The sequence below is a fragment of the Leopardus geoffroyi genome, chromosome A2, assembly GCF_018350155.1.
Source record: "Leopardus geoffroyi isolate Oge1 chromosome A2, O.geoffroyi_Oge1_pat1.0, whole genome shotgun sequence".
Taxonomy (NCBI): Eukaryota; Metazoa; Chordata; class Mammalia; order Carnivora; family Felidae; genus Leopardus; species Leopardus geoffroyi.
This window is the reverse complement of record NC_059331.1, coordinates 92,812,731-92,884,819: the sequence shown is the minus strand read 5'-3', so window position 1 is coordinate 92,884,819 and position 72,089 is coordinate 92,812,731. Positions and strand designations below refer to the sequence as shown.

At 36.5% G+C, this 72,089-nt stretch overlaps 2 protein-coding genes and 1 long non-coding RNA gene across 3 annotated transcripts in view; 1 reads left to right on the top strand and 2 right to left on the bottom strand.

Moving 5' to 3' along the window:
• ZNF804B (zinc finger protein 804B) overlaps positions 1 to 7,656 on the bottom strand; it is a 506,757-nt gene extending 499,101 nt beyond the window's left edge. The window contains exon 1 of the mRNA XM_045494752.1: positions 7,378 to 7,656. Within this exon, the coding sequence (XP_045350708.1) occupies positions 7,378 to 7,485 (108 nt within the window). The 5' untranslated portion in view covers positions 7,486 to 7,656. The remainder of the gene's footprint in view (positions 1 to 7,377) is intronic.
• On the top strand, positions 7,484 to 12,513 carry LOC123607254 (translation initiation factor IF-2-like). Its single transcript, XM_045496393.1, has 3 exons — positions 7,484 to 7,489; positions 7,528 to 8,982; positions 12,141 to 12,513. Exons 1-2 carry the CDS (start codon positions 7,484 to 7,486, stop codon positions 8,554 to 8,556), a joined length of 1,035 nt encoding a protein of 344 aa, XP_045352349.1. The 3' UTR covers positions 8,557 to 8,982; positions 12,141 to 12,513.
• A 3,809-nt stretch (positions 12,514 to 16,322) lies between these two features.
• On the bottom strand, positions 16,323 to 42,713 carry LOC123607641. Its single transcript, XR_006716829.1, has 3 exons — positions 42,533 to 42,713; positions 19,780 to 19,856; positions 16,323 to 16,760 (listed from the first exon to the last, which is right to left on the bottom strand). It is a non-coding gene; the product is annotated as an uncharacterized LOC123607641 (long non-coding RNA).
• Between the last annotated feature and the right edge of the window lie 29,376 nt (positions 42,714 to 72,089).

Genomic DNA, 72,089 nt, shown 5'->3' with positions numbered 1-72,089 from the left:
GGCCAAAATGGAGACGAATAAACAACTACAGTAATAATCTAGGTAAGCAATAGATGTGATGGAAGCCTGAAAGAGAAACATTTGACTCATGGTAGGGAACTCAGTGTCAACTCACATGAGAACCCAACTCTTTAGTTAGGTCTGAAAGAATATATACGACATGGCCCAACAAATGAAGGCAAAAAGAGGATTTGTGCCAGAGGGAACAGAATGTGCAGTGGCATAAAGGTCTAGAAACACCTATCATAGTCAAGAACTCTGAGTAGTTCGGTAAGGCTAGAGCATAATAGGATCAGGTGGAGAAACAGAGTTAAAACTAAAGATGCAGGTAAGGACTGGATCATGAAGACTCTTCGATACCATCCAGGGACTTAGAACATTTTAAAGATAATGTGAATGTAATTAATATGGCCACCAGGGTATCTTTCAACTTCACATTTTGATGAAGCAAATCAATAAGAAGGGCAGACTTAAGTAGGGCTTCCAGCCCCTCCATCATTCAAAAAGGGGGTCCAATGGTTATTTTCTGTTTAGAATATGATATTTATTTCATCCACAAAGAGGAAACGCATTTGGCTTTGCTTGCCAAGAAAAATGTTAGGGAATATAATTATTCATTGCAAAATGGAGATCTGGCAAGGATACATGTGTGTGGGGGGAGGTACTGACTGTATTTGTTGCTCAGGAGGTAGATAGGACAAGTCAAGTGCTGAGTAATAGCTGTGGGAAGGTGGGCAGGGGAAGAACACTGGGAGGTAGTTCTGAATGGAGATAGGCAGGAAGCTCTAAATGCGGAGGGTGAACAGAGAAGAAACGTGTTTGCTTGGGCTGGGAAGCAGACAAAATGGCATGCTGCTCACCATTTGCAGGGGTTTGTACCTCCGGAGTTAGACATATACACCAACATTTGTGCATAAACCAAAAAAGATATTGAAAAAATTGATAATCATGTTAACAAAAAGAATAAGGATCAAGGACAAGAGGAATAACAGGGAGGGGAAAAGATTGTTTGGAAAAAAAAAACTGGCAGTATCTGTTTCAAAATAAACTATATCCTGCCTTAACACCCACACTAAAGTGAAATAAAATTTGCCAAGAGAAATTTGCCAATTGTCAAAGCAAAAAAATTGGCAGCCCTAATTATGCTTGTTACAAATGAACAAAATGAATGTTCTCTATTCCATGAATCGTGGTCAAAGCCTGGATGACCAGTACAAAATCCTGAGTGGCATCCTTATCTTTAGGTATTCTATATTTTATTATTTATTTATAGCCTGACTTATTTTCACAACAGAACTAAGTCATATGAAAGAAACTTTATACATGAAAATGATCAAGTATAAATTTAAATGAATGAGAGCCATGGAAAATAAAATTAAAATGAAAGCTGAACTGGGGATAGGAGATGAGCAAGGATGCGGAAATCATGTTGCTTTGAATGCCATCATCAATTCCCATGGCTTTGTTAAGCCACAGATTTCTCTCTGAGTTTCCTTACCAGCCAAAGAGGAAAAGAAAAAATAGCTAACTCTAATAGCTGTCTTTATCTGTGAAGAACAGTATATTATCAGTTTTTCAGAAAGATATGCTTAGATTTTAGGTATCAAATTCGAGTGAAAGAGGGGATTAGTTCAAAGCATGTTATCAGGGGTCCATCTCAGGAAAAGCAAGATCATACATTAGTAAATATTTCTAAAAGCCCTTTTTCATTTCATATGCCATATAATATCTTTTTGCATTTTTTGTTTTCAATAAATTGACAAGGTCTTAGTTACAAGTGAGAATACTGTCTAAGGTATAAAGTAATTCAACTCTCCAGAATTTCTCTTCAAGTTCAGCATGTACTTCCCATGCAAGAGAGACTGTGGAAGTAGGGAACTGGCATATTCCTTTCATCATTATAACTACACCTTGTCATGAAAGCATATCAAATATTTAATTTCTCTCTCCACACCTTATCCACTAAGTAAACCTGACTCATAATATCTATCTCCAAAAGGCTGTCACCTGCCATTTTATAAGGATTATATGAAAAAGTATACTTGTTAAAACCAAGATATTTTCAAGCAAAGTAGCATTTTTATTTCAATTTTGCTTCAAATTACTTTCTACAAAATATGTTATGTATATGCTAAGGAATTATTCTGACAATGTGCATTTTGAACAAACCAAATTCACAATGAAGTCAATGACTTCATAAAGTTATTCGAAATATATATACTCCTGCCCCTTGCTCCCAATACAGCCTAAAACCTACCTACATCTCAAGCTTTGTTAATACATAATACATGAAAAACATGTATCATCGTGCCTACCATTGTACAACAAAGTTTTCATAGTTACTCTTTCCACTACAAATGATTATGTTCTATGTTAAATTCCACCTTCATTAAGTCTAAACATGATGCCAATATGTTTTACTTTTATTTTGTTTCCAAATTATGGAGTAGAAATTTAAATTCGAGGTTATCTTAATTGTATATCTAAAAGAAAGAAATTGATGGGGCGCCTGGGTGGCGCAGTCGGTTAAGCGTCCGACTTAAGCCAGGTCGCGATCTCGCGGTCCGTGAGTTCGAGCCCCGCGTCGGGCTCTGGGCTGATGGCTCAGAGCCTGGAGCCTGTTTCCGATTCTGTGTCTCCCTCTCTCGCTGCCCCTCCCCCGTTCATGCTCTGTCTCTCTCTGTCCCAAAAATGAATAAACGTTAAAAAAAATTTTTTTTTAAATTTAAAAGAAAGAAATTGAAGTATTTGATCTATCAAATTTTAACTATGAAATAAATACAGTATAATCTACTAAAAGTCATGAATTATAGCATTCAAACACTCATTTGATTCTTCTTACTATGGAAGCTTTCTCAAGTCAGATAGACACACATTTAAGACCTAGAAAGTTGACACTTATATTTGAAAGCATAAATGCCAACTATAAGTTTCTGAAATCAGTTAGTTGAAAAAAAGAAGGGTTGAAAAGGCAAAGAGAAGAAAGGAGGTTACACACTTCTTAAAAAGTATCACCCTAAGCTGCAAGAGAGTGGTAATATGCTAAACATATACCATGGATCAAATATACAACTACAAATATTATTATTTAATCAATCGATAACCTGAATGAGTCATACTGTTAAAGACACAAATTAAGTAACAAACCATACTCAAATCTAAATTGAGACAATATTTTTTCTTTTTTTTTCAATTTTTTTAACGTTTATTTATTTTTGAAGGATAGAGAGACAGAGCATGAGCAGGGCAGGGGCAAAGAAAGAGGGAGACACAGAATCAAAAGCAGGCTCCAGGCTCTGAGTTGTTAGCACAGAACCCAACCCCAATGTGGAGCTTGAACTCATAAGCCAGAGATCATGACCTGAGCCAAGGTCTGATGTTTAACCGACTGAGTCACCCAGGTGCCCCAAGACAATATTTTTCACTACAAAAATAACTAAGAACCGATTCAAACACATTTTTGACACTATAGAGAGAATATTTTTTGTTTTACTGAATTCAAACATGGGGATAGAAGAACTTGGAAGTTCACAAAAAAAATGAATTCACTTATAGATTGTTTTCTTAATGAATACTTCAATTACTGTAACAAAGTTTTAGAGTTAACATATATGATGGTAAAAGACTTTATAACATAATGCATAGTGACTTCTTATGTTTGAGCACCAATAATAATGTATCTGTATCTAAGTGCATGTGTGGGTGTAGACATGTGTGTGTGTGTATATGTATCTCAAACGGATCTTTTAAAATCATCGTTCAGTCATTTTATTTCAAAGTTCTGATAGGGTGAGGGATAAATATTCTAAATTGTGAGGACGCAAATTTATTTTCTAAAATCAGAGACTTTTACCATCAAGTACTATGTCATCATACTAAATGGTCTACACAGTACTATGTAATACTCTGTCATTTTTATTTTCTTTTCTTTAATGCATCCCTACATTTAAAGTAACATAAACTATCTAAAATCAATTATTCACATTCTAATTAGGATGAAAAGCAGTATGCTATTTTTTTCATATCAAGTCTCGATGCAACAGATAAGACATTTGCATGTTTTTACTTTGAAGATAGGAGCTGAATTTTACTCTAGGATTTTCAGTTTGCTGATCTGTGAACATTGTTTGGGGGTAAAATGCTTTATTTCTTTCTTAAGTATCCCACTAAGTATCTGTTACAAGAACTCCATGTAATGATTCAATGTTTTCTAAATGAAATCCTTCGAAATAAAAATGTATATAAATGTAATAATTTTCCTTATATGGTCAGTTTAATGTCATATGTTCAGATTCTACAGACATGTGATTTGAACATGACAAATGTATATAACTACTTTAAATATAGAACTGAATAATTCTATCTAGAAGACACCAATTCATATTAAGTTATATTATTATTAAAAAATAAATTTAAATTATATTAAATTCATATTATCCAAGTATATGTGTGTATGTGTGTGTGTGTGCATTATAGATAGATATAGATAGATAGATATAGATATATGTGGATATATATAGATATATATCAGAAGAAATTCTTGTTACATCAGAAAGGAATTGTGGCTTTGCTCCTTTCTGTAATGAAATTACAGAATATTCTCATTTGATAATTGTGTTATGTGCTACTTTTAAAGAGCTCTATTAAAACAGGAAAATATGGATTAAAGTAGAAAGGAGGGACACTTAGATTAGAAAAGTAAGAACCAAAGTTGAAGTATCGCAGACCTTAGTAAGAGTGAGTTAAATCAGCTAATGGTTTCCCAGTCCAGAGTCCCAGATAAACTGCATCTCAGTGAGTTGAAATAATCCAAGTCAATGATGTAGAGGTCAATTTGAGACTATTCAGGGTACTAAATTTGAGAAACAAACAACAAAAAAAAAGGTATTGTCAGAGTAGAAATGTGTTTTAAGAAAAAAAATTAATGACTATCTTACGGATCTGTGAGTTTCATATTTATGTTGATGAAAAAAATCAATAAATTTTAGGTCAACCTGAAACTAACTAGGGTGTGTGTATTGCTCGATATTAAAAAAATGACGTATAACCACAGTTTTTAGCTTCATGCTTCACAACTCATTAATAAAGAAGGCAAATATACACTCTTATACACTAGGAAACTCTTACTTAAGTGCTCAGGGGACTAAGGTCCAGAAGGTCGTGACCTATTTTAATTTAGGAAGAAAGACTAAGTGTCATGTAATGTGAAGGCAGTGACTTTTTTCAAAAACCTGCCTATGACAGAGAAGGAATGAACATCAATTTTTCACACACTGCCTAGCTCATGTGAGAAACTACTGAAACCTTGAAAAAGCCATTCAAATTCCATAGTAAAATGTAAAAGAAGAAAAAATAAATCAGTTGTAGGAAGCCCATATACAGACTAACAGATATTTTTAAATTATGCAAATGTAATTTAAGCACACTCAAATGTGTTAATACTGAAGAGAACGATCCCATGAGTCAAAGTGTAGCACCTAGATAAAAGTAAATGAATTAGTATTTTAGTAAAAATGAGCCCAGCAGCGAATACGAACAGTGTCCTGTGCGTGTGAGCACCTGGTCAGCTAGCAGAGCCATGTGGATTATGGGATGTCTTGTCACGTCCACACTCATGTGTCCAGTCCCTGGGGCATCAATCAGACTTCTGGGAGATGAATGACCAATAGTGGAGGAGGGAGGACACCTTCTGACCATGTGACAGAAATTTCCTCTGCAAGCCCCTTAGATTTTGGAAGATTAACACCATATTCTAAAGCAACTTCAATAGAACTGAACACTAGGAACTAGGAAATAATTCTTCCTTTATCCTGTGAACTACTAAGGCATACATATACTATTACACACTACCCAGTTCAGATCTCCATAATCAAAGAGAGGGTTTTGGAACACAGCCACAAAGATTATCGAAGCGTTGGAAAATAATAAAAGGTGGAAAATTCTAGGTTTTCAAGATGAAATGAGCTTAAAGAAAAATTTGATATATTTAAGTTTGCTATAAGGAAGATTCTGACACTGTGGGTTGTTAAACATTGAGGTGGTTTGCTGAGACTGCAGAAACTCCAATCCTGAGAATCTTTAAAAATAGAAAGGATTCCGACCAGCTGCTCAGAAGGATTGAATGTGGGCTTTATTCAACTAAAACTCTCCAAGACCACTCTAACCCTAAGAGTTTATTTGAAAGTGCCAATATAAACAGTATATTCCATCTAATGCTTTTGATTCAGTACTGCGTAACTGAGGAAGTCGGAGGGATTACAATAACCCCACACTTCCAGTGCATAAAAACATGTGAGGCAATAGTTTGTCATAATTAGGACTTAGTGATACCTCTGGGCACTTGGACTTTCTGATTTTAAATTTCTCATGCAAATCACATATGGTGCTTAATCAAAAGTTTTAAAGATATATTGCAGTTTTGAATAACTCATGCTAATGAAGCATGAAACCATGATGAAAAGTACAAAAAGTAAATAAATAAAGATCAGGCAACTTAAGTTTTCACTCCTTATATCAGACAGACTTAAAATACTGGTTTTTGTATTAAACTAGAAACTTGATCTTAGTCACATAAATAATCCAAAATTTTAATATTTCATGACATTTTTTGAAACACATCTGAATCTGTAAAACAGTTGTCTATAATACGTACCAATTAGTAAATTAATAAGACTCTCAGAAGTCATAGAGTCTGGTCAAAATTATTTCTTAAAAAAACACGAATAAATCAAAAAGTAAACTAAATTGAATAGTATACTAAGTTGAGCGATCAGTCAAATGGCATATAAATACATTTGTACCTAATACCACAAAGTATCCACTTCATCTTTCCACAAAGGACTCTTGGGCTTTCCTTAAAGAATGTATACAGTCAAGCATTAGATTTAAGCAAATTTTAACATCTAAACCCTTTCCGTTTGCCAGTGCTCTGATGCGAAATCTTTAAAGAGTTTATTTTCTTGTAAAGTAACAGCAGCATTATTTAACGAATCCCAACTAATGACTTCACCAAGCACGGTTATAAAGTGCCACTCAAACTTTCTACACTGCCCAAATCAGCAGATTCATAACTTGACAGAGCATGCTAGAGCTACCTTTACAGCCCTGCAGTTAACTGCATTCAGTAAATATTTGCATCCACAGCACTATAGATGTTAATAACTGTGATGAACATATATACACATGTAAACACACACCCCTCCCTGTGTAACAGTCTACCAATAAACTGTAAAAAACAGACACAATATACTTATGGGTAAGGTAGATATCCACCAACCACTGATTGTACCAGGACGGTATCTCTTTTTGTTTATCTTGATTTTCAACGTGTGTGTGTCTGTGTGTGTGTGTGTGTGCGCGCGCGTGTGAGCAGGTTACCGGAGAGGGAGATCCATTCTTGCAGAGGGGCCCTCGGAAGACTCCTTTAATGCCCCGGTAGTGCCCATTGCTGAGATGTCTCGAACTGATGACCAGGTAACAAGCCATGTGGGTCCAAGCAGGAGGCGCAGCGTCTCAACTCCGCACCAGACGCCCAGCCGTGGAAATGCGGGCTGGTTTCTCAGCAGCAACAGTGACTGCCACCTCTCGAGAAGAAGCGGCCAGCGGCAAGCAGGGGACGCGGCGGCCGCGCGTCCCCGCTCCTCGCCCCGCGCGGGGCTCCTGCTGCCGGCAGCGGCTGCTCTGACGGCGGCGGCGGCAGCGGCAGCCACACAGCGCTTAGGGGACCCGGCGAGCCAGTCCACATGCTGCTCTGACGAGGCGGCTGCTCAACCGCGGGCCGGCGATATAATTTTTTTTTTTTTTTTTTTTTTTAAGGACAACTTCCTGGGTCCGCCAGGGAATCAGGAACTCCCCCGCCCCCTTTCCTCCCGCCCCCCACTTTCGCACCCAGTGCACGCCTCGAGATGCTCCGGCGCGGGTCCCGGTCGCCTGGCCGGGGTGGGGAGGGTGGGGGAAGGCGTCTGCGGGCTGGGCTGCAGGCAGGGGGCTGCGACGCCGGGCGGCGGCAACAGCAGCCGGCGCGGGAGAGCCGCGGGCTGCCCCCAGGAGCGCCAAGCCGCTGCCCCCGCTGCAGTGGCGGGGGCGGGGTCGCAGGAGGCAGCGCGCGGGCTGGGGCGAGGCCCGGGACGTGGGGACGCGGCGACCTGTGAGCGGGAGCAGTCAGCGCCCCAGCTCAGAGCCGTCGGCTGGGGGCGAAGGGCGCGCCGGGCGGCCGCGCGGGGAGGTGACAGCTGCCGCGGTGGCGCCCCCGAGGCCCCGGCGGCTGCGGGACGCGCCGCGCCCGCTTCCTGCCTTCAGCCGCCCCAGCCCCCTGGTCGCTCCGCGCAGTCTCCGGGCCAACTTTGCACCGGGTTTGCGAGCCCCAGCCCGGGGCGCCTGGGGAGAGCCGCGGCGGAGGAGAGGAGCAGGAGGAGAGCGTTTCCTTCACTCTTGGGCTGCCTGCTCGCCTTCAGCGTTTTTCCGCGCTCCGGCTGCCGGCGGCGTTGGCGGAATCAACAGCTCCCCAGCCTGCTGGCTGTTTGGACGAGCCGTGCAGCCCCAAATAAGGCAGATTGATTAGATGCGCGATGGAGGGTGATGGATGCAGGAGGAAATAAGTTTTAGATAGAAAACTTATGTAAGGAATAGAAACGAAACGTGCACTCGTGTGTGTGTGTGTGTGTGTGTGTGTGTGTGTGTGTGTCCAGAGTTACAAACACTTACAAGTCTTTCTGTATCTTTAAGGAGGCAGATACTTTGGACCTGTCCAGGACGTTTGCGTGTCCACAACCCTCAACAATCGCCCCTCAGCGGTGTTTCTTAATGAACGTTAAATCATTTGCTGTAAATGAAGCCACCAGGGAGCGAGGTGCACGGAGAATAAATGACCTGTGCAGATACGTGTTCTGAAATGAGAAGGAAGCCTTGCCGGAGTCAGGAGGAGGTGTGCCCTTTCCACCCCGCGCTGACCTAGTGCGGTTCTCTCTCGCCCCACTCGCCCAGGTCTGTGCTGGGGAGAAGATAAAGGGGTGAGGGGGCTCCTTTCCTTCTTGCCTTAGCACTGTAATTAGTGCAAGGTTAAGGCTAATGCTCCCAGTCACCTCCCCAGTTTTTTCCCTCTTCCGTCTCGCACAGTGCTCCACTAGCATCCTGGTTGACCCTGAGGACCTTTCACAAATGACAGAAACAGGTCAAAGAAAATAGGTAATCCAGTTTTTCCTATTGAGGCAACTCATAAAACTCTGAAGCAAACATATATTCCAATTAATATACTTTTTATAAAGTATAAAGTCAAGTCAATAAAGATGACTTTTTGTTCACATTATTACAATAGTTTATATCCTTAATATTTTATTAAACACATAGATGTATTTCTCATTTTAAATGTTTCAGATAGTCTTTATAAAAGCGCTTATATAAGGCAAAATGCCGATTCTTTGCGAACTTTGAATTGAAAACTACTGAAACTGACATAGTGTAATATAAATCTTGTAGGAATTGTTTATTTTATAACTATCTTGTTGGTAAGAATGTCTGAAATAAAAAATAATAGAGCAGTGACAATAGATACAACATAACCACATTTTCCTTTCTATTAAGACTGATGTGCTTAACAATGTGGTGTTTATTGAACTTAGAGCTGTGAAATGTTTCCTGAAGCTGAGAGTAAGTAATATTAGTCATATATAGACAGTAGATACATTCTATACCAAGAAAACAATGTATTTGCAAATAGCAAAATTTCAAAATCAGGCAAAAGCTTTGCCAAAAAAATGAATGAAGTGAAATTTTAAAAGGAGATAGTGCAGCTCAGTCTATAACTACTATTTCACTCTTCATAAATGTAATAAGCATTGAGGACATAAGTGTAAGCATCCTGGAATGGACTAGAAAAATGAAGTCACATGCTGTGAATAACAACTCCAAAGATACTATCCCTTTTTAAGTAGGCAAATTTTGGGGCGCCTGGGTGGCGCAGTCGGTTAAGCGTCCGACTTCAGCCAGGTCACAATCTCGCGGTCCGTGAGTTCGAGCCCCGCGCCGGGCTCTGGGCTAATGGCTCAGAGCCTGGAGCCTGTTTCCGATTCTGTGTCTCCCTCTCTCTCTGCCCCTCCCCCGTTCATGCTCTGTCTCTCTCTGTCCCAAAAATAAAAATAAACGTTGAAAAAAAAATTAAAAAAAAATTAGGCAAATTTAATTCCTAATAATGTTTAATCACTAAGAACCAGGTATACTCTCCTAAAATGAAAGAACTGACAAGTAATCAAAAAGTATAACTATTTGGCAATGAGAAAGAATGAAATATGGCCTTTTGTAGCAACGTGGATGGAACTGGAGAGTGTTAGGCTAAGTGAAATAAGTCATACAGAGAAAGACAGATACCCTATGTTTTCACTCTTACCTGGATCCTGAGAAACTTAACAGAAGACCATGGGGGAAGGGAAGGGGGAAAAAAGTAACAGAGAGGGAAGCAGGCAAACCATAAGAGACTGTGAAAAACTGAGAATAAACTGAGGGTTGATGGGAGGTGGGAGGGAGGGGAAAGTGGGTGATGGGCATTGAGGAGGGCACCTTTTGGGATGAGCACTGGTTGTTCTATGGAAATCAATTTGATAATAAATTTCATATAAAAAAAGTATACAATTCACATATACCATCTTATTGTACAATTTTTTTATTCAAAGTATTTGTTAGCTATCCTGATATTCTAGTTCATTTGACTGTTCTCCCATAGGCATTTGAGTTTTCCCATAAGAAACGAAGTAATCCCTTTTTATAGTAGTATTTCAAAGGCTGTAGTAATTTCCCTAAATTTCTTTAAAATTATTTAATTTTTGCGGTCTTTCTTCTTTAAAATGAATGATACCCGGGCACCCGGGTGGCCCAGTCTGTTAAGCATCCAACTTCGGCTCAAGTCATGATCTCTTGGGTTTGAGCCCTGCATCAAGCTCTGTACTGATGGCTCAGAGCCTGGAGCCTGCTTCATATTCTGTGTCTCCCTGTCTCTCTGCCCTCCCCTGCTCACACTCTCTCTCTCAAAAATAAATAAACATTTTAAAAAAATAATAAAATGAATGATACCAGTTCTATTGTTTGCCATATTTTAAGTCAATTATGGTTGTTCTGTTCTTTGCTTTCTAATTTTGTCATCCATCTTAAAATGTCAAGGCAAAAATTGACATATTTGTTACTCTCAGCCAATTTTAAGAATAGTTTTTAAAATAAACAACAATCACAAAAACAATTGCCTTCTATTCCTTGCCAGGTTGTGATTGATATCTATCTGTGTGATGCCATCATATTCAACAACTCCCCATCATTGCTGGCCTGTATTTTAGATGTGGTTTGCCCAATCTAATTAATAGAAACCTAAGTGATTTTATTCACAGGGGTGCTACAGACACAAAGTTGCTCAGTTGTATTCTCTCTTTGCTAAACGAGGCACTTTCTAACTTCAGTAATTAAAAATTTTCAGAGGAAGTGAAAGGAACGGAAAACACTTTAAAATAAGCCTATGGTAAATGAATTTTAGATACAGGTCAAATTCTATTACAACAAACATTATGTGCAGTCTTGCAAGGCCCATTTATAGTAAAGTAATATTGATCTGATGAGTTTTCATTTCATGGAAGGAGATGTGAAGAACAAAGGGCATGGATTTCAGCCTATGATCAATTTGACATTTCCATGTATTTCGAGATTCATGGCTGTATCACAGATGGTTGACAGAATGAGAATCCCTTCCTTCCATTACCTTTATCAAACACATCTCAAATTGATCTCCTTATTTTCATACCTGCTGTCCAACCTTAGTCCAGATCCTCATCACCTCTTGCTTGGACTATTGCAGCAACCTCCTAACCAATCTCCCTGCTTCCATGTTGCTTTCATACATAGTAGATTCTCTGCACCCAACAGCCACAGCGATATTTTTAAAACACAGATCATTTCCTATCTTATTGCTTTTTATTGCTGGAATAATGGAATATTTTAACAGTATTCCAGTATGAATTGAATGGTACCTCTCCCCCCAAATACTAAAGTCCTGATGCCCTGTGAATGTGACCTTATGTGGAAATCGGGTCTTCGGAGATGATCAGGTTAACATGAGATCATCAGGGTGGGCCCCACTACAATATTACTGTGCTCTTATTAAAAAGGGGAAATGTGGACACAGAGACAGAGGCACAGGGAGATTGCCATGTGAAGACTGGAATTATGCCTCCACAAGCCAAGGAATGCAAAAGATCACCAGCACACCACCAGCAAGGACAGACACATGGAGCAGATTCTCCCTCCCAGCCCTCCGAGGTAACCAATCAGGCCAACATCTTGATTTCAAACTTCCAGGCTTCAGGACTGCAGGACAATTCCTGTTAAAGCAACCCAGTTTGTTGGACTTTGTTCTAGCAGTTTGAGGAGACTAATACACCTTGTACAGATGTGCCACAGTCTGTTTATCCATCACCTATTGAAGGACGTCTTGGTTGCTTCCAGGTTTAGGCAATTCTGAATCAAGCTGCCATAAACATTCATGTGCGGGTTTCTGTGTGGAAATAGCTTCACAGCTCTTTCGAATAAACACCAAGGGCTGCAACTGCTGGATCTTATGTTCCATTTTGGGAGAAACTGCCCAACCGTCTTCCAGGGTGACTGCACCATCTAGCACTGCCACCAACAACAGATGACAGGTTGTGGTACTCCACGTCCTTACCGGCATTCGGTATCGTCAATCGTTTTGTGTTTTAGCCACTCTGACAGGTATGTGGTAGTATTTCACGATTGTTTTAATTTGCAATTCTCTAATGACATACGATGTCAAGCATCTTTTCCCTTATGCTTATTTGCCATCTTCTTTGGTTAGGAGTCTATTTTCATCATCTCCCCATTTTTTTTTTTAATCGGGTTGCTTTTTTCTTATTGTCAAGTTCTAAGAATTCTTTGTATATTTTGGATACTTCTCCTTTATCAGATATATGTTTACAAATGTTTTCTCCCAGTGTGTGGCTTTTTGGGGTGCCTGGGTGGCTCAGTCGGTTGAGTGTCGGATTCTTGATTTCGGTTCAGGTCATGATATCACAGTTCGTGTTCAAGCCTGACGTCGGGCTCAGTGCTGACAGTAAGGAGTCTGCTCGGGATTCTCTCTCCCCACCTCTCTCTGCCCCTCCCCTACTCAGCACACTCTCTCTCAAAATACTTAAAAAATATGTGGCTTTTCTTGTCATTTTTTAACAGTATCTTTTTCAGAATGTTATTAATTTTAATATCGTCCAATTTATTTTTTTCTTTCATGGATTGTGCTTTCAGTGTTGTACCTAAAAGTCACCACCAAACCTAAAGTCAACTGGGTTTTCTTCTATGTCATTTTCCAGGAGTCTTATGGTTTTGGCACTTTACATCATGGTCCATGATCCATCTTAAGTGAATTTTTTGTGAAAGGGGTTTCTGTCATATTTCTGGCTTGCATGTCAATGTCCAGTTGTTCCTGCACCAGTTGTTGAAAAGAATTGAATTGTCTTTGCTTCTTTGTCAAAAATGAGTTGACCATATTTGCGCGGGTCTATGTCTGTATTTTCTAGCCTGTTCTGTTGATCTCTTTGTCTACCCTTTCACCAATACCACAGTTTTGATTACTATAAGAATCCAATTTTAACACTTTAAACTTGTAGATGTTTTCAAATTTTTATTGTGTATCTAGGTATCAATTAGTTCTCATTCTTGAATGACAACTCTGAAAGCTGGGAACTCCTCTATTTTGTCCCCTCTCTGGTTCTAACACCTAGACGAGTACCTTGCCAATGCAGAAGCTCTTAAGTGATATTTGGGAAGGGAATGAATACGTGTTTTACGTTTTAACCTCCTGATAACTACAGTTAAGGTTTTTTCCATATGAGTATACATGTATATGTACATACACACACACATACACGAGAGAAATTCTGAAATTTGGGTTGCAATATTTTAGGTTTCTTAGGTCTGCATTCTAAGACACATTTGGTCAAATTCCACTAATTCCACTACTTAAACTGAAATAATTCCACTATTATTAAACACCTTTTGAACTCTTAGCTTCTCCCAAATTCTATGCGTTGTATTCTGATTCTTGAAAAAGAAACTATTGTAGAAAGTATGTACTTAATTGCACTAAAGTATTTATTATTTGGTGGCCAGAGATTTGACATTATTAAGTATGTGATCCCCAAAAGACATGTGTTATCCCTCATACTGATTAAGTCTGTTAATCCAAAAGAGGTCTGATTAGCAGAACTCAGGCTTTAAAAAAGGAGACTATCTCAGAGCAGGGTCCCATACTGGGTGCCTATTGGGCTAGGCTGGTAACGTGAACCCATGAATTGTGTTGGTATAGAAAACAGAGAGCCTGGTGGGCATCTCATGTGGGCAGATAGAGTCTTAAGTATATGAGATCTCAAGCAGGATGTTTCAGAAGTCTTACAGTATTTTAAAAGATATCTGAAATCCAGATATTTATATAAAATCTCCTAGTATTTAAATATTGGTAACTAAAAGAACGTATTTGTTCAATACTATGAGAATTCTAAACAAAAGCACCATATTATGAATGAAAGACAAATTTCACTGGGAGAAGATATAGACAATATAGAGATACGATAAAGAAGTCCCATCTACAATACATAAAGAACTCATATAAATCAGTAGTAAAAAATTAAAAAGTAAGACAAGGACTTTAGAGACATTTCACCAAGGAAGATATTGATATAGCCAAAAAACAGAAGAAAATATGTTCAATATAATTACTCATCAGAGAAATGGAAATTAAAACAGCAATTACATATCACTATACAACCCCAAGAATGACTAAAGATTAACAAACCTAAAGCATAAAATGGTGGCAAGAGTCTGGAACTCTCTCACATTGCTGATGGGAGTTTAAATTGGAGAAACCTATTTGGGAAACTATTTGGCAATATTTGCTAAAGCTAAACTTATTCTATGACCCAGCAATCTTATTCCTAGGTAAACACCAAAGGGAAATGAGAACTTAGGTTCACCGAAGACACATACAAGAGTATTTACAGATGCTTTGTATCTAATAGCCAAAAAATATAACAATGAAATCTCTTCATCACCAAGAGAGCAGATAAATAAAATGAAACATATTCATTAAAAGGAATATTATAGTGCAACATAAAAGGAAAGGTGGCTGTTGTGTAAAATAACACTGATTAATATTACAGGCATAAAAAATGAGCAAATGAATTGAGAGCTGACTAGAAATTGCATGATTCCATTTACATAAAATTCAAGAACAGGGAGAACCAATCTCTGATGGAAGTCAGATAGTGGCTATTTCTTGGTGGGGTACACTGACTGCGAATGGATACAAGAGACCCTTCTTGAGAGTCTTGCCAATGCTGTTTTGATCTGGGTAGTGGTCATGTGTGTGCGTGAATGTGCATGTAAAAATTCTTTGAGTTGTATACTGAAGATTCAATGAGATACTAGTACACATCCACCCAAATGACTAAGATTAAAGAGACTCACAGTACTAAGAACTGGCAAGGATAAGGAATAAGTGTAACTTTAACATATTATATACTTAATACAACAACTCTAGAAATACTGTTGGCAACATCTAGAGTTGAGTGTTCGTATAACCTGTGATCTAGCAATTCCATGGCACATATACATGTGTTATCACACCAAAATACACATTCAAGGATGTCCACTGAAGAATTATTCATACTAGTCCCCAGATGGAAACAACCCACATCTTCATCAACAGTGGAATAGATAAAAACTGTTTGTACGTTCATACAGTGGAACAGAACACAGCAGTAAAAACAAGCAAACTGCTCCACAAAAGAATTGAATGTATCCCATGGAGATCTGGCTGAACAAAAGAAATCAGATGCAAGGAAGTATATAATGTATGATGCTATTTATGTAAATTCAAAAACTGACAAAAACTCATCTATGATGTTGTAAGTCAGGTTAGTGGTTACCTTTGGGGGTTAATACGGGAAGGGGAACAAAGGTCGATCCTGGGGGGCAAATAATATTCATCATATGATTTGCTTATTCACTCAATGTATGTTACAATCAATTTTTAAAGTATAGTTAAAAAATTAAAGGGGCGCCTGGGTGGCGCAGTCGGTTAAGCGTCCGACTTCAGCCAGGTCACGATCTCGCGGTCCGTGAGTTCGAGCCCCGCGTCAGGCTCTGGGCTGATGGCTCAGAGCCTGGAGCCTGTTTCCGATTCTGTGTCTCCCTCTCTCTCTGCCCCTCCCCCGTTTATGCTCTGTCTCTCTCTGTCCCAAAAATAAATAAACGTTGAAAAAAAATTTTTTTTAAATTAAATCCCTCATATTATAGATGAAGACAGTAAGGCCTAGGGAAGCTTAAAAATATTCAAGTGAAGCAAATTGGAAACACAGCTAGTCCCCTACCAGCTGGCTCTCTACTGGGTTTTTTGTTTGGTTGGTTTCTTGGGCTTTTCTTTCCTGCGACCAATCTAAGTTAGTTAGTTAATTTATTTATGCCAATCTTCTTCCACAAGCAAAGGAATGGAAGATCAGTACACTGGTCATCATTTGATACAAGTAAAGAAGGTGAGCTTGATGTCCCGTGCACTTTTCTCATCCGTGTCCAGAGTAACAATCCAAACCAGTGCTGTGGTCTCAGGGCCTCGGAAGTGATCCCAGGTTCTCTCTATTCACTTTCATCACCAATGGGCAGTGGATTCACATGAGGGTTATGAACAGAATATGGTTACCATCTCCCCAGGAAAGGGGCTCGACCTGATGTGAAACTGGAGGCAAGTGATGAACCTGGATGTCTGGTGCTCTTCAGGGAAGCATTCATCATGCTCAGTCCCAGCCCAAGAAGCATGATGAGGTAGGTAAGGTCTTTCCTTCTTGCTGTGGGTGCCACTCAACACAGGCTGCCTCAGCTGTAGCCAGACCTCGCTAGCAGCATAGAAACCCAGGACCCAGGTGCTGTCACCGTGCTGACCCAGACCACCGCAGAGCCAGAAAGGGAAGCAGGTCTGCATTTTCTGATTTCATCATACATATACATAAAAGAGACTACAGATAGGTAATTCTGATTTTCACTAAAACAAATTATCATGTTAGCATGACTATGAAAAGTGATACAATTTTTAAAATAAATTCCTCAAACTTAACACTTTTTGAGAAAGTCTTCAGAAGCTACAAATTGTAATATTTTCCTTTTCCAGACATTTCTTCTACTGATTCTTTCATTCTAAATTGTCTTATTGATTTCCTAATTGCATCTCTTCTCTCAAATTGGCCTTTTTCACTTTTACAGGTCTGTTCCATTTTACCCTAATATTTAGCTTAATAGAGGTTTAAGGTTTTGAAATAAGAAAAAGCAATGTTTTTCAACCAGTTAGTGTCTAACTCCGCTTATGTCTCCAAACAGAACTAGTCGTTCTTTGTGTTTACCTCTAATCAGCACCTGATCCAAACTCCAGCCACAACTCCGGGGAACTGGCCAAACCCTGGCCAGGCCAAGCTCACTGAAAGGCTCAAATGAGAAGTTTGAGGCTTACCACGTGCCTGACTCCAAACCGCCCCAATTACACGGACTTTTTTTTTTTAACCAATCTCTCTTTTCCTAGGTCTTAACTGTTAGTGAAATTTTCTATGAAGGGTAACTGTTTCAAACTAGTTTCTTACAGGCATAATTTACCTGCACCTGCATAGGAAGTCACGGTAAAAGATGAAGAGCCTTAGCATTTTCACAATTGCAAATCTAAAAGTAAATACAAACTTTCATATGCCAAGTTCTATCTGAGCTTAAAGCATACCAAAAAAGAAAGAGAGAAAGAGAAGAAGCGGGGGAAGAAGGAGAGGATGTGGGGAGAGAAAGAGAGAGCATTTTTTAGCAGCATCTTTAAAATCCTTAGAAGAGTGACGTTCCCCCCTAAAATGAACCAACAAGGTTAAAAAGTGGATTGAAGAGGATTAAAGGGTCCTGCAGTCCCTAAGGCAGAAAGTGTACTGTTTTTAGTACTGCTTCATAGCAGATCAAATAACAAAGACAGGGATGATTATTTAATCAAAGTCAAGAAAACAAATTAGGGTACGAGTCCCTCAGACTTAGATTTAATAACTAATTTTGCAAAACACCGGTAAGTCAGAGAGCTACATTTATACTGTGAAACATGAGAATACAGGGCAAATGATAAGAAATCAAACAGATCTCATAGATTTATTTAAAAAGTATTTCCAAGATTTGCCTTCAAATGAAAAAAAGTTTCAGTTTAATTAATCAAAACTACAGCATAGAGAAACCTCTGAGGCTGACTGCTGTTGTCCTGAGTCATCAGAAGAAAGACATCGCATTCCCATTAAAATTCAGAAATTCATAACCAAAGAAGACCTATCCATAGCCTCCCACTGTAAGGTACCCAGTCCCATTCCACCCTCTTCCTCCTCATGGAAAAGCCCCAGAAGCACAGGAGGTAGAGAACAACTTCAGATGACAGAATCAAAAAGAAAGGGAACCCACAGTCCCTGCTGTTCACACAGCATTTTGGAGTTCTCATTTCCCTATTTCCAAAGCTTTGGTCCAGTTTGATAAAACTGGAGAGAGAAGAGAGTCTTGCCTGCCAGCAAATGGCAAGAAAGGGGGGTCATCATCACACCTGTTGGCATTCAGAATCCCAGTAGAGTCTGGAAGGATGGGAGAGTAATTCATTGTAGCTGTGACCCTCTTCTGCTTTTCCTGGAGTTTTGCCACATCACATTCAAGGGCGGTAACCATTCGTTTACACATAAGGTGCATTTTCTAAACTTTACTGTTTCTGATTTCCAGGTGCCACAGTTTCAAAATACAACCTGATTGTATATACCCTTGAAATTTAAAGTGAATCTCAGTATACTTGATATACTATAAAATCTGTTAGCACTTTGGAGATGATACAAGACAAAAAGGTTTTTAACACTGGCAGATAGAACATTTCCTTTTTTTCTTTCTTTCAATCTCACTCTACATATTGGAAAAAAAACCCACTCTCAGCACACATTGAGGGAAGGATGGAAAGAGGAAATGTTTGTGAATTGCCATCCACTTGCAAGGTTTTTTACATTTGTCATATCATTTCAACTTTACAACAATGGCTTTATTGTAGGTAATATGGCTACTTTTTCAGAGAGAAGGACACCGAGGCACGGAGAATTTAAAGAGAATATCTAAGGTCACAGAACAAAGTGGTAGAGCTAGGATTCATGCACATATTACTTAAGGCCTAGACTCTTTACACCACATTGCCTTTTATCCTGTATCACTCAGCCTCCTTGGACGATCAAAGGAGGATAAGCCACAGGGGCTCCAGCTTTCATCAAGTTGAAAATTCTCTGGAGGAAAAATAGGAAATACAGATGTTTTTGCTAAATTAGTAGCATGAGAACCAAGTGGAATTCCTGATTCTGGATTGGATGCTAGTTTTTAAAAAAAAATCTATAAAGATACTTCAGGATAGAGATATTTAAATTGGAATAATATCTGAAAATATTATTGGATCAAGTTAAAATATCATGGATGGTACCCAGGTTATACAGGAGAATGTTTTTAGAAGACACAAGCTGAATTATTTCAGGGTGAAATGTCAAAACGGCTGTGACTTATTTTCAAATGAAAATAATTTTCGTTATTTGAAAATTGAAATGAAAATGACTTATTTTCATAAGAAAAACGTGTGTGCGTGCATGAAGAGAGAGAGAGAGAGAAAGTAATGGTGCACAATGGTAAAGACCACTGAATCTAGGGGAAGTAGATAAGGGTACTTACTGTGTTTTTTTCTGTTTTAGGGTGAAATAGGAGATTACGTAATATGGCTTGCAGTTGCAACAGCATTCACATAGTTTCTAAAAGGAAAAAAAAATTGCATGAGTTGTAATCGAAAACAGGTGATGAAGGAGGGCACTTGTGATGAGCACCGGGTGTTGTATGTAAGTGTTGGATCACTGAATTGTACACCTGAAAGTAATATTATACCATATGCTATCTAAGTGGAATTTAAATAAATTATTTTTAAAAATTACATTTCATCAAGAAAAAAAATTAAGTTAAAAGACATGACCAGTAGAAAATCATACCAGTCTACCCTTGATAATTTCTCTTTGTGAACTTTAAGGATAAGAAAGTATAGAAAGAATGATAAATCATAGATTTTTGCAGAGGACTGAAGTTTTTGGAATGAGGGTAATTGATAATCTTAATACAAGAGAATATTTGATTATAGCTCCATAATTTGCAGGGCTCAGTACAAAATGAAAAGGAGGGAACTCTTATTCAAATGTTATTAGTATCCTGGCATTATTAATACCAGAACACTAAACCAAGTGTGGGTCCCTTCACAGTGGGACACCCTGTGCAACCACCCAGGTCTCATGTCCACGAAGCCCATCCTTATTACAAGTAAAAAAAATGGTAAATATGTCACAGCTTTCTCCCTGTAATTATAAAAAATCAATAGTCACTCAACCAGAATAGAGATTGTATTGAACCACTGTAGCCTATGTCAAGAACTATAGTTGAAATAAATGAGCTCTACAATGCATTCCTTCCACATACAAGTTCCATAATTTATTAACATTATTTTGCATTAATAGTATTTATTAAATTTTGTATTCAAAATATAAATTCGTATGTTAATCTTTAATATCACATGGCCTGGGGCTATTATATGAAGGCTATATGAAAACATTTGTCATAAGCCACATAAATTATACTATGTGAGCTGTAAACTGGATCTTCTCAAATGTGTCCATGAGAAAGTAATCCAGCAATTTAATAATAATATACGAGAAGACATAGGTTTTTACTCCGTTTCTTTTCACATTTTCAGTTATTTGCACATGAATTGGTTTGTAATGTTTGCATTTGTGCTGGCAAATTGTGCTGAACTGGTTATTTGCCTGTGACTTTTGAGCAGTTCTTAGAAAGAATCGGGACTACCAGCCTCTGTCTTAGAAAACTCATGCCAGAGGTAAACAAGTCAAACTAAGGAACACTGGCTACTAAGTTTATCTTATTACCATTTCACAGTTATGTTATGTCACAGACTTCCAATGAATGGGGGTTTCTGCTGTTGAAATGCTTACCCCATAAAATGTTCTTTCATTAGGATAATTTTTCATTTTCCTGTACCTGTTAGACTATTTCTTTAGTTATCATTAATCATGCTTTATGCAAATCAACTGCACAGGCAAACTGCCAACACAAAAGGTCTTAATGAAAATTTTAATCTTTATTTTTTCATAAAATACTTTCATTATGAATTAGACCATATTGGTTATAAGGCATAATATCTAATTAACTTCCAGATATAAATATAGTTCCATTACTCAAAAAAAAAAATAGCTGCATTTCCTGACTTCTAATAATATGAAACATTTCATGTTAACCCTTGAGCTTTTAAGACATTGTACCAAATCTTCTTGAAGTTTTCTGGATTTCCATATTAGAGGAAATGCAGAATATAAGACAATACAGTTATCAGGGAAGATGGGCATATATCTGGTGATATTTCAAGTAAGGGAAAAATGCCTGCAATGTGTATGTATATTTGGATTTACTAATAAAGGAGATGCTTTCATATAATACTATTTTAGTTTTGTTTTAAGCAATAATCACATGTTTCTTAGTTCTCTTTTAAAAATACCTGTTTTTCAAAACAAAACAAAGAATATCAAGCTAATGGATACAGAGAAGAGAATGGTTGTTGCTTGAGGTGGGGGATGGGGGGTGAGCAACATGGAAGAAGGGAGGGTCAAAAGATACAAATTTCCAGTTACAAAATGAGTAAGTCATGGGGATGTAATGTGCAGCACAGGGACTACAGCTAAGAATACCATATTGCATATTTGAAAGTAGTAAGGAGAGAGGATCTTCAAAGTTTTAATCACAAGAAAAATAATTTTGTAACTCTATATGGTGATGGATGTTAACTGGACTTACTGTGATCACTTTGCAATATGGACAAATATAAAATCATTAGGTTATACATCTGAAACACAGAATATTATGTCAATTATACTTCAGTAAAAAAAGAAAAACCCACTATTTGTTTTATTTGTTTTGTGTTTTTTTTCATTGCTTTTTAAAATTTTTTTTTAATGTTTATTTATTTTTGAGAGAGAGGGAGTGAGAGAGTGAGCAGGGAAGGGGCAGAGAGAGGGAGATTGCACAATCCAAAGCAGTCTCCAGGCTCTGAGCTGTCAGCACAGAGCCCAACACGGGGTTCAAACAGATCATGACCTGAGCTGAAGTCAGACGCTTAACCGACAGAGCCACCCAGGCACCCGAAAAACACACTATTTGTAAGCAAAATACTTCTGGAGTATTTTATGACTCCTCCACAATGGAAATAGTGACCTATTGACCAATACTTTTTAAAAGGTGCTTTTACATAAGTTGATCTGTGGAGTGGATACCGTGCCCATTAAATGAAAGAGTTCCCACTTGTTTTCTTGCCATTTGACACAACTTATTTAAGTTGCAAAAAAAAAAAAAGTTTCTTAGTAGAAAAACTAAGAAGGCTGACAACCCAATCAAATATCAAGTCACATTTCAAAACAGTTGTAATCAAAACAGTATGCTCCTAGAACAAAAATAAGTTTCATGAAGATAAAAAGAATATAGTGAAAATGTCTGAAAGAAACTTTAACTTTTTTATTCGACATAGGTAACATCTGGAAATAACAGAGACAAGAAAATTAATAAATGAGAATAATTAATTAGAATTTGTGGAAAACTTAACTTAGGTACATAGCTCACATACAGTATATTAGTCTAGTTCCTGATGGATTGTTGAATTAAGTAAAAACAAATCCTAGAAAATTTAATTAAGTACAGATCACTACAAGGATGATCCATCTGTAATACATACAATTTATTCAAATCAAGACCCCAACAGATAAGTGAACAAAGATAATAAATAATTTACATTAAAGGAATTTGAACCCGCCTAGAAGCTATAAACTTCAATATCTGCCTATAAACTTTAATTTTGATACAGAAGAAATGCAATTAAATGAAAAGTAAGGTAACATTTTATTTTCTTTATGTTGAAAAAAAACTAATGCTAATATCAAAACACAGGATATTTGACTTTGGGGTCAAACTGGCTTACTCTGATGAAACTGTCCGTACATATTCTTTATGAGAGGCAAACTATGATCTTTAAGAACAATTGTAGATTTATTGCTACTAGTGATCTGAATTCCCATATTTCCAAGAAATTCATGCAAGAAAATAACTTAACTTTGCAAATCTATACATACAAAACAGTTTATAACAGCAACATAACAATAAATAATTAGAATATATGTACGTTTCAATGATGAAAGAATGCTAAAATTACTAATTTTACATCAGTTGCAGCCTTAACCATCTCCTTTAAACCTTTATAGGAAAATTGGCAACATGATTATAATGGTCATGTAGAAGAATAAATGTAGGAGAATCTCTAGAAAGTATTACCAGACCTTTTCTAGTAAATATTAAAATTGACTGTAAACGTTTGAATATAATCTTGGTTAGAAATCATATGTGCAATCTAAAAGAAACAAAAACCCTCAAACAAACAAAAAGCAGAATCAGACCTGTAAATACAGAGAGCAAATGAATGGTTGCTGGGAAGGGGTGCAAGGTGGGCAAAATGGGTGAAAGAGAGTGGGAGATAGAGGCTTCCATTTATAGAATGAGTAAGTCATGGGAATAAAAGGCACAGCCTAAGGAATACAGTCAATGATACTGTAATAGTGTTGCATGGTGACAGACAGCAGCTACACTTTGGATGAGCACAGCTTAATTTATAAACTCATCAAATCACTATGTTATACACCTGAAACTAATATAACATTGTATGTCAACTACATTCAAATAAAAAAAATTTTTTTTAAAGAGAGCAGCAGGGATACCCTCACTGCTTAGACTTTGAGTGATGTAGTTTAACAATATGTATCAAAGCTTCTAAAAACAAGTGTATTACTTACCATAAAGCAGTTATGTTTTTTTAAAGATCCTAAATATATAATGGCTCAAGACCAGTATCTTTCACTCGACCAACCCCTGAGATGAATGTTCCTGGTTCAGTTAAAGGGTAGCTCACTCCACATGGTGGCTAAGGAGCACACATTTGTTCTGTCCTTCATACCTCTTCCTCTGCTGCCTCCTGGCACCCCAGAGGAAAGAGGACCTGGAGGAAGGAGATCTGCTTGTCAATTATCTTAGTCCAGAGATGGCACAAAAGAATCATACTCTTCTATGCCACTGACTAGGACTCAGTCACGTGGCCACACCCAACTGCAGGTGGAACTGGGAAATGAGGTACCTGGTTCCTCGGAAGCAGAGAGAAATTTGGGATATGACTAGAAATCTCTGCCACAACACATACATCATATGAGTCAGAAAATTTATCTTTGAGAATTAATCCTAAAGAAATAATGATACACATTTATAATAATGTATGAATAAGTATATTCACCAACATTAGTGCTCATTTTACTAGTGAAAATAATCTCCAATGATAATAATTTATAGGACATCAAAACAATGATGTACTATGTAGATAGAATATATATAATAATGATCCTAGTATAAAATAAAATGAAAAGTGCAACATAATATTAACTGGAGAAATGAAAAAAATCAAGGATAGAACTACAGGGTATGGTCCAGATTTGTTATAATCAAAAGTATAAATAAATGTGGATGTAGTTATAGGTATATAGATTCATATATACATACAGACATAATCGCATGAGAAAAATAAGGATATGCCCCCAAATTGATTATTTTTTTTCCAGTAGAATCAGACAATCAATTTTTCCTTTTGTAAAAAAAAAAGTTTGTGTTTTCTACAATGACTAATCATTCCTTAAATAATTAAAAGAAAAAAACAAAAAAATAGTAAGTTTTGTAAATTGTTAAAATATTGAACAGACTTATTAGATGCTAAGACTAAGCACAGTGTACAGTTGTAAATAGATGAGGATTAGAAATATGCATTTTTACATATTCACATACATACACAAAGATACAAAGGCATTTGTATAAATATATACAAATTTTTCTTTTTTTTATTAGAAGTTTCCCATATGTAAAATGTTACATTATTTGTAACCATTTTTAATGGGTTGGGTCTTTTAATGAGAAGAAAAATGTCATGTAAAATCAAACTGTAGCGGCACCTGGGTGGCTCAGTTGGTTGAGCCTCCAAGTCTTGATTTCAGCTCAGGCCATGATCTCATGGTTCATGGGATCAAGCCCCATGTAGGGCTCCACACTAACAGCACATACCCTGCTTGGGATTCTCTCTTTCCATCTCCCTCTCCATTTCTCCTACTCCTCCCCTGAGCACGCACTTGCACGCACTCTCTCTCACTCAAAATAAATAAAATTTAAAAATAAAATAAAATAAAATAAAATCTAACTGTAATTTGCTCTCAAAGCCCTAAAAGTACAGAAGTATTCTGGAGGACAGAATTGGTCTTCCTCCTTTAAATTGGGAAAACACTTACATTGTCTGCCTCTCATTGTGATGCTTGAGAAAACCAGAGTTTGCTTAGATTGAGCCTGTGCAGCAGGTCAAATGACAGCCCCCCAAAAGAGAAGCCTATATCTTAATTCCTGGAACTTCTGAACGTTCCTTTTTGCAGACAAAGCTTATTTGTAGGTATTTTAGGAATCTTGAGATGAGATCATCATCCTGGATTACACAGTGGGCCCTATCTCCAATGACAGTCTCCTTACAAGAGACAGAAGAACTGGAGAAAAGAAAGTCACAGGATGAAGAGACTGCCATGATACAGCCACACACAGAGACTGCCCCGAACCACCAGAAGCTAAGACACAAGGAAAGGAATATCCCCTGGGGCCTTGGAGGGAGCAAGGCCTCGCTGACACCTTGATTCCAGACTTCTGGCCTCAAGAAGTGTGAGAGAATGAATGTGCTTTGCTTTGAGCCACACAGTTTATGGAAATTATTACAGCAGTCGAAATAAATCACTCTGTGTAATAAAGTAGCAAGAATAGAGAATCTCTTCCTGATTGTGGGACAGCAAGCTTGAGGGTACCTGCATGGGGAGAAGAGGATTTGGGAAATAATCTCCAGAAAGAGCATAATGTGGCACAAAGTGGCGAGAAGGACTGAGGTGCGTATGACCAAGAAGCTATCAAACTAACGAACTTAGTTTCACTTTGATGTTATTATCTATGCTGTGCTGTTCCCTAGCTTAACCTTTATCCTTCATCCCTCCTTCTTCAGTGAAAGTGTTTTCCTAAAAGAATGGTGCTTGGAGAGTGAGCAAGCAAGGGTTTGCATTCCGAGTCGTGGAGAAGCAGGGTCAAGGGAGAACAGTACAGGGAAGGGGCGAAACAAAGACGGATTCCAGAAATCAGCTGTGGCATGCCAACAGTAATGAGTAGTGAGAAGGAAAACAAAAACCAGACAACCTACAGGGACCTGGAGGAGGCAGGGGACCTTTCACAGCACAGAGCATTGGATCCATTGAGTGCATGTAGACAGTAAAGGAGAAATGACCACAGAGCTGCCGGGGGCTGGAGAAGTACACAATAGCCACACACAGACAAACAGGGGCTTGGATTACAGAAGGAGAGGTCAAAGTCAATTTCAAGCAGGGTTAAAATCCAAGTTTCTTTCAAAACCAGCCACCTGAGGGTTGCCTGGGTGGCTTAGTCAGGTGTCTGACTCGATTTCAGCTCAGATCAGGATCTTAAGGTTCATGAGATCAAGTCCCACTGTCAGGGCAGAACCTGCTAGGAATTCTCTCTCTCCCTCTTTCTCTGCTGTTTCCCCCACTCACACTTTCGCTCTCAAAAGAAATAAACTTCAAGAAAAAAAGCCACTTGAGGCCATAGCCTTTTCTCTCTCTTCCTTCTCCATCTCTTCCATGTTATGATATGGATTTTTCTTACTCTGGTATATAGTAGGAATAGTCAAGTTAAATCCACCACCAGAGGCATGCTACCCCACTGCAGGACTGATCCTGTGACAAAACAATCAAAGCACAGAGAGCTTGTGAGGACTCCACATGAGGAGGAATGATGAATTAAAGTAGTTGTCTTTCTTTGAAACAGCGAGGAGGGGAGGAAAGTTGAAAAAGGAGAGACACAAGCAGATGAGAACAGTAAAGTAACAGAAGCTTCTGGAAATGGGTGGAGGGATGATTCAGGAGTAAAAGAGTAAACAGAAGTGTGGTTAAAATCAAACAAGGAGGTCAGGAAAAGTTGGAAGAGATGGAGAAAAGAGCTCAGCAGAAAAAGAAGTAGAAGCAGAGAAGAAGCAGAAAGAGAGCTTTGAATACAGAACACTGTATCATCATAATAAGGTAGTTTGTATTAAACGTGAATATTTTTAGAGCCTATATAAAATCATTTCAACTTTCTGGCTTTTAATGAGAAGTGTAGTCAATTTAAATTTTAATTTAAATAACACTTCCCAAAGACCATAAAATTTCGGACTCCATCAGGATTTATTACCCTCTAGGAAAAGTTAGGTACTTTAGAAATGCATTAATTCCCTGACGACATTTGGCTTTTGCCACAGAACCAGTTTCTGGCTAAATGACTCTGTGACCTAAAAGAGCTCATTTATTTCTCAGAGTGAACATTCACTTTTACGGAGCATCTTTCATATCAGGGGGCTCCAGTTCGGGTTTGTGGAGAAACACTAACGAAGAAACAGGACTCGACTGCTCCTATTTTGAATACATTATTAGCCCCTTCTAGTGTCAGCACTAATTTTATTATTTATGTGAATTAATATAAACTCTGAAAAACAAACCATTCCATGTTATGAAGTTTGAAAAATGTGACTTTGGAAAACTTATAGTCATCCATTTTAGTTTTATATGAAAGAAGTTCTTTTCAGAATGATGAGATGTGGAGGTGATAAATATGTAATAATGTTTTCATACACTTGCCAATTTAATGTGTTTGCATAAATATTTAATACATCAATCTTTTCAAGAAGAACATGTTCTGCATTTCAATGTGTCTTTTCTTTTTCATTAGATTGACCTATTTCTAAAGTCCCCAGAGAAAATTTTTTCATTTGGTGGACATTTCCAAGACAATGATCAAATCTCCTTTTTTTGTGAGCGTATAAGAAAATGTGAATTTTGTTTGGACTTTATGCAAAATCATCATTATATATATGTATATGTGATTTATAAGAGTAAAATCCACTTCAGTGGATTTGTATTATAAAAAGTATGGAGGACATAATTTGAGACAAATATTTAAATGAAGCAAATGTGTTGAAATGATTTTAATTTAATTAAAATAAATATATAAATAAATTATTTAATTATTTTAGTTATTTTAATTTGAGTCCAAAGTAGGAAAGTTTCTGGTAAATGGTGACCCCACAACTTTGTCCAAGTTTGAGATATGTGTGTATAACACATGAACTTTTTTCAAGAAATTCACTAAGCCTCCATTCAAATTATTATCTTTTTAAGGTCTCAGCTAAACACAACTCCTCATTAAACCAATCTTTCTAAATATCATTCAAATTTGGTTATTTTTTCAGGGTGCCTTCTCCAATCATATATATACCTGATTACTGCATAGATAGTTCCTCTCAACTACACCTTGCATTGTTAGTTTATTTCTTTACATGTGGTCTTTGAGGTTATATTTTATATACAGGTGCTTGCTGCTGTATAAGACTATTTTATCTCACGATGTTGCTATTCTTGTGTCTTTTCTCTCCATACATTTCTACTGGGGTGTATCATTTTGAAACGATGCTAAAAAGGGTTGTACAATTACACACCAGATATCAACTACTGAGCATCTGCCCAGGTCTTCTGAAGCTGAAGAGGCAGCCCTCTCTCACCTTTCAAGTTTCCTGCAAGTCCTGAAGGTCAGCAAGACACAGCTTACCCTCCCAGGACTGGGTAGGTAGGCAGGTAGGTAGGCGCTGCCTTCCCCCTGGGAAAGTCATTTACTGGGCTAAAAGGCCGAGCCCCTCTCCTCTGAGTGGCAGAGTGTCCTTGCTGTCTCCTTCAACAAAGAAACAATTGAGAGGTGGAGAGTTGACAAGCATTCAGGCTGCCCTTTTCCTCAGAATTCCCTAGTAAAAGCGTTAGCTTAGTAGTTGTAAAATTTCAAGAGATGAACAGGGGAGGAGAGAAGGGAGCAAACGAACAAGAATATCTACACTGGAATGTAGAACATAGAGTCTCAGGGAACAAAGATTTTGTCTAGTTTCATATTCCTCTGTGGTTAGAAATGAGCCTTGTACATGCTAAATGCTTAATAGTTAGTTGTAAAATAAATGAATCAAAGGAAGACAATAATTTTTCAAGGGAAAAAATGGTTTTGTAATATGCCATTTATAAAATCAAATAATAGACTGAATATCTAATGGATAAAGTAGATCGACATTCAAATAACACCAGGGTGGGCTTGGTAAAACTCTAGGGGTTTGGTCTTCTCTGGGAATATACCACCAAGTAACAACAATCTCCCTTTTTTTTTGTATTCCAGAAGCTTTTTTTTCCCCCTATCATTCTATTCAACAAACACTTCAATCAGAAGAAAACACACAATTAAAATAATTGAAGTTTAGGGAATGTCTATTTCTGACAGACTGTTAAGAAATACGCATAAGACACCTTTGAATCATTGAGGCTGGAAGGAGAGCAGTCCTTAAAAAATAATAGACTTTTAAGTGAGTGCGCAACCTAAACTATGTGTTATGAATGTGGTCTTGCGTAAATCACTTGGACTTCTTTCAAAGGAAGATTCTGTAATTTAAATTAAGTCATCTATTTTTTGAATAAACATAGTAGTTCTGTTTCCGGAACTTAATGAGTACTGTATCACAGGGACAGGTAAGACATACCAAAACCATGTAAGCAACCTGGTTACCATGAATTGTATGTATATTTATGGAAAGAGGAAGAGTAAATTACTTTTAATTTTACTTTTGTATTTTATATTACTTCTAAAGAATTGGGAGACACGGAATCCCAAGCATGGCCTTCTACACAAGGACAACTTATTAGAAAATTCTTAATTATTTAGTTGAAAGGCTGATAACTTTCCCACAGATTACTTGTAAATCACACAAATGCTAAGATATTAAAAGTAGGAATTGATAAATGGCATTCATTAAATATGATAGAAATTGCTAGTGACCCAAATAGCCATTAATGTATAATTCAACAATTAAGGTAATTCAACCCAATAGAAAACAATTGTTGTCATCAAATATAATTAAAATATTCCATTACTTATAACAGAAGTCCATAAACTTTTCCTATAAATGATTAGATACTTAATATTTTACGCTTTTTGGGTCTTACAGCTTCCGTTGTAACTACTCAACTTTGCTCTTAAAGGATGAAAACAACCACAGCCATGCATAAAAGAATGAGTGTAGCCATGTCCCAATAAAACTTTTTTTACAAAGGCAATCAACAGTCCAGATTTGGACCATAGATCACTGTTTGACAAATCCCATAATATGGCACAGAAGACTCTTCAGAATATAGCAAAAACGTATAGGATTCCACATTTGAAACATAGGGGGCCACTCCCAAATTTACTACTTGTTCATATTCTCTCTCCCCCTTCCTCTCCTCTCCCCATTTTTTTACTCTTCCTTCCTCTGACCTGCTGTATCACAGTTCATCAAGGGCAGGGGTGAAGGTGTACAAAGGGAGTAACCTATGCCAGAGGAGAGGAGTATTTTTTGATGCTGTTTAAATTGCCAATTCATGGTAATAATAAAAGCAGGCTGACGTTTTGTTGGCTTTACTGTTGTACTGAAATCCCACATCATTTTTATTGCCCATGACTGCCCACTCAAGGCAGTCTGCTGCCACGATACCCAATGCTCTTCTGTATCTTAAATGGAAAATAGAACTGTGTATGTTGGACTTTTTTCTGAATTAATAAATATTCTTTAACTGTTGTCTAGAGGTTATAGGATGCATCATAACTTAATAAAGCCTACATTGATATATATTTAAACTATTCCAAATGTTCTCTGGTACAAATAATGCTTCACTGTATATATTTCAACACTCTTCTTTGCACACTTGTGGGAGTTTTATTTGAATAAATTCCTAGAAAGTAAATTGATGACACATTTAAAATTTTAACATATATTGCCACAATGCACTTCAAAAATTCTGTGTCAGTTTAAACTTTATCCAAGTATAAATGAATCTTATGAATAAATCCATACTCTCCAATAGAAAATAAAATCAATATTTGTAACTTTTGCCAATTTTTAACTCAACTGTGATATCTCATTTTATTTCAAATTGCACTTCTTTTCATAAATTATCAACCATTTTTAAATGTTTTCCTCTGAAAATACTCTTCAATATATAATACTGTATAATTTGGGTTTAGTTAAAGGGAATGTCCATAAAGGCAATCTTACAAACAAATAAAGTTTAATATATTCAAGTAGAGTACGTTAAAATTGTACAGCTTGTTAAGCTGGATCAGTCTTGTTAAGATTATTTAGCCTCATTAGTTAAATGTGTTCGGACATTTTTGTCTTGTTATATTTAAAAACTCTCATAGGCTCTCAATAAGCTTTTTGTATTTTTGTCAATAAGAAATAATTATTTGAAGGAGGACCCAAAATAGCGGAACAGCATGGAAGCTTTTGTGTGTCTCACGCCCATGAAATACAGCCAAACCAACACTAAACCATCCAATACACCTAGAAAACTGATTGGAGGATTAACACAACAATCTGCACAACCTGAACCACAGAATTCAGCAGGTACACGGCACGGAGAGGTGAATTTGGGGAGCGAGAAGCCATGAAAGGTAGGGAACCACTATTGTGGGCGGAGAGAGGACAGAGACTGGGGAGGGGGGGAGAATATGGGAAAAGCTCCCCTCCTCAAAATCAGCTGAAGAGAAAGTGGAAAATTGGAAACAGCCTCAGGGACTAAACTAAAAAGGGAGAAAGGAGAAAGGAGAGTCTTAAATTCCGTTAAGACTGTAAACAAGGGGAGCACAAAGGCTGCAACTCCGCAGCTCGATACCTGGTGGTGCTCTGGTAGGAAGGGCGAATCCCCAGGAACAGAGTGGAGGTGGAGGTTCTCAGGTCACATGGGGAAAAGCGGTTCCACTGCTGGAAAGACATTTGGTAGAGACTGTTGAAGCCACCTGGTCCCAGCAGACTCCAGAAAACGGCCACATTCGCTGGTGATGGAACAAGGTTGTTAAGGGTGAAGCCTGGTGCCAGATGTTTGTTGTGATTTTCCATAATCCCTGAAATGCTGCTGCTACACTGTCTTGCAAACTTTTTCTGGGGTAGGCTGGCACCTGGCCGCAGTCTCTGGGCACCGGCAGCAGCAGGGTCCAGCAAGCGTTCCTGGGTGCAGCCAACATTCAGCCATTGCTCATTTGGCCATTGCTTGGTGAGACCCTCCCACACAGGGGCTGAACAGGTCAAAGCTACAGTCCTTCGGAAGTAAGGGGCTGGGGAAAACAGCCGCATCTGAGATAAAACTCGGGAGAGAGGTACTGTCTGGGGCCTGGTCATGGAGGGTGAAAAAGTGGGGAGTGAATGAGAGCTGAAGACAGAGGACAGATGTGTGATTGCTGACCCGGGAGAACAGACTGGGTAGCTGGGCGGCACCATTTTCACCGCTCCCACACATGCGCATATGCACCTACAAGCACCACAACAATCCACCCCAGTAGGTTAGTAGCGCCATCTAGTGGAGAGCAGAGCTGTTACACTGATCCCCGCCCAACTGGGCCAACTTCGCTCTTCAAGAACACAAGTCTCATCGCCAGCTTAGTTTATGGACTATAAAGAGCTACATAGACTGACTTCTAGGGCAAAATGAAAGAATTTCAGTCCTCCTTCAATCTGTTAGCAGATTCATCTATTCAATTTTCTTTCTTTTTCTTTTCCTTTTTTATTTTTCTCTTTTACAATTATTCTCTTTTTCTTGGATACAGAAAGAGAAAAAATTCATTTTTATTTTCAATTTTTATTAAAAATATTTTTCTTTAATTTTTATTACTATATTTTTTACGTTTGTGAAATTTTTTCAAATTCTATTTTACTTCCATCATTTTATTTTAGTCTACTTCAGTGTATTCACCTTTTCAAGTTTTCAAAAAATTTCCTTTTTTTAATTTTTCTTTTTCTTTTTTCTTTTTTTCTCTTTTTCATTTCTTTTACTTGAATGTAGAAAGAGAAAAACTTCATTTTTACTTTCAATTTCTATTAAAAATATGTTCCTTTACTTTTATTACTATATTTTTTACTTTTATGTACATTTTTCAAATTCTATTTTACTTCCATCATTTTAGTCTACTACAATCTATTCACTTTTTCAAATTTTCAATTTCCTTTTTTTCTTTTTTTATCTATTTTCTCTTTTTCCTTTCTTTTATTTTTTCTTAAATACAGAAAAAGAAAAAATCATATTTGTTTTTAATTTTTATTAAAAATATTTTTCTTTAATTTCTTTCTACTGTGGTCTTTATTTTTGTGTATATTTTTTCAAATTCTATTTTACCCCCATCATCTCATTTTAGTCTACTTCAGTGTATTCATTTTTTCAAATTCTCAAATGATTTCCTTCCCCCCCCTTTTTTTTTGTTTAATATGTCAAACCACTTTGAACACCCAGACCAAAACACATCTAGGATCTAGCATCATCTATTCAATTTTGTGTGGGGGCGTGTCTTTAATTTTTAATTTTAATATTTTTTTACTTTCAATTTTTCTATCTCATTAATTCCTTTTCTCCCTTCAAAAGGACAAAACGAAGGAATTCACCCCAAAAGAAAGAGCACGAAGAAACGACAGCCAAGGATTTAACCCACACAGATACAAGCAAGATGTCTGAACCAGAATTTAGAATCACGATAATAAGAATACTAGCTGGAGTCAAAAATAGGTTAGAATCCCTTTCTGCAGAGATAAAAGAAGTAAAAAATGGATGGGTGCAGCAGCAGCAAGGATGGATGAGGCAGAACAGAGAATCAGCAATATAGAGGACAAACTTACAGAGAATAACAAAGCAGAAAAAAAAGAGGGAGATTAAGGCAAAAGAGCACAATTTAAGAATTAGAGAAATCAGTGACTCATTAAAAAGGAACAACATCAGAATCATAGGGGTCCCAGAAGAGGAAGAGAGAGAAATAGGGGTAGAAGGGTTATGTGAGCAAATCATAGCAGAAAACTTTCTTCACCCAGGGAAAGACACAGACATCAAAATCCAGGAAGCACAGAAGACCCCCATTAGATTCAACAAAAACCGACCATCAACAAGGGATATCATAGACAAATTCACAAAATACTCAGGCAAGGGGAGAATTATGAAAGCAGCAAGGGAAAAAAGTCCCTAATTTACAAGGGAAGACCGATCAGCTTTGGAGCAGACCTATCCACAGAAACTTGCCAGGCCAGAAAGGAGTGGCAGGATATAGTCAACGTTGTGAATCAGAAAAATATGCAGCCAAGAATTCTTTATCCAGCAAGGATGTCATTCAAAATAGAAGGAGAGATAAAAAGTTTCCCAGACAAACAAAAATTAAAGGAGTTTGTGACCACTAAACCAGCCCTGCAAGAAATTTTAAGGAGGACTCTCTGAGGAGAGAAAAGATGGAAACATATATATATATATATATATATATATATATATATATATATATATATAAATACCAAAAAAAAACAAAGATTATAAAGGACCAGAAAACACCAGCAGAAACTCCAACTCTACAAGCATCATACTGGCAATAAATTTGTATCTTTCAGTACTCACTAAACGTCAATGGACTCAATGCTCTAATCAAAAGACATAGGGTAACAGAATGGATAAGAAAACAAGATCCATCTATATGCTGTTTACAGGAGACCCACTTTAGACCTAAAGACACCTTCAGATTGAAAATAAGGGGATGGAGAACCATCTATCATGCTAATGGTCAACAAAAGAAAGCCAGAGTAGCCATACTTATATCAGACAATCTAGACTTTAAAATACTGTATCAAGAGATGCAGAAGAGCATTATATCATAATCAAGGGGTCTATCCACCAAGAAGACCTAAGAATTGTAAACATTTATGCACCAAATGTGAAAGCACCCAAATATATAAATCAGTTAATCACAAACATAAAGAAACTCATCAATAGTAATACCATAACAGTAGGAGACTGCAACACCCCACTCACAGCAATGGACAGATCATCTAATCGAAAAATCAACAAGGAAACAATGGCTTTGAATGACACACTGGACCAGATGGACTTAACAGATATATTCAGAACATTTCATCCTAAAGCAGCAGAATATACATTCTTCTCCAGTGCACATGGAACTTTCTCCAGAATAGACCATATACTGAGACACAAATCAGCCCTAAGTATGTAAAAAGGATAGAGATCATACCGTGCATACTTACAGACCATAACGCTATGAAACTCGAAATCAACCACAAGAAAAAATTTGGAAAGGTAACAAATACTTGGAGACTGAAGAACATCCTACTAAATAATGAATGGGCTAACCAAGCAGTTAAAGATAAAATTAAAAAGTATATGGAAGCCAATGAAAATGATAACACCACAACCCCAAACCTCTGGGACTCAGCAAAGGTGGTCATAAGAGGAAAGTAGATAGCAATCCAGGCCTTCCTAAAGAAGGAAGAAAGATCTCAGATACACAACCTAACCTTATGCCTTAAGGAGCTGGAAAAAGAATAGCAAATAAAACCCAAAAACAGCAGAACACAGGGAATAATAAAGATTAGAGCAGAAACTAATGCTATCGAAACGAAAAAACAGTAGAATAGATCAATGAGACCAGAAGCTGGTTCTTTGAAAGAATTAACAAAATTGATAAACCACTAGCCACTTTGATCAAAAGGAAAAAAGAAAGGACCCAAATAAATAAAATCAAGAATGAAAGAGGAAAGATCACAACCAACAAAACAGAAATAAAAACAATAATAAGATAATATTATGAGCAATTATACGCCAATAAAATGGGTAATCTGGAAGAAATGGGCAAATCCTTAGAAACATATACACTATCAAACTGAAACAGGAAGAAATAGAAAATTTGAACAAGCCCATAACCAGTAAGGAAATCGAATTAGTAATAAAAAATCTGCCAGAAAACAAGAGTCCAGGGCCAGATGACTTTCCAGGCGATTTCTACCAAACATTTAAGGAAGAGTTAACACCTATTCTCTTGAAACTGTTCCAAAAAATAGAAATGGAAGGAAAACTTCCAAACTCTTTGCATGAAGCCAGTATTACCTTGATTCCAAAACCAGACAGAGAGCCCACTAAGAAGGAGAACTATAGACCAAATTCCCTGATGAACATGGATGCAAAAATCTTCAACAAGATATTAGCCAACTGGATCCAACAATACATGAAAAAAATTATTCACCACGACCAAGTGGGATTTATATCTGGGATGCAGGGCTGGTTCAATATCTGCAAAACAATTAACATGATTCATCACATCAATAAAAGAAAGGACAAGAACCATATGATCCTCTCAATAGATGCAGAGAAAGCATTTGACAAAATACAGCATCCTTTCTTGATAAAAATCCTCAAGAAAGTAGTGATAGAAGGAGCATACCTCGAGATCATAAAAGCCATATATGAATGACCCGACGCTCATCCTCAATGGGGAAAAACTGAGAGCTTTCCCCCTAAGGTCAGGAACAAGACAGGGATGTCCACTCTCGCCACTGTTATTCAACATAGTATTGGAAGTGTTAGCCTCTGCAATCAGACAACACAAAGAAATAAAAGGCATCCAAATCGGCCAGGAGGAGGTCAAACTTTCACTCTTCGCAGATGACATGATACTGTACATAGAAAACCCAAAAGATTGCACCAAAAAACTGCTAGAATTGATTCATGAATTCAGCAAAGTTGCAGGATATAAAATCAATGCACAGAAATCGGTTGCATTCCTATACACCAACAATGAAGCGACAGAAAGAGAAATCATGTAAATCCCATGTATAGTTACACAAAAAACATAAAATGCCTAGGAATAAATCTAACCAAACAAGTGAAAAAACTATACATTGAAAACGATAGAAAGCTTATGAAAGAAATTGAAAAAGACACACAAAAAAATGGAAAAAGATTCCATACTCCTGGATAGGAAGAACAAATATTTTTAAAATGTTGATACTACCCAAAGCAATCTACATATTCCGTGCAATCCCTATCAAAGTAACACCAGCATTCTTCACAGAGCTAGAACAAATAATCCTAAAATTTATATGGAGCCAGAAAAGACCCCAAATAGCCAAAGCGATCTTGAAAAAGAAAACCAAAGCAGGAGGCATCACAATCCCAGACTTCAAGCTATACTACAAAGCTGTAATCATCAAGACAGTATGGTACTGGCACAAGAATAGATACTCAGATCAATGGAATAGAATAGAGAACCCAGAAATGGACCCACAAATGTATGGCCAACTAATCTTTGGCAAAGCAGGAAAGAATATCCGATGGAATAAAGACAGTCTCTTCAGCAAGTGGTGCTGGGAAAACTGGACAGGGACATGCAGAACAGTGAACTTGGACCACTTTCTTATACCATACACAAGAATAAACTCAAAATGGATGAAAGACCTAAATGTAAGACAGGAAGGCATCAAAATCCTTGAGGAGAAAACAGGCAAAACCTCTTTGATCTTGGCCAAAGCAACTTCTTAGTATGTCTCCAGAGGCAAGGGAAACAAAAGCAAAAATGAACTACTGGGACCTCATCAAAATAAAAAGCTTCTGCACAGTGAAGGAAACAATCAGCAAAACTAAAAGGAAACCGACAGAATGGGAGAAGATATTTGCAAATGACATATCGCACAAAGGGTTAGTATCCAAAATCTATAAAGAACTTATCAAACTCAACACCCAAAAAACAAATAATCCAGTGAAGAAATGGGCAAAAGACATGAATAGACACTTCTCCAAAGAAGACATCCAGATGGCCAACAGACACATGAAAAAATGCTCAACATCACTCATCATCAGGAAAATACAAATCAAACCACCATGAGATACCACCTTACACCTGTCAGAGTGACTAACATTAACACTCAGGCAACAACGGATGTTGGTGAGGATGTGGAGAAAGAGGATCTTTTTTGCATTGCTGGTGGGAATGCAAGCTGGTACAGCCACTCTGGAAAACAGTATGGAGGTTCCTCAAAAAACTAAAAATAGAACTTCCCTACAACCCAGAAATTGCACTACTAGGCATTATCCACGGGATACAGGTGTGCTGTTTCGAGGGGACACATGCACCCCCATGTTTATAGCAGCACTATCAACAACAGCCAAAGTATGGAAAGAGCCCAAATGTCCATCGATGGATGAATGGATAAAGAAGATACACACACACACACACACACACACACACACACACACACACACACAATGGAGTATTATTGGGCAATCAAAAAGAATGAAATCTAGCCATTTGTAACTATGTGAATGGAACTGGAGGGTATTAAGCTAAGTGAAATTAGTCATAGAAAGACAAAAATCCTATGACTTCACTCATATGAGGACTTTAAGAGACAAAACAGATGAACATAAGGGAAAGGAAACAAAAATAATATAAAAACAGGGAGGGGGACAAAACAGAAGAGACTCATAAATATGGAGAACAAACTGAGGGTTACTGGAAAGGTTGTGGGTGGGGGGACAGGCTAAATGGGTAGTGGGCACTAAGGAATCTACTTCTGAAATCATTGTTGCACTATATGCTAACTAATTTGGATGTAAATTAAAAAAAAAATAAAAAATTAAATTAAAAATATTTAAATTAAAAAAAGAAATAATTATTGTTATTTTTGTTTGGTGTGTAGTATCAGTAATTTTACTCTAATATGGGTAAGATATTTTCCAAAGGCATATGTCCTCTCCAGGAAATCCTACCTCTCTTCTTGGACATTAGGAATGAGGATAGAGTACACTTACATATAATCACCCATACTATTTAATAATAAAATATATAATTTCTAATCTAACTTCATAGGTGCAGAGTTTACTATCTGTTTGGTATGACATGATAAATGTAGACAAATACATGATGATCTGAAATGCTTTTGGACATTTGGCTTTTATGGGGAGAGTGTTGAGCTGTTTTTAAGTTTTGAAGTACATCCTACCCATGATATGTGCACTCAGCCTTCTTGCTTTTTGGCAGTGGTACAGCTTTTGTCTTGGCTTCTTCTCTGTGACCCTTCCCATTAGTTTCTAGCCACTGCTCAACCCTCTCCACTCAAAAAGGAAGCTTTATCTCTCCTTTTATTTCCTTCCAGTTCCTATTAAAAAAGTAGAGGCCTATTATTATCCTAATTATTATGCATAAAAAAATAATATTTTACATCAGAAAAAAAAAGTTCTCTGTCCATATTACATCAACTCAGGCAGAACTCTTATACCCAAATAGTATACACTCTGTCTTCTCCCTGGTTCCAATGAGTGAACTGTCAGTGCTCTTCTCTAAACTCAGGTGTTCTACTCATTCACCGGATGCCATCTGCTCCTGACTACTCAAAGAATGACTTCTGTAGTCGTTCTCTCTCTCTCCCTCTTGTATCACTGTATGCAATGTTGGCATGCCCAGGGCTCTGCCCTGTACTCTTCACATCTTGGTCTACAACTGACCCCTAAATGTTCTCAAATTTAGACTTCAAATACGCTTCATCTCTTGAAAGATTCATCACTTCTATCTCAAAGCCAAACCACACTCCTAAATTCTAAATTAATATATTCAAATTGCTTACTTAACATCTCCAGCTGCATAACTAAGAGGCGTCTTTAACATATTTAAAACTGAGGTCTTGACCTTCCCTGTATCTTTTCTTCTCAAGGTTCCACATCTCTGAAAATGGCAATTCCATGTTTTCCAGTTGCTCAGATCAAAACATTGGAGGCACAACTGAGTTTTCTCACTTCCTCATAACTACATAACAACCAACAACAAATACTCTGAACTTTTTCTTCAAAATATATCCATAATCTAATAATTCTGAATAATCTAATTACTGCCATCATTGCCCCTCTAGTTAAAGCCGCTATTATCATTCACTTCAACTACATGGATTCTCTCCTTCCACCTTTGTTTCCATGCAGTCTGTTCTTTACACAGGAGCCACAGGCAGGTCATGGCATGCCTCTGCTTAAAAACATCCCATGGCCTTCCAGCCTCCTCAGAGTAAAAATCAAAGTCCTTGCCATGGTTTACAAGACCCTCTGTTATCCAGCCCAATAAGATCTCTCTCCAATGTCATCTCTTACCCATTCCCCCCTTGCTCACTTCCAGTCACACTGGCATGTTTCTATTTTCTAGAACACATCTGGCCCTCAGTCATCCAAAGTGCCTGTGTTCCTTTGCCTGTGGATCACCTTTCCACGTGGATCAACAAAGCAGACCTCTTCACTGTCTTCAATCTTCTGTTAACTTATCATACAGGTCTGACATAAAATAGAATATTAATAAAGGCTAGAACATGCATAATAGTAAATGCTTGCTACATCCATCATTAGAGATTGTATTGGATCAGATATGATATATATTTAGAGAAATACAGTTTCACTGTATGAATGAAATCTAGAAGATTTAAAACAATAAATATCTTCCATGTAACTGTGAAAGAGAAACACTAATTGCTAACACTTCCTGAATTCTATTTTCCTGGACATTGTGTTCCTTATGCATATTAAATCACTTAATCTTTAAAATTGCCCTGGGGAATAGGTAATATTATTTCCATTTTAGAGATAAGACACGTGCAAAGAGAAGTAATTTGCCCCAAATCACAAAGAACAGAGGCTGGGATTTCAATCTAAGTGATATCTTCAAAATTATGCCTTTCACCACCACGCTCAGTCATTTTCCAAACTATGTCCATAATTTCAGGTTTCTTCATGAAACAAAATTCCCTAGGTTCAACCTTGGTTTTTTAAAAGTACCATTCTTAGGAGAGATGTTGATAATAAGGGAGGCTGTGCATGTGTTGGGGGAGGGATTTTATGAGAATTCGCCATACTATCCTCTCAATTTTGCTACCAATCCCAAACTTCTCTAAAAAGTCTTTTAAAAATTCCTTTAGAAAAGAAGTTAGAATGCTCAAATAAATTGTAAATAAGATTACAAAAGTAAAGACAACTACGGTTGGCACAATTCTAATACCCTCCCAAGATTCTTGCCCCTTGGTGTACACTTCTGCATGATCCTCTCCGTTGAGGGTAGGCAGGCTTTGTAAATATGATGGAATGGTCACTCCAATGCCTGGATAATGCTACTTTGCACAGGTGACCTTAAGAAAGAGTGATGTTCCTCACTGGGCTCCAGCATAAGTGAGCATAAGTTCAGGGAGCCCTCTTCCTGAAAAACAAAGTCAAATTCTGGAACACAAATTTTATGTGCAGGAAGTTTTCCATTGTTGGCTTTGAAGATGGAGAGTGTCATATGGCATGGACCTGCGAGTATGTAAGTGACCCTCTAGTAGGTTTCTATCAAGTAACTGAATTCTGCCAACAACTGGAATCATCTTGGAGGAGGACTCTGAACTTCAGATGAAGATACAGCTGAGAACCTAGCTTCTCTGTGCCTGGATTTATAACCCACAAAACTGTGAGATCATATATTGGTATTACTTGAAGCCATTATGTTTGCAGTGATTCCTTACTTGGCAACAGAAAACTAAGACAATAGGCATCTCAGTTATATCAATGAATATAATTCGTTCACATTCACTCAAAAAAGAAACTACTTTGTCTGATTCGGTTTAAAGAAAATATTTTGCCTAGAAGAAATATATATCTAAAGCAAAATGCTGTAGAAATAGAGCAAAAAAGTGGCAATATTAATAGAGTAGATTGAAAAAATAATGCAGAGGCACTAGGATTGTTTATATTGACCAAAGAGTTATAATCTACCAGATAGGTAATACAGCCATACACTTCTATGTGCCTGCTACACAAAATAACAAAATGAAGTATGATAAGTACAAGATGAATTTGAAACAAAGATCTTGTGAGAGTGTTCGATACATCTTTGTCAAGCTCAGATGAGGTTCATAGAATTTGTGTGCTTAAGGGATCATGGAGGTTGGTGGCAGCAAGAACAGATGAGAAGCAGCATGGAGAGGGATTCCTGCTGATTAACTGTTGCTTAATTTCAGTTATGCCCTTCATGTAAGAGCAAACTTCAGGTCAGAACCTGAAAGGACACCAATTTCTTGCTCTTTGCCCCATTATCTGGTTAAAATATACTGAAAAACCTGAGCGTTTAAAGTATATTCAGAATCCACATTTGACTTAATTGTATACTTTATCCTGGCTAATATACGGTTATGTCAGCATTTGGATGAACATTACCAACAAAATATTGAACAAAAAATATATACAGTGCGATTGTTATTAATATGAAACTATTGTGACATTCAGTTTATTGTGGACTTGACCTACTTTTATTAAGATTTTTATTGTTTCACTGAAATTAAATACCTTACCTGTTGATTCGTTTTAACTGGACTGCCAAGTCAACAGTGTGGCATGGAGCATGGTCTTCACACAAGGTTGGGCATAAACACACCAGAGGGTACACAAAGACATTCCAAGGGTTCAAGTTTCCTTTACTGATGCTGATACTTTCAGATCCTTAGCTTCTATGTAGATTCTTTTCCAATCCCAATCTGAAAAAGAACATATTTTGCTGATTCTTCATTCCCAACTCCCCTTTCATAATCCTTTCTCCTACTTCACCCAGATTATGATCCTCTCACATTATCCAGAGTCTTGCAATGAAGTGTGTCCCTAGCCAATAAAACTATCCCAGGCATCAAGTGAAGTCAGTTTGATTGAAAGAAACATTGGTGAGTGACTTTAGTGACTGTTTAACAACTTGTTTTGCAAGTCAGTTGGCTTTAAATTCTTTGCTTTCAACAAAATTGATGTAATACCCAATAAAATCAATAACATATTATTGAAAATAATTTTTGTGACTTTTGGCATATTTATATAAAAGCTTCAGACAAATTGAGTAATATTAACACTCCCATCCCATCCACTTAAAAATGTGAAAAGGATTTTACATTCATAAAAACAAAACCTAACAGATTTGATTGAACTCTGATTCTCTAACAATTCTAATTATTCATCCATAGATAGAAGAGAAAGTTTAATCTCTCTCATTTAGAAATGTAAGACTGATCAATTTTGTCATATTTAATAATTATTTATCAGCCTCTTAACATGTCTATATTGTTCTGACCATATGAGACCTAATAAAAATTGCATTGGCAAATTAATTATGAAGATATGTCTTAGTAATTAGACATAATTCTTTTCATAAGAAATTTAAAAAATTAATTTTGAATTATATACCCATATTTATTGTAGGGAATTATAATAAGGTGATCAATAAAAGATACTAAAAATAGAATATTACATTAAGATAAAATGTTATGAAAGTTATATAGCAAAACTCAGAGATCTAGGATAAAAAAGTATTATATAGAATTCCTAAACATAAAAAGAATGAGTACTTTTTAAAAAGTAAATGATTGTAGGGGTGCCTAGGTGGCTCAGTCAGTTGGGCAGCCGACACTGGCTCGGGCCATGATCTCATGGTTCATGGGTTTGAGCCCTACGTCAGGCTCTGTGCTGGTAGCTCAGAGCCTGGAGCCTGCTTCAGATTCTGTGCCTCCTTCTCTGTCCCTCCCCTGCTAATGCTCTGTCTGTCTGTCTCTCTCTCAAAAATAAACATTAAAAAAATGAATAAAAAAATAAATTATTGTGAGCATGAAATCACTGTGATATTTAGGTTCAATCGGACATTTTTAAGAGAATTATCTAGATGTTAATTTTTAATGAAAATAGTTGCAGTCTGTCAAATTGCATCTTTATGACTAGTTAAAATTTTGATTAAAAATTTTAGCTATCAACTTAGACGTGCATATTGGAGAGCATATTTTTTTACAATGTATTAAAGACAATATGAGCAAAGAAGTTTGAAGGCATTACCACAGAGCAGGGGCTTTGGATTTGGTCATTCCTGGGATGTAATAATTTCTTGTACTACTTTCTAACCAGAGCATATTTCATCAGCAATAAATTAGGATTAATTCCTCTTTCAAGATTGCTGAGAATAAATAAAATAATGTCTATAACTGATCTACCCTGTACTTAGTACCCGTACCTCCCTCATATCTTCCACTACAGGGAACATGGTGCCTAACCTAGTAAAAGTGTTGACTTAATTTCAAAAAAAAAAAATCAACTTTAACCATAACAATACCCAGAGAAAAAGCTTCTTGTGATGACAAGGGGAACCAGGTCTCTGACCAACATCCCAAGACATGGATGCCATTAAAACAGACTGCTTTTCTGTTTTTTTTTTTTTTTTTATGTTCATTTTTGAGAGAGAGACAGACAGACAGAGCGTGAGTGGCAGAGGGAAAGAGAGAGAGGGAGACACAGAATGCAGAGCAAGCTCCAGGCTCTGGGATGTCAGCACAGAGCCGGATGCGGGGCTCAAAGTCACGAACCGCGAGATCCTGACCTGAGATCAACCAACTGAGCCACCCAAGCGCCCCTTGCTTTTCTTTTAATTAGGATTATGTGCCATGTAGATGAATTCAAATATTATAAGGAGAATTTCTGAACTTTACACATGCTTGTTATTAAATTATAAAAAGTAATATTTTACAAGAAAAGGCATACAGATGTTTTCTTCAGGAAATACTAGACTTACCCTTAAAAAAGGTCCATCAAAAAAAAAACACTCCTCCCTTGAAATTAGCATATTCTATTATAGCTAGTAGAGATTTCAATACAGAATATCTTTTTTAATTTTTTTTAACGTTTTACTTATTTTTGAGACAGGGAGAGACAGAACATGAACAGGGGAGGGTCAGAGAGAGGGAGACACAGAATCTGAAACAGGCTCCAGGCTCTGAGCTGTCAGCACAGAGCCCGACGGGGGGCTCGAACTCACGGACCGAGAGATCATGACCTGAGCCAAAGTCGGCCACTTAACCGACTGAGCCACCCAGGTGCCCCTCAATACAGAATATTTTTGTGCCTGTCTAATGGAGAACTCAAAATTATCTGTGTATCTTTTTATTTCGTAAACTGTAAGGCTGGGGTTTGTCTGAAGAATACAGTGTATCAGTGATCTTTAAATAGATGTGAGTAAGCAAGAGATTGCAAATTTATCAGAAACATGGATAAAATTTAAAATTAAGGGTTTCAGTCGGTCCTCAAACCCATGAACTGCAGTGAGAGGCAGACCAGGCTTCTTTGGACCTCATACCCCATGTTAGGAAGAACCCTGAGGAATGAATTAATAGAAGTCAAATCTGTGGAAAAAAGGACCAAAATCAAATACATACACTGGCAGATTTATCCAACAGTGATTTTGGTCATAACAATCAACTACAATTTATTAGCTTCCATAAATTAAGGCCCTTTGTGAATTAATCAATCTAAAACTTAACCTCTAGAAAATGGTTCATAGATTAGATTTCTGATTCATTATGACAGATGAATGCCTGGGTTTATTTTTGATTTTCATAGAATCCTTAAATATTCCTGGTTAAATAAACTCTTGGCAAATAGGAATGACAGATTCCTAAGTACAATTGTGGCTTAAGCAGATACAAGGCAAGAGAAAACTATCCCCACACCTACCTCCACACAAATAGGACTTCAATAAAAAATAATTTTCACCATCCTTCTAAAGTTTTTTCTTTTTATGTAGACAAGTAAAATTGGACTGGAACTATGGAGTTACATATTCAGAAACAAATATATATTTATTTGATAAATCAAATTATGATTCAATCTTAGTAAGGCGATGTATACTATGCTTATGTCTAACTTTATTTAATCATCTTTATTCATGCATACATCTCTTTATTATCTTTTGTCTTTAGGATTTTTATAAGAAATAACTGCTTATGCAAAAATGTAAATTTGGTGCCTGGGTGTCTCAGTGAGTTAAGCATCCAACTTCAGCTCAAGTCATGATCTCACAGTTCATGGGTTCAAGCTCCGCATCAGGTTCTGTACTGACAGTGCAGAGGTCTGGAGCCTGCTCCCGATTCTGTGTCTCCCTCTACCTCTCTGCCCCTCCCTGACTTACGCTCTATCCCTGTCTTTCAAAAATGAGTAAACGTCAAAAATTTTTTTAATGTAAACTTTTGAAAGCAGTCACCTAAAACTAAATACTGGCCATCAAAAGAGTCAAGTGAACCATTCAGCACAAGCAAAAGGTTTATGCCCAAAGGTTTTACAACATTCATTTATATGAAAATAAGTAAAACATATTTTAGCATATATATTCAGAATTGATTTTATGCACATTATGTATTCTAATTATAACATTCTAATTTATAAACAATACATACTATGGTTCTGACAGTGAAACTGTGATGAAACACAGAGTACAAATTTTAATTACATACAGTTCTAATACAGTGAGCACTGCAGCATTTCTGTCATCTTTGAAATGGTAACAGAATGAAAAAAAAGTTTTTGAAATATGAGCATGAAGGTAATGAGATCAATAAATGTCAGCTAGAAAAAGTAATCACAACTCCTGAGACTCACTGACCTTTCTACAAATTCCAGAAATAATAGAGTAGCTTGGGATGAGGAATTCTTTAACAATGAGAAACTGATACAATTATAAGAAGAAAGGGAAGCATAGATTGCCTTATGACAGCAAAAACATTGCCTATAAAGGTAATTTTGACACAATAATTTATTCCCTTGATTTTTCTGCTAAGGTCACCACCAACATTGATCACAAATCTTTGGTCTTTACAGAGACAAAATTCCCATTGAAGCCTTGTGAATACTGATATACCTGCTTCATAAACTTTTAGTTTGCTTTGTCATATTTAGCATCCTAATAGAGGGTAATCGTGCAGTTAGTTAATTTAAATGCCCAAAGTGAAAAGCATTCTATATTGGAAGTTGTAAAATCACTCTATCAGTATCTGAATATAATCTGGAAAAATCCAATTTTGGAAAGTGTTTGAAGGAGTCTTTGGAAAGATTTAATCATCATTAAATATTCAGCATTTGAATATAAAATGAAATGACACTGTAAAACTCCAAACTATGATATTAAAATATTTTTTAAAGTCCACAAAATTTTAGAACATACTGTAAAATAAGGCTTCTGGAATGGCTAAGTTTCTACAGAACCAGAAGGGATGAGAAAGGAGTAAGTTTTCATTTATTATGGCTTTTATTCTGAGTGCAGACTGGAATTGGCACCATAAAAGTGGCTAAAATTTCAAGGGAAAACCCACAGTCGTTCTACACCAAAAAATGAGAAAAAAAAAAAGTTCAGGGAAAACACAGGTATTTAAAAGTGAAGGTAAAATCGGGGCGCCTGGGTGGCGCAGTCGGTTAAGCATCCGACTTCAGCCAGGTCACGATCTCGCGGTCCGTGAGTTCGAGCCCCGCGTCAGGCTCTGGGCTGATGGCTCAGAGCCTGGAGGCTGTTTCCGATTCTGTGTCTCCCACTCTCTCTGCGCCTCCCCCGTTCATGCTCTGTCTCTCTCTGTCCCAAAAATAAATAAACGTTGAAAAAAAAAATTAAAAAAAAAAAAAGTGAAGGTAAAATCAAGGAAATTAAAAAACCAGAAATATAAACCACAGATTCTGCTCAAATACCTCATCCATATGTTTGGCTGACCCTGAACTATACATGCGCTGGGAAAAGTCAAAGTAGCATGTCTAAATATAAAAAAAAACAAAACAAAACAAAAAAAACCCTGAGATTTAAATATCCAGCCAGGAGGCAGAGTTTTCAATTTGACTCCAACCAAATTACCTACTGAAAGAAGTCATCAACACACTTCTTAGAAATATAACAAAATCCAGAGACTCCACAACCTGAAATTCAGGATGCTCAGGACATGATTATAAACTACTTGACTCATAAAGAATCAGGAATCTTAAAAAAAAAAAAAAATCATCTGAAACCCAATCAAAAAAAGAAACAGGTCTTGAAATTATCAGAAAAGAAATTCTAAATAACTGTTATAATTAAACTCAATAAAAATATGATCACAATGAGAAAAAGAAAGCAATTCTTGGAGATGAAATAAAAAGCTATAAAAGAGAACTGAATGTGACAGGATTCTGAGAAGATATTAAGTAGAATCTGTCTTCCCAACGAGGTAACACTTATACTGGCAGAATCTGTCTAACATAACTATTTAGGAACTCTAGAGGCTACTGAAGGTTGCAACTTTCAAAGGAAGGCTTGAATATTAAATTACAGTTAATTTCGGGGCACCTGGGTGGCTCAGTCAGTTAAGCGGCCGACTTTGGCTCAGGTCATGATCTCGTAGTCCGTGAGTTTGAGCCCCGCGTCGGGCTCTGTGCTGACAGCTCAGAGCCTGGAGCCTGTTTCAGATTCTGTGTCTCCCTCTCTCTGACCCTACCCTGTTCATGTTCTGTCTCTCTCTGTCTCAAAAATAAATAAATGTTAAAAAAATTTTTTAAATAAATAAATAAATAAATAAATAAATAAATTACAGTTAATTTCAGTTGTTATCACAATAGCAGGTACCCATTCCTCTCCTCCAGCCCTATGGCAGGTACACATGTTCCTAAAACAGCCAGTACGTAGCTTGTAGGACCCACAGTGAGCACATGTATGGGATCCTTAATAAGTTTATCACCAAATTTCTCATCAGAAACTTTGGAGGCCAGAAGGCAGTGGGCAGATATAATCAAACTGCTAAAAGAAAAAAGCTGTCCACCAAGAATCCGATATCCAGCAAAACTATCCTTCAAGAGTGAGGGTGAAATTAAGACATCCCCAGATAAACAAAAGCTGAGGAAATCCATGACCAAATATCTGACCTGCAAGAAATACTCAAGGAAGCCCTGCAGGGTGAAATGAAAGGACACCAGACAGTCACTCAAAGCTACATGAAAAAATAAAGATCTCAATAAAAGTAAATAGGGGAGGGGGCACCTGGATGGCTCAGTTGGTTAATTGTCTGACTCTTAATTTTCGCTCAGATATGATCTCACGATCATGAGATAAAGCCCTGTGTTGGGCTCTGCACTGACATTGTGGAGCTTCTTGGGATTCTCTCTCTCCCTGTCTCTCTCCCCCTTCCCCATTCTCTCTCTGTCTCCCTCAAAATAAGTAAATACATTTTTAAAAAAGTAAATATCTTCTCCCATTCTCTCAGTTGCCTTTTAGTTTTGCTGATTGTTTCCTTCTCTGTGAGGAAGGTTTTTATCTTCACGAGGTTCCAATAGTTCATTTTGTTTTTGTTTCCCTTGCTTCTGGAGACATGTCTAGTAAGAAGTTTCTGTGGCCGAGGCTAAAGAGGTTGTTGCCTGTTTTCTCCTCGAGTATTTTGATGGCCTCCTGTCTTACATTTAGGTCTTTCATCAGTTTTGAGGGCTTCTTTGTGTATCATGTAAAAAAAAGTGGTCCAGGTTCATTCTTTTGCATGTCGCTGTCAGTTTTCCCAGCACCATTTCCTGAAGAGACTGTCTTTTTCCCATTGAATATTCTTTTCTGCTTTGACAAAGATTAGTTGGCCATACATTTGTGGGTCCATTTCTGAGTTCTCTATTCTGTTCCATTGATATATGTTTCTTTTTGTGCCAATACCATATTGTCTTGATGTTACAGCTTTGCAACACAGCTTAAAATATGGAATTGTGATGCCTCCTGCTTTGGTTTTCTTTTTCAAAATTGCTTTGGCTATTCAGGGTCTTTTATGGTTCCATACAAATTTTAGAATTGTTTGTTCTATCTCTGTGAAGAATGTCTGAGTTATTTTGATAGGGATTGATTTGAATGTACAGATTGCTTTGGGTAGTATGGACATTTTAACATTATTTGTTCTTCCAATCCATAAGCATGGAATTTTTTTTCCCATTTTTTTTTGTGTCTTCTTCAATTTCTTTCATAAGCTTTCTATAGTTCTCAGTATACATATCTTTTATCTCTTTGGTTAGGTATATTCCTAGGTATTTTATGGTTTAGCATATTCACAAATGACATATCAGAAAAGGATGAGTATCCAAAATCTATAAAGAATTTATCAAACTCAACACCAAAACACAAATAATCCAGTGAAGAAATGAGCAAAAGACATGAAGAGACACTTTTCCAGAAAAGACATTCAGATGGCTGAAGACACATGAAAAGATGCTCAACATCACTCATCATCAGGGTAATACAAATCAAAACTCCTGTCAGAATGGCTAAGATGAACAACTCAGGAAATGACAGATGTTGGCAAGGATGTAGAGAAAGTGGAATCCTTTTGCAGAGTTAGTGGGAATGCAAACTGGTGCAGGAACTCTGGAAAACAGTATGGAATTTCCTCAAAAAATTAAAAATAGAACTACCTTGACCAGCAATTGCACTACTAGGTATTTATCCAAAGGATACAAAAATGCTGAATCAAAGGGGCACATGCACCCCAATGTTTATAGCAGCCCTATCAACAATAGCCGAAGTATGGAAAGAGCCCAGTGTCCATCGACTGATGAATGGATAAAGAAGATAGGGTATATGCACAATGGAATATTACTCAGTGATCAAAAAAATGAAATCATACCAGTTGCAACAACATGGATGGAACTAGAGTATATTATGCTACGCAAAGTAAGTCAATCAGAGAAAGACAAATACCATTCGATCTCACTCATGTGGAATTTAAGAAAGAAAACAGATGAACATATGGGAAGGGAAGGAAAAATAAGATGGCAACAGTTAGTGAGGCAAACTATAAGAGACTCTTAATACAGAGAAGAAACTAAGGGTTGTTGGAGGGGAGGTGGGTGAGGGGATGGGCTGAATGAATGATGGGTACTAAAGAGGACACTTGTTGGGATGAGCATTGGGTATTATATGTAAGTGACTAAATTCTAAACCATTATTACACTATGTGTTAACTTTGATTTAAATAAAATATTTTTAAAAGTAAATGAGCGAGCAATTATAAAAGCTAGTATTATTATAACAATGTTTTGTAGTTCTACTTTTTTCCTACATTATTTAAGAGAGTAAAATATATTGTATTAATCTAAAAATGTAGTATTATTTTAACTTTGGTTTGTAATGCCACATTTTGTTTTCTACATAATTGAAGACTACCACATTTAAAAGAATTATTAGTTTATTTTTGGGGGCATACAACATATAAAGTCATGATTTGGTCACATGAACAACTGAAAAGTATAGGAATGGAGCTGGAAAAGAGCAGAGATTTTGTATGTTATTGAAGTCATGCTGGTTTAAATTCAATTTAAGATGTTATAACTTTAGGATGCTAAATGTAATTCCCACGATAATCACAAAGACAAGAGCTACAGAATATACACAAAAGGAAATGAGAAAGGAATTTAATCACTGCACTACAAGAAATCAACTAAAAACACAAGAATAGAGTAATACAAAAAATGAGGAACAAAAATATGGGGCATATAGAAGCCAAATAAAATAATTACAGATGTCTCCTTTTATCAGTGATTACTTTAGATAAAATGGATTACACTGTCCAGTCAAAAGACAGAGATTGCCAGAATGGATAAAATCATAATACAATTATATTCTGTTACATCTATAGACACAAATAGATTGAAAGTGAAATGATGGAAAACAACATTCCATGCAAATAATAAACAAAAGAGAGATGGGGGGAGCCATACTAATAACAGAACAAAATAGGCTTTAAATCAAAAAAGATTACAAGAGAAAAAGAAGGACATTATATATTAGTAAAATGTTCGATACAGCAAGAATTTGTAACAATTATAAACATTTACACACCTAATAACAGACCAACAAAATATATAAAGCAAAAACTGACAGAACCAAAGGAAGAAATAGAAAACTCTATGACAATAGAGATGTCAATACCTCACTCTCAAAAATGGACAGATCAATCAGACATAAATTAAGAAAGGAAACAGAAGACTTAAAAATATAAAAAACTGGGATGCCTGGGTGGCTCAATTGGTTGAGCGTCTAATTCTTGATTTCAACTCAGGTCATGATCCCAAGGTTGTGGGATGGAGCCACACATCGGGCTCTGTGCTGAGCATGGAGACTGCTTAATGTTCTCTCTCTCCCCGCCTCTGTCCCTCTCACCCACTCATGCTCTCTCTCTCTCTCTCTCTCTCTCTCTCTCTCTCTCTCTCTCTCAAATAATAATAATGATAAAATACAACAAACTAACTAGATCTAACAGGCATATACAGAACTCTACCAAACAACAGAATAGACATTCTTCTCAAGTGCATAGGAGACATTTTCCAGAACAGCTCATATGTTAGGCCACAAATTAAAGTCTCAATAGATTTTAAAGATATATCATAGAAACTATCTTCTCTGACTACAGTGGGATGAATTTAGAAATCAATAATATAAGTAAAACTGGAAAATTCACAAATGTGTAGAAATTCAATAGTATACTCTTAACCAATTGATCAAAAAAAAAAAAAAAAAGAAATCACATAAAAAAGTGGAAATCCTTAGAGAAAAGTGTAAATTAAAACATAACATACCAAAACTTTGGGGATGTAGTGAAATCGCTGTAAAGGGGGAGTTTAAAGATTTACAATCAAACATTAATAGAGTTCCAGGACAAGATGATTATATAGGAAGATCCTGAACTTACCTCTTCCTACAGACATACAGATTCTACAGTTATATTTGGAACAATACCCTCCAGGTGAAAAAAAAATCCTAAAAGCTGATGAGACAACCCCTTTACATCAAGCAAACAAAAAGGAAACCACATCAAAGAGGGTAGGAAAAGCTGAGAGATAATCTCACCATAAACCCCACCCACAATGCAGCAGCTCTCAATCAGGAGAAGACTCAAAACTTAGAGCTTCTGAGGAGTAAAGGGCTCATACGCCACATTGGACACCTGAACTTTTAAGACCAGCATTTGAGAGACAAGTCCCCGAAACAATTGCCTTTGAGGACCAATGGAGCTCATACCCATGAGACATGTAGGGCTATGGTGAACTGAGAAATAGCTCTTGAAGGATCTGTCCACAGATTGAGCCATCCCAGGGCCCAGCACAGAAGCAGCCCATTAGAAGATTGCCCAGACATTATGTGAAAGGCTGATTTGCTAATTTTAAAACATTGGCCTGAGGGGCAGAGGCCTGCTGAGATACCCTCCAGGGATGGAGGCTGGTGGGTGCCATCTTCTGCTTTCAACTTGCTAAAGTCAGCAGGCAACATCTTTTTCTCCTTTTATTTTCTTTTTATTCTTCTTATTTATTTCTTTTATTCTTACATTTATTTATTTATTTATTATTTATTATTTATTTATTTATCAGTGTCATGTTTGCACTTTGCCTCTGACCCACTCCAGCCAGTGGGTGCCATCCACACACTCTCCCTTTGTCTCACCCCAGAGTGCCATTATCTCCTGGGGGAAGGTTCTACTCACATCTGACTTTACAGTTTTTATGTCCGGTGACACAGCATTTGTGGCTGCCACCCAGGGGATACCTGTTAATTGTCTGGATCCAAAGACCAGGGAGGGACTTGTATTCCTAGGTCTCATGGGACTGTAACAATGCAGAGACAGGTCTTGGCAGACTACCACTCCCAGTCGTTGTACAGACAGTAGATTGAAACATATCCCCAGCCGTTCTGTCAAATAAAGTCTATTTGTTTATCCAGAAGCTTTAGCCTGTTGGACAAATTATGCTTTGGCACACTTACAGTGGCTTATGAAGGTGCTCCCAGGGAACAAAGGCTGGTGCACATCATTTTTTTACTCTCCCTCTGCCTTGCTCTAACTCACTAGTGTCTTCCAGAGAGGAGCTTATACACTTAACTTGTGCCCTGAGTTTTGGGGCTGCTGCCAAAAATAAACACCTACATTGCTTGGCTCTGGTGGCCAGCAGGGCTTGTATTCACAGGTCCCACAGGACTGTAACCAATGGAAAAAGAGCTTTTGAACAGCTGTCAAGCCCAGGACACAGCAAGAAGCAACAGACCCAGGAGCTCAATTTGTATGTAAAAGAGGCCTATTAGCTATTCATTATAGCTACTGCTTGAGGGTCACATTTCAAGTTAGGCATACATCTAAGGACTGGATGTAAATTCTTCCTGAGACCTCAGAGAGCAGGGGCTACCTCTGTCCCTTTTCCTCTACTGCTACAGAACACCAGCATATCTTGGAAGAGACCTCTTACAAGTCTAGTACACCAGTCTTTACATCTGGTGCTCTGCTTTTTGAGGTTGCCGCCCAATAGATATCCCTTGATCACCTGGACCTAGTGGCCAGAAGGGTTTGTGCTCCTGGGGCCCATGAAATTGCAACATTGAGAAAGACAATTGTGGCAGACTACCAATTAGAGGTTACTGCACAGACAGCACACTGAAACACATCCTCAACCATTCTGTAAAAGAGGTCTACATGTTAGTCCTAGAGCTTCATCTTTAGAGACAGGCTTCAGGGTTGGCACACATTAGGGGCTATTGAGGGAACATAGGTTGGGATACCATCACTGTGCTCTCTCTTTGCCTCTCTTCAGCTACAATCATCTCCCACAAAAATGCTTATACCCTTATCTGGTGTTCTAATTTTTGCAAGAGCAGTTCAGGGAACACAACCAGATTGCCTGGCTTTGATGTCCAGTGGGGCTTAAACTGTGTTACCACAGGACTGAATATATTTTTATTCTTTAAAAGCTGTTGCCTGAGCGTTTGGCCTCCAATCAGCCTATATCTAGGTACTGACTGAAATCTACCACTTTGGGACACTGACTGGTCTTAGCATACCCTCAACTCCTGGGAGTTATTAAAAATAAAAAAGGATGCCTAGACAATCAAAGAGGTTAGAAAGACAATCAAGATCGAGAGCAGGATTGAACAACAAGTTTCATCTCCTATATAAGGCTAACCCACCAAGACTCAGAGAAATGGGTGTTTCATCTAATAGGTAGAAACTAAACAGAGTCAAGCAAAATGATGAAACAAAAAAATATGTTCCAAATAAAAGAAAAAATAAATAAAAGCTCAGGAAAAAAAAAACTTTTGAAACAGAGATAAGTAATTTAACTGTTAAAGAGTTCAAAATAATGGTATTAAAGATGCTCCCCAAACTCAGAAGAAGAACAGATGAACACAGCAGGAACTTCAACAAAGAGATGGAAAATATATGAAAGTACCAAACAGAAGTCACATAGATGAATACAATAAATGAACTGAAAAACATTCTAGAAGGGTTCAACAACAACGAAGCAAAAGAAAGGATCAGTGAACTCAAAGACAAGGCAAAAGAACTCATCCAATCTTAACACCAAAAAGAAAAAAGGATGAAAATAGTGAAGACAGTTTAAGGGACTTATAGCACAACCTCAAGTGATATAGCATTCACATTATAGGAATTCCAAAAGTAAATAGAGAGATGAAGGGGAAGATAATTTATTTGCAGAAATAATGGATAAAAACCTCCCTAACTTGGGAAAGGAAACAGACATCCATATCCAGAAAGCCCAGAGTTCCAAATAAGATGAACTCAAAGAGACCCAAATGAAGACACATTATAATTAAAATATCAAAACTTAAAGACAAGGAAAGAATCTGAAAAGCAGCAAGAGAAAAACAATGTGTTATGTAGAAGGGAACCCCTATAATACTAACAGCAAATTTTTCATCAGAAACTTTGGAGGCTAGAATGAAGTACCATGATATAGTCAAAGTACTGAAAAGAAAAACTTCCAACTAAGAATATTTCTACCTACCCAAGTTATCATTCGGATTTGAAGGAGAGATAAAGAGTTTTCCAGACAAGCAAAAGCTGAAGGAGTTCATAAACAGCCCAATAAGAAATACTAAAGGGACTTCTTAGACTGACAAGAAAGGGTGCTAATTAGTAACAAGAAAACATATGAAAGTGTAAATCTCACTGGTAAAGGTAAATATATAGTAAAGCTAGTGGATTAATCACCTACAAAGCTAGTATGAAGGTTAAACACAAAAGTGATGAAAAAAAAAACCTGTAACTACAACTAACGATGTAGAAGATGAAATGATCTAAAATGTGATATCAAAAACATAAAACATGCGAAAGGGGTAAAAATGCAGAGCTTTAGAATGAATTCAAACTTAAGCTGTTATCAACTAAAATAGAATGTCATAAACCTAAGCTGTTATATGTAAGCCTCATGGTAACAACAAATCAAAAACCTATAGTCAATACACAGAAGATAATGAGAAAGGAATCTAAGCATATCACTAAAGAAAGTCATCAAAACAAAAAGGAAGTCAGAAAGAGAAAAGAAAAAAAGAAAAGAAAAACAGACGAAATACAAAAAGAAAGAAATTATCAAAATGGCACAAAGTACATACCTATCAGTAATTACTTTAAATGCGAATGGACTAAATTCTCCAATCAAAAGACACAGAGTGGCTGAATGGATAAAAAAAAAAAAAAAATAAGACACATCTATGTGTTACCTATAAGAGATTCACTTCAAATGTAAGAAATTATATTAACATCTTTTCTGGCCATAAAGGTATGAAACTAGAAATCAACTTAAAATATAAAATGAAAAAATTAAAATAGGTAGAGATTAAACAACATGCTACTGAACAACCAAAGGTTGACAAACCCAAACTAGAAATCAAAAAATACCTTCAGACAATAATGAGAATAAAAATAAAATATACAAAAACTTACAAGACACACCAAAAGCAGTTCTAAGAGGGAAGTTCATAGAAACAAAAAAAAATCTCAAGGAAAAACCTAACTTTGCACCTTCAGGTAATAGAAAAAGAAGATCAATTAAGTCCAAAGTTAGTAGAAGGAAGGAAAAAACAAAAATCAGGGCAGATATAAATAAAATAAAGACTACAAAGACAATGGAAAGACCAATGAAGCTACGAGATGGTTTTTAAAAAGATAAAATGAACAAATTTTAGTTGGACTCACTAAGAAAAACAGACAGAGGTTATAAACACATAAAATCAGAAATGAAAGAGGAGTTGTTACAACTACTACTACAGAAATACAAAAGATCATAAAATACTTATATGAACAGTTATGCATCAGCAAATTGGACAACCTAGAAGAAACAGACAAATCCTAGAAAATACAATCTTCCAAGACCAAACCATGAAGAAATAGAAAATCTAAACAGACTGATTGAAGATCTAAGGAGACTGAATCAATAATCAAAAACTTTTCTTGGGGCGCCTGGCTAGCTCAATTATTAGAACAGACAACTCTTGATCTCAGAGTTGTAAGTTTAAGCCCCACATTGGGTGCAAAGATTACTTAAAAATAAAATCTTTAAAACAAAACAAAACTTCCCAATAAACAAAAGCCCAGGACCAGATGGCTTCACTGATGAATTCTACCAAACTATTAAAGAACAGTAAGACCAATTCTTTTCAAACTCTTACAAAACCAAAAAACAGAAGAAGGAACACTTCAAACTCATTTTACAAAGCCAGCATTATACTGATATGAAAATCAAACAAGGACACCACAAGAAAAAAAATCATAGGCCAATATCCCCAATAAACATAGATGCAAAAATCCCCAACAAAGTATTACCAACCTAATTTCAACAACACATTAGAAGGATCAAAAACCATGATCAAGCAGGATTTATTCTAGCATGCAAGAATGGTTCAATTCAACATCCACAAATCAATCATAGTGATACACCACATTAACAAAGGGAGAAAAATCATTGATCGTGCAGAAAAATTATTTGACAAAATTCAACCTCCAGTTATAATAAAAATTCTCAATAATGTGTATATAGAGGAAATGTACCTCAACATAATGAAGAGTATATATGAAAATATCATAGCTAACACCATTTTCAATGATGAAAAGCTGAATGCTTTTCCTCTAACATTAGGAATAAGACAAGGATGCCCACTATCACCAATTTTATTCAACATAGTACTGAAAATTCTAACCAGAGCCATTAGATAAGATAAAGAAGGAAAAGTTATCCAAATTGGAAAGATAAAAGTGAAAGTGTCACTATTTGTAGATGACATGTTATTATATATAGAAAATTTTAAGGACTCCAACAAAAAACTATTGCAAGTAATGAAAAGATTCAGTAAACTTGAAGAATGCAAAATTAGAAAAATATATATATATATATAAAATATCAATTAGAAATATATATATATATAAAATATCAATTAGAAATATATATATATATAAAATATCAAATTTTTATGTTGTATAACCCAAAGTAATATAATGTTGTAAGTGAATTAACCTTAATAAAAAAATGAAAAAAGGCAGACATTAAAAAACAAGAAAGATCTCAAATCAACAACCTACCTTTACAACTTAAGAAACTAGAAAAGAGGAACAAATTAAGCCCAAAGCTATCAGAATAAAGGGAACAATAAGAAATAGAGCAGAGTTCAACAAAACAGAGAATAGAAAAATAGAGAAAATCAATGGAACCGAAAGTGGGATCTTTAAGAAGATCAGTAAAATTGACAAACTTTTAGCTAGATGGACTAAGTAAAAAGAGACAGAGAGAGAAGATTCAAATTACTTAAGTGAGAATTTTTAGTGGACATTTTTATTGATTCTGCAGAAATAAGAGAATTATAAGAGAGTATTATGAACACCTATATGCCAACAAATTGAATAAACTTGAAACAGACAAATTCCTAGAAATACAAAAGCTATCAAGACTAAATCATGAGGAAATAGAAAATCTGAATAGACGCATAACTAATAAAGAACTGAATCAGTAATCAAAATCTCCTGACAAAGAAAAGCCCTAATCCAGATAGTTTCTCTGGTGAATTCTATCAAAGATTTAAGAAATAATTATTACCAGCTCATCTCAAACTTTTTCAAAAAATGGAAAAGGAGGGAACACTTCCTAATTCATTCTATGAGTTTTAGCATTACCCTGATGCCAAAGCCAGACAAAGACACTACAAGACTACAGACCAATATCCCTTATGTGGCTATGAACATGAGTGTAGAAATATATCTTTGAGATCTTGCTTTCAGTTTTCTTATTAAAATCCAAAGAATTTTTTAAAGCAAATATTACATTATCCTGTGGGGTTATCATGCATGTAAATGTAATACATATAATAGCTATAGCATTGATGGTGAAGGAAAGGGACACCAACATAATTACAAGTTTGCTACATTTTACATTAAATAATACAATCGTATTTACAAGAAATGCATACATTAATCTCTAAAGAAACTACAGAAAAATAATGCAAGAGAGATAGTTAAAAAGTCAATAGTTAAAATAGTTGCAAAAATTATTCAAAAAATCTAAGAGAATGCAGAAAACAGAATAGAGGAACAAAAAACAAAGGGGAATTAAAAGAAACAAATGGACTAAACATGCCAATTAAAAGGCAGATATCAAAATAAATTTTTAAAGAAGAGCAAGACTCAAGTATACACCACCTATAAGAAATACACTTTGATATAAAAACATAGATAAACTGAAGACAAGTGGATAGGAAAGACCATGCAAACAATAAACATAAGAAAGCTGATGTGGCTACATTAATATAAGACAAAATAAACTACAAGAGTATTACCAGAGCTAGAGTCACATTTCATACCAGTGGGAGGATCAATTCACCATGAAGATATAACAATCATAAATATGGTTGTGCCTAAAAACAAAGTTTCAAAGTATATGAAGTCAAAAGCCATAAAAAAGAAAGTCTCAAATTTTGCAAAATAATGTACCATTGGACTAGGAGTCAAGACACCTGAATTTAGCCATTTACCAGCTGACTGCCTTGGACAATTCATGTTGTCTCTCTCAGGCATTGTTTATTCATCTTAGAAATAATAATAACACCTATAGTTAACCTATAGTTAACCTATAGTTAAGATTTGTTTTGGGGATTGAAAATAATGAAAGTGAAAGATCTAAGATAGCATCTAGCAATCAACTAGAACCTAAAAAATGCTTATCACACATATTGAATCAGAATTCTTTTCTATTCTTACCACTGCCTAAATCAAGGTAAGAAATGAAGACTGAATAAACAGTAAATAACATATTAAACAGTAACACTGCTGAAACACTTTTGATAGGGCAGAGGGACAGATGGTCTTTAATAGAATTATTGCAGAAGCAACATGGACCTTTGTATCTATTTCTCAGCCGAAATCCTAACCCAAAAGGGACTTTTCCTATGAAAGGGATCTTCCTGGCCACATCTGTCTGTCAGAAACTAAAAAAAGAGCACAGATTTAAAATAAAGTGAAAGTTTCAGGGCCCTACAGAAGCCAGTCACGGGGTTAATAAACAACTCGGGGGGAGGGGGGTAATAAACAAACTGGGCAGCCACCATTTTCTAGAGCATATTAGCAGGAAGCAAAATTACTGGAGAATTTACCTATGTTGTAGTATTTATAATTTTGAGAACTTGTTAATTAAAAAAATGAGAATTTTTGACAACTGATAATATAAAGAATGACTATCACAGTATCAAAATGGAGTATAAGCATGACATGGGATGCACACAGGTGGGAAGAAAAAGACAGAATTTCACAATGAGAAACACCACTTAAAAAAAATGGCAGTATCATATTTAAAACCTAAAACGATACATGAGTACTGATGTCAAAAAGTGCCCTATAATATTCACAGTTTATTGCATGTATTTTCATTTATATCAATGAATATTAAGGATAACGTGGGTTTATTCCTAAATACTTGTTCACTCTCAACTACTATTTTTGTTCTCTTAATAAATTTTCAATATAGATAATTGAGCCTATTATTGATATACCTGGTTGACCCTCTACCTGAAAACAGCAGAGAGAGTCTGATGCTCAGAGTTATCAAAGACAGAGTATTTTCACAATGCTTTCTTCTTTCTGAGGGTGCTATACATGGCAAACGAATTTTCCCCCCCAAAAGGATATTTTTAACACAAGAGAATATTCCTATTCCAGAGTCATGTCTGATAGTTCTTACATGACTAAAATGATGAAAAGTTAGTATTAATGACAGGACACTGAGGCTTATACATTAACCAAATGTTCCTAGTGCTTCTAGAAACTAAAAGATGTTATAAGTCAATCTCTACCTTTCTATGGAAAAGATAATTACCTGACATAAATGCAACCTCTGACAGACCTTGGGGAAAAAACACATATATCAACCTGTCATACTATGATTTCTTGATAGGTCAAATTTCACTCCCAGTGGCTCGCCAAGTGCTGAGCATATTACCACCTGGTACAGAAGTGTAAAATAATATTAGCTTCAATAATAACTCAGGCTCTACCTGTGACATTATAGGAAATCAAGCCCATGACAATTTTTCATGAATCTGAGTTACTTATTCAATGGGAAAGTTATAATTCTACCATAATAATTTATCTACAATATTAATATTAATGACTCATTTCCTGGTAGTTAAAAAAATACATGCTTAAGTGAATAGTCATAAGCAAAGGAAGAATGTGGTTCTGTCAATCATGCTGGTATTGTGTTTTCTATATGTCAGTAATTTAAAATTGTCTGAAAATAGCCAATGGGTTTCCATCTAATATACACATAGGCCCATGTGATTTTCTACATCAGAAAGACCCAAAATTACAAAATCCCTTAGAGATATTAATGTAAGACAAAAAAGACCATAATGTGATGGCACTCGTCTGTTGAGTGATGAACTAAAGAGGATTATCCTAAATGTGACCAATGGAGAAAATTTATATTTTTGCATGAGCTTAAAGCCCACAAATGAATCACTTGATCACATTAATATGGCTGCTAGAATTTTTATAAAAGTGCTACTAATAGACTATACTGGCAAACAGTAACCATAGATACGGCAGCTCTGAGTGTAAATTTCAGGCAACCTGAGGGGCAGAATCAGTAGCATGTTAATAGGAATTTCATAGGTATGAGTGACATTCACTAAGCAAAGTACTAGATTATACATCATCACTGAACACTTTAGACAAACCTGGAGAAAGTATAATCAACAGGAACATTTCTATATGGAATAACATAACGTATGCATAGATAAAATGCTATCGAGTTTTGTAATTGCCATTTACAACATGGAGGGATAAGGTCAGCAAGAATTAAATGTCCAATTTCACACAGCAAGGCAGCCATGAAGCTGAAACTAGTCAACAGAAGAGAAAATTTATAGCTTTCAAATACCTGAAATATACCTGATGTGGTATACAGTTACTGCTTCATGCTGAGCTACCATTTGTTCTTGATGCAGGACAGTAACAAAAGGAATCAAAATTTAAAAGATTAAAAAGTTAAAACAACCCACCCACACAGACCTCCACCAAATGCATTATAGCCTTTGGATTTCCCTAGGACATAACCATTGGAAATGTGCATTTCAGCAATAAACATGGTACTTTTCTTCCATGTTCTCAGTGCTTTTGTTTTGAAAAACCTACACATTTTACCACAGATGAACCCTTAAAGGAAGGAAGTGCACACATTTTCCTTTGAGTTCCTTTAGTTCAAGTGGCATTAGGTATATAATTATTGTGTTTGCGTATACTCCAGTAAATGCTCTCTTAAAATTTGCCTGAAAAAACTATACAGCATTTCACATTTCAAAAATGAAAGCTCTTTTTTAAAAAGTCAACCAAGATAGTCTTTTACCTATAATAACAACAGGCAAACCACTTAGACTTAGAACTCAATTACAGTACCCTGACATTCTAAGTTCACTTTTTTATATTGCTTTAATTCACTACATTTAAAAAATAGAACAACACACAAAAGAAATACAGTTACAAAATAAAAGGAAAAAAATAACTTTCTTATTATAGTAGCAGCAATGTGTTTAATGATTAGATGCTTTTAGGCATAAAAATGAGACTTTATAACATTTACCTTCCATACAAACTATAAATATTATATATAATAATATATATTTATTATATAATTTTAAATATAATAAATATATGTAAAACAGTTGCTATTCTTTAATACACTAGCCAGTACAGCATCCCATTATAGTACTTCCTTCCTATATTAGTACCGTAATGAAATTTTTTTGCAATTTTTTATCCTATGTGGTACAGCAAATAATATTTATATATATATGCAAAATGGAAATCAAATGACTATTAAAAGAAAAGTTATTTTGATAAAGGTGTATAATAGAAGCATGCATTAGCTTTTTCTTTGTTTCTTTCTTTCTTCCTCCTTCCTTCTCTCCCTTTATCTTTTAGAGGGAAGGAGGGGGAGAGAGAGAGAGTGCACAAGCAGGGGAGAAGGGGAGGGGGAGAGAGAGAGAGAGAGAGAGAGAGAGAGATTTTTAAGCAGGCTCCACACTCAGCATGGAGTCAGATGCAAGACTCAATCCCAAGATCCTGGGATCAAGATCTGAGCTGAAACCAAGAATCGGAAGCTCAGCCAACTGAGCCACCCAGGCAGCCCTAGTTTTTTTTCTTACTATCTACTTAACATAGTTTTTTTCAATTATTAGAAACTATTTATTATACGTCCATATTTATATGTCCATATTTGTACAGGTTGAATATGTAACTCAGATTACTGAAAAATTTGTCATTAACTTGATATCTCTAAAAATCATGTCTAAATCTTGAAAAATAACTGATGAATAATTACTGATGAAAACATTATTTTACACACAAAGATGAAAGAATACTCAGCACTTTACAAACCATTAGTAAATAAAGTTTTACCCACTAAGAAATCAAAATATGACAGTTTGATGTATATCATTTCTTGAGTCATTGTGGTATTTATTACAAATTAGGTAAATGCTATTTATGACTGATCTATGTAGTATACCATACCTTTTTTTCCTTTCTTGCACAAATTATTATTGGCCTAATAATCTGTATATTTATCACTATTGGTCCTAAACATAATGCCTCAATTATGTAAATCTTCACTCATCATATCTAAACCCATCAGGAAGCCTAACAATTCCATCTTCACAGAGATATTTCTCCCAGACACCTCTGACTTGCTCAATCTGGTCAAGTTGCTCGGCGGTTATTTTCATATATCTCTTCATTCCCATCCTGAGGTTCCCTTCCCCTCTCCTTGTCCCAGATCTCCCATTTATTGGATCCTGCATATTTTTTTCTCAGTTTGCTCCCTGCTTTGGGAAAAGCACATACTTCAGTAGTTTCCTGGAAGAGAATACATGTAAGATTCTTTTTTCACCTATCTTGCGTGTCTGAAATGTCCTATTTTTACTCTTATGTCTGATTGATAGTATAGAATTCTAGATGGTAAATAATATTCACTGGAAATTTTCAAGACCATCATCTAGCTCCAGCATTGCTGAGAAGTCCATTATCATTCTGATCCTTAATCTCTCGAAGGAAATATATATTCTTTCTCTCTCTCAAAATTTGCAGTTGCTTCATGGATCGATCAGGTGACTTCACTTGAAGAGATAAAACAGGATTTGCCTGTGATTTGCCTGTTTGGGCCCTCTCAATTTGTTTGTGTACTTAAAGAGAGAAGCCAAAGAGTTAATTCATGTCTTAAACATCTCACAAATCAAAAAACAAATGATCTCAGAACAACACACCATAGCTAAGGCTCTTGTCCCAAATCTCCTCACCATCAAAACCAGGGCCTGTTCTTTATTAGACAAACTCTCCACTAGGTTGTTACTTCGAGACTTCATACTCATTGGCTTATTTAATCCTAAAATCAATCAGAGGCACAGAGGTCTATTTTGGGAGAGCGGAACATTTCACTGTGCTTAGAAACACAAAGTTTAATAATACTGAAAGCCACTATTTAAGTGGCCAGGTCATGGTGACCATTTAAAAATAATCTCTAAATCACTCTCATAATAATAGGCTGATCATGACTTGCAGGGCCCCTTTTCCCACAGAGAAACATTCAAAAAGATTTTTTTTTTTACCTTGCACATTAGTTTTTATTGAAGTGTAGTTGACACAATATTATATTAATTTCAGGTGTACAACATGGTGATTCAACATTTATAAACATCATGAAGTGATTGCCAAAATGAATCTAGCTACCATCTGTTACCATACAAAGTTGTTACATATCATTACATATTACCAAAAAAGATTTTAAAAAATACACACACACACAGAAATTATAATGCGGGGCACCTTGATAAAGGACCACGATATTTTTTATAGAAACGCTTCCTCAATTTTATCTCCAAAATTATGAATTTTTACATGGTTTCAGAAGCTGCAAAACGATGTTCAGGATAAAGAATCAGAAAATAAACTAGATACGACTTTGAGATTCGATATGTTTCATTTGCTTTATTGACTATATTCTTTTTAAAAATTCCGGACGAGGGAGTTGAACTATGTACCTCAGAACTCTTAATCCAGGGTTTTTATTACTGAGCATAACTAAAGATATTAAACCATATTATCTTCTGTACAAATGATCATGTTGGTGTTGGGAGCAAAACAATGAACCTTTCCCTCTTCACAGTTGTGTGCAGAATTTTCTGTATACCAGGTTTTCCTTATGCCTCACTAAAATCTTTATGTTCATGAGGTAACATTAAAGTAACTCACTTGTGGGAGTTTTTCTAATTATCCAAAGAAAAGATTTTTTTTTTAGTTTAACAAACACTATATGGTAGGCACACAATAGAAGTCATCTTCATTTGTCCACCTCAAAATAATTAGTTCTTACTTATTACTGCATAGCAAATAATTTTAGCCACATTTGACAAATTTAAAAAACTGAAGCCCAGACATATTAGGTAACATGACCCACTTCCCAAAGTTATAAGTGACAGCATTAAAATTTACACACAAGTCTTCTTTTAACTCAAATTCTTATGCTTTTCCAGTTTTGATGAGTAGATTTAAACAGAGTATGATGATGTTTGCCTGACTGTCACTAATAGAACATTCAAACGTTTAAGACATTTTCCTTCTAACAGGAAGAAAGGTTTAAGTTTTAAAAATTGCTTTAAAACTTTACAACTATTATGAAAATGCACAAAAGTCCTTAAAATAATAAGTGGTCAGCTATATCACTTTTATAATAGAAAGCATTTGTTTCAACGTCTGCTTCTAAAACTGGTAAGCCAGGTAATTCAGGTAAGACCCTGGCTAAAGATCCAGACTGAGAACATTTTCCCCAGAGAACCTAACGAAATACAGTATGGAAATAATCATCAGGAATATGAGTATGGGGTATCACCAGTAGGCCAAGAAATTTAACACATTTCTGGAAGACAGACAGCATACTGGAGCATTTCTCTTGATAAAAATGGGAGTGAGAATACACTAAATAGAAACCACAGGGCCAGAGTTACCCCATTTGTCTGTTGAAATCCCAAAGGCAGCAGATGTAATGAGGGGTAAGGTGCAATACGAGTCTGAAAACAGTAGAATTAAGTGTGTACAGAATATGTGTACAGAAAAGCAATGAGGGTCAGTTATCCCCTCATTCTTTTCCTCCAGCCCAACTCAGGACACAGGCATCTGGTACTTAGCCCAGTCTTATCCCAATCCTAAATGGCTCCTCACTTAAGAAATTATCAAAAAAGCTAGTGTATATACTAGCTCCCTAGAATAATATTCTTCTCGTTCTGACATCTGAGGGCCTATAGCCTGATCCCCAATTCCCCACTTGTTCATTCTGTCTATCTGGAGTCAGTCCAGGGAATAGAAACCATTCTGGGTTGGCTTTTGTGTGTGTGTGTGGGGGGGGGGGGAGTGGGAGGTTGAATAAAGGAAATTAGATGATTACAAAAGCAATGGAAGTGATAAAGTAACAAGATCTAAATCAGCTTTCAGATAGGACCCTCACAACAGTACAGAACTGATCTATAAGAATAGAAGCTACTTCTGCCAAAGTAAAACTATGAAAACTACTGAGCTCATGAACATACAGATTGGAAAACAGGAACCAGGAAAGAACTGCTGTGTGTTCTGACAAGCTCCGGAAAGCTGGAGATGAGAGCCTGAAACACTCCTGCAGAGGTGTACCTCCAACACCTTTACTGCCAGCAGGAAATGGCCAAAAGACAAGAGGGAGAAGATCTTTGCTATAGCGTGCAGAACCTACTTGGCTCCTAGAAACTTGGCCACTGGTGATTCTAGGGAATAGTATCTTGTTTTCCAGTTGGTGCAAAAAGTTAAGACTCAACAGAAGGTGCAACTAGACCATACCCCACAAACTCAACCCCAGGAAGAGCATGTGAACATTAGCACTTCATGACTTACCCCACAAGGAACTCCCAGTCAGAATACCAATCACAGCAGAGACCTGATAGGAATCCACACCTATTTACACAATAGCACAAAACCCCACACCACCTACCCATCCCTTCATAAATCATCATTAAGGACAACCACAAGATCATGAGGCCTGAGAGGAGAACCAACATTGTAAAAGAGAATGATGACCAAAATAAGAAATTTCACATCACCCAGGAAGCAGAAGAGACACCTCTAACGTGATCAGGGAGATTAACGAAAGCTAGGATTCTTGGGGAAAGTGTTAACTAGAGAATGTGAAAGCATTCTTAGAGATTTATGTTAAAATTGCTACAATTAAACAGCATAAAATATTTGAAAGTGCATAGAAAATATGGACAGAAAATATGAATAGAAGGAGGTAAATAAAAGATCTATACAAGAGATACAGCCTCCAAGTAGCAGGAGTTCCAGAATAAGAGAACATACTCAAATGCAGCCCAACCCAGAGAGCATCCAATCCAGACTAGAGCAGGAGGATAGGGGGTCTCCAGGAGGAGAAGATTCTGGAAAAAGGAGAACTTCTCACATTAAGTAGTATAATGTAAAACTCAAGAAGCTAAAAAAACTTCTCCTAAGAGTAATACAATTTTGGTAACACTATTCCTATAGAAATGTCATCCTAGCACACATTTGACAATGACCAACAATATAAATGCTGCTCACTACAGTGAAGACACTTTTAGAGTAAACCCAAAATTATCCAGATTTTAAATGTCAGCACAAATGTATAAAATATTACATGGGCCAAATAAAACAAACACACAGGATGAGTCCAGGCCACAGACCCCAACCATCAGCTGACAGAACCGTCAAAATGGTGGTGTTAAGCCAGAAATTTTCAAAAGTTTCATTTTATTTGAGAAGTTTGTAGCCATTACCATGTTTGATTCAGAAAGTCAGGCAGGGGAGGAAAAGCATAAATAATATGGCTATGGGTTCAGAAAAAGAATATAAATGTCAACACATTAAAAAAAATTAATCTATAGTTGATTGATCATGGCAGGCAAAAAAGTGGGGAAAGGTGAAAAAAAGGATAGGGAGACTAGAATCCCTACCTTATGAGTGGGAAGCCAAGAGATACAGTTGGTAGTTGAGAGCATACGCACAAAAAAGAGAAGTGTAAACATAACATGAGAAATGCAGAAGAGATCAGTATAAGAAATTAAAAATAGTTTAAATATTTGAAAGGAGGAGGAGAAAAAGTGAGCCAAATTCTCATGTTTCAGAGAAGGTGTCAATAGATGTTTATTAAATACCTACTCCATGCCACACACTAGGCCAGGTGCCAAGGATGCTGTAATGCACACAGGAACAAGAGGGGGAAACTGATGCTTGAAAGGTATCTCATTGTTGTTCACCCTCTATCCTCTTCCTAGAATGCTTTATTATCCTTGTTTTCTGGAAAATGTCTATTCCTCCAACACAAATCCATGCTTAAATGCATGGAATCTGACCATGACTGAAGAAACAGAGGTAAAAATATATAATCTAGAGCTATGGAAGTAACCACTAAGAAATATAAAAACAAAGAGTAGAACGAGGTTGCCTACGGGTAATAAATAGCATTAGTGATGGGGTGGGGAGTTGTGGAGGAGACTATTCCTTTCCTTGAAATGCTCTTTGCACTAAGAGGCCACTGTGACTGAAACATGGCCCCTTCAGTGACAGATTTATTGCCCTGGCTGCTGGGAGTGCTGTTCACTATCAACCCCTTCAGCAATTGTCTCAGGTGCAGAAAGTCATTCCTCCCAAAGTCGGGCAGCTTCCCAGGCAGCCACATCTAATGACAGATGGATCCTGAAGTTAAGGTTGGCCATCTCAACCCAAGTTGGAACCAAGAAATCTTCAGAGCCATTCTAGCTTCTGCGAGTCACGCGATATTGTCACTGGGCCTTCACTTGTACATATTCCTGCTTTCATTCCGTGCCACAAGGGTTAATCCCAATGGTGTTCAGTAATAACCCATTCACTAAACTCTCTCTCACAACTCTCTATGACAATTTAGTGGAGGTATTACATTGATAAACACAAGTTTAAATGCTAGAGGAGTGCCAGTGATGGTTTATTCACTGTAATACACAACAAATAATTAGCCAGTAAAACAGAGAAGATTTGTCACAATATAATTCACTTTCACTTTTATTAATGTAAGTTTCACTTTATTTTATTCCACTTTGTTCTCTTTCGTATTTTTGTTAAGGATTCTCTGCTTTCTACCTAATATCTAGCCCAAACATGAAACTGGAGTGTCGTTTTAAATACAAAGAAAACATTACTAGTTGTTTATTACTGTGTTTCCTTTCTATTATACACTTTAATTTCATCAATACTTCCTTCATGACAAGATATCGTTACTGATTGGCCAAAAAAACACATTTCAGTTTTGAAATTTATTAGCTCATATATTTTTATAATACTTTACCACCAAGTGATAGTAAATTCTTTTTTGCAGTGTATCTCTGCAAAGCAAAGATTGTAGCTACATTAGTTATGTATCTGATTCCTAAATATTTTACATAAGGCAGATGATCAATAAATTTTTAAATGATTTTAAATGAATGAATGAATGGACTTGCTTCATACAATATTTCATCTAGAAATCTTTATACAATTATTAGCACATGCTGACTTCTTGCTATTTTACCCATGATATTCTAAGTTCTAGGCATGTCAATCTCCTTGCAGTTCCTAGACTCTCCAAGTCTCTGCTCCTCAATCATTAAGTTCATAAGTATTTATTAAATACGTACTCTGGAACAAACTAAGCGTTGATGGGGGGTGGGAGGGAGGGGAGGGTGGGTGATGGGTATTGAGGACGGTACCTGTTGGGATGAGCACTGGGTGTTGTATGGAAACCAATTTGACAATAAATTTCATATATTGAAAAAAAAATACATACTCTGTGCCCAGGTAGTATGGCAGGTGCTGAGGATACAATCACACTCATGGTTTGAAATGCATCTTGTTGTTCACCTTCTGTCTTCTGCCAGGAATACCTTATTGTTTTGGTTTTCTGTCAAATTTTTATTCTTCCAAAATAAAGTCATGGTGAAGAGTATGGAGTCAGACGACCAACATTCAAAGCCTTGCCCAACAGTTACTATGAACTTGACTTTAACCAAGTTCCTTAACCCGGAAGTCTGTAGTTTTCTCCTATTTAAAATATGGATAATAATTACTTCTGCTTCTTACCAGTTGTTGAAAGGTTTAAGTGATACAATATATGTAAAGATCTCAGGTTAGTCCCTCTTCATAATTGTTTAATAAATGTTAGCTATTATTGCCAATATTACTGTGTCCTGCTGCTAGAAAAATAGTTGAATGCTGACAACAAATTCCAAGATATATTAGCGGCCACCAAAGTAGTGTGATGTTAGAACATCAATAGATCTTTTACTCTTTTTATGAAAGCTTTCTAATCTGAAAACATAAAATATTGTCTAGTATGTACAATAGAGAACTAATAATCAAGCTAACCTATCATATCCAGAAATCACTACAAAGTTGTGGAAACTGTGGGAAGAAGAGCAAAATTTGGAAAGGAACAAAGGAAGGGAACTCACATCGTTCTAGGTTTAAGGAAGCAAGTGTTCCAAAGCATATCCATTTTGTTTTATTTATTTTTTTTAGTTTATTGTCAAATTGGTTTCCGTACCATTTTGCTTTATTTGGTTCTTTGGCCACTTCTATGAACCAAGTAAAGCTTCCACAATTGTCCTCAAGATTCAAGAATTGAAAACAGTAAACTGTTTTCATGTTTTCCTTTTATTATGGAATAAAACCAATACTAGAAACCAGAATATATAGCTTCTTGTCAAATGTTCTCTCAAGTATCCAAAGTTCTTAATATGCACACAAATAATTTTATTTTATTGTTTTAAGTGTTTATTTATATTGTCTGCCAGCACAGAGCCCTACGTGAAACTCGAAATCACTAACTGTGAGATCATGACTTGAGCTGAAATCAAGAGTCAGACGCTAAACTGACTGAGCCACCCAAGCACCCCCACAAAGGATTTTAAATCAAAGCCTTTTATTAAAAGGTTCTTTCCTGTGTCAAGCTTAAATGATCTCAATAATCACTGTGGTATCACTTATGTGAGTGCATGGATGTGCAGCCTCTCCATCAACAAAACACAGAGTTCCACAGGAGGGATAATGTGGAAACAAGTGTTGCCACAAAGATAGTGAATTGATACTCTTTTCTGCCTCCTCTTTCAATCGGGCAATCCATCAGCAGCATACATTAAGCACCAATCATACACTCATTCTATAGGTAATCTAAGATATTGAACCTGATCTTATTTACCTGAAATTTAAGTGAATGCCAAACTTCTGCCCATGCAACAGTGAATATTCTAGGGTTGAACAGTTTTTCTACTTGGAGATCTTGGACTCAAGTGCCTTAAGTGTAATAAAATCAACTTACTTCCAGAGTTGTTGTGAAGATTAGCTGAGACACCATATGAAAGTCTCTAGAGCACTGCCTAGCGCATAATAAGAGATCGAGAAACACCTAAGTGCCATAGGTAATGTGCGTATCTGTAGTAGTGGACAGCTAAATTTTGAATAGTTTAAGCCTGTGGGTTCAAACGGTAATGACATGCTTATGGAAGCATTAATGTGTATTAATTAGCTGGATGTCCATTTTTGGAGGAAGAGTTTTTTTCCCTAAATGAGATTTTACATTCCGTTTTAGGGCCACCATATCAAAATACCACAGATTTAGTAGTTTAAACAAGAGAAATGTACTTTATCACAATTCTGGATGCTAGGAGTCAAAGGTCAAGGTGTCAGCAGGTTTGATTTC